Here is a 72,089-nt window from a genome sequence, read left to right on the forward strand (position 1 = left end):
CAAACAGCAGGAATTACAGGTTTGCCAAGATTCTGTGCGGTTCAGATTCGTGCATGGCAATACATTGACTAATTGTTTGCTTACCTGTAAATAAAGCAGTTTCTGGATTGTCCTGCCTAGAATGGTTGCTCTTTCCCGACACAGACACTCTGCCATTCTGCCAGTTCAATACCACATCTTTCCTTTATTCTCTGGCCTTTGAACCACTGTCAGTTAAGTCTCCCAAATGTAATCAAACAGTAGCCTCCCTGAATGGATGGTTTTGCTTGCTTTGCTCAATCTATAATTTGTTTGCCTGAACTTTAAAAATCAATTGCTTGCAATATTTGCAAAGAAACGCATCATGTGTTTTATGACAGTCTCATGAAACCATTTTAAGGAGGTCGGTTAAGACAACAGGATGAGGAACAAAGCACTTGTTCTCTCACATTACACAACAACAAATCATTTCTACATTTTAGAAATTCCTTTCAGAGCCAGCACTAACAAAATAACATTAGCTCGACATTCATCTCATGAGTTGTCTGTCGAATCTTACTGTCCATAAATCAGTTGCAGGATGAGCTATTATATATAATTAACAACATTCACTCCATACGAACATTAATAAATTGGCTGTGCTTTCGAAAGTCATAAGGCCATCACATGATTCTAAGTCAATGAAAGTCCTTTTCTCTCTTCACTGAGTTTCCATCTCTAACCAGCTTTTATACTATTTTAAGAATGCAGATATAGTGCATATTCTGTTTGTCTAATACTCCTATTTACACTGTGATTTCAGCCACTTTCTTTCATATCCTGTGCCTTCTTTGGCTTAAGTAGGTGCACAATATGTAGAAAATTGTAAACATGTTTAGAGTTGTAAGGATGTACGGCATGGAAACAGACCTTCTGGTCCAACTCATCCATGCCAATCAGACATCCTAAACAAATCTAGCCCCATCTGCCAGGATTTGGCCCATATCCCTCTAAAAAGCACAGCAGTTCAAGCAGCATCAGAGGAGCAGGAGAATCAATGTTTCAGGTCTAAACCTTTCCTCAGGACTGGAGAGGGGGAAGTCGGCTGAGAAATAAACAAAGAAGGGAGGGTGGGGCTAGTGGAAAGGTAGGCAGACTAGCAATAGGAGAATGCAGTAGGAAATGGCTGTGATTAGTCAGTGGGAAGGGTGGAGTGGATGGGAGGCAAGGAAGATAGATAGGTTAGGTCAGGTCAGGTCAAGGGAGCAAGATGGACAGGAAGGGCTGGACTTGAGGTGAAGTGGGAGGTGGGGATATTGAAAACTAGTGAATTTGAAATCATGGCCTTAACATATAATTCACCAGCCTTCAAATCCCCACTCCCCACTTCATCTCAGACCTAGCCCTCTCTTTCAAACCCAAATCCTTAACCTGACCCTATCTGTCCATCTTCATTTCCACCCGTTCACTTCATCTTTCCCACTGATCAACCTCAGCTATCTCCTACCTGCATCCACCTATCGCCATCCTGCCCACCTTTCACCACACCCCCACCCCCTCCCTCTATTTATTTCTCAGTCCTCTTCCCCCTCCCCAGTCCTGATTAAAGGTTTGGACCTGAAACATTGACTCCTCTGCACTTCTGATGCTGCTTGACCTACTGTGTTTTTCCACCTCCACACTTTATCGACTCTGACATTCCAGCAGTTGCAGTCCTCTCTTTCTCCATATCCCTCGGAACCCTTCCTATTCATATGCACATACAGAGGCCTTTTAAAAGTTGTAATTGCATCAGCCTCCACCATTTCCTCTGGCAGCTCATTCCATACATTCACCCTCAGCATGAACAAGTTGCCCCTTAGGTCCCTTTTAAATCTTTCTCATCTCATCTTAAACCTATCCTGTCTAATTTTGGACTCTGCCACACCAGGGAAATAAACCTTGTCTATTCACCCGATCCATGCCACACATGGTTTTATAAGCCTCTATAAGGTCACCTCTCAGCCTCCGACGTTCCAGGGAAAACAGCCCCAGCCTATTCACCCCCTTCCTATAGCTCAAACCCTCCACCCTGACAACATCCTTGTAAATCTTTTCTGAACCCTTTCAAGTTTCACAACATCTTCCTATAGCAGGGAGACCAGAAGTGCATACGGTAATCCAAAAGTAGCCGAACCAATATTCTGTCCAGCTGCAGCATGACCTCCCAACTCCTATATTCAATGCACTGACCAACAAAGGCAAGCATACCAAATGCCTTCTTCACTATCCTATCCACTTGTGACTCTACTTTCACAACACTATGAACCTGCACTCCAATGTCTCTTTGTTCAGCAACCCTCGCCAGGAACTTACCATTAAGTGTATAAACCCTGTCACAACTTGCCTTTCCAAAATGCAGCACCTCACATTTATCTAACTTAGATTCCATCTGCCACTCCACAGCCCTCTGGCCCATCTGATCAATATCCTGTTGTACTCTGAGGTAACTTTCTTTGCCATCCACTACACCTTCAATATTGATGTCATCTACAAACTTAATACCTATACCTCCTATGTTCACATCCAAATCATTTATATAAATGACAAAACACAGAGGACCCAGCACCAATCCTTGTGGCACACCGCTGGTCACAGACCTCCAGTCTGAAAAACAATCCTCCCCAACCATCCTCTGCCTTCTAAATTTGAGCCAATTCTATATCCAAATCACTAGTTCTCCCAGTATTCCATGTGTTCTAACCTTGCTAACCAGTCTACCATGAGGAGCCTTGTCGAACACCTTACAAAGCCCACATAGATCATGTCCGCTAATCTGCCCTCATTAATCCTCTTTATTACTTCTTCAAAAACCTCAATCAAGTTACTGAAACATGATTTCCCACACACAAAGCCATGCTGACTATCCCTAATCAGTTCTTGCCTTTCCAAATACATCTAATCCTGTCCCTTAGGATTCCCCCAACAACTTGCCCACCACCAACGTCAGGCTCACTGGTCTATAGTTCCCTGCCTTGTCCTTACCACCTTTCTTAAATAGTGGCACCACACTAGCCAACCTCCAGTCTTCTGGTACCTCACCAGTGACTATCAATGATACAAATATCTCAGCAAGAGGCTCAGCAATCACTTGCCTAGTTTCAAGACTTGTAGAATACACCTGATCAGCTCCTGGGGATTTATCTACCTTTACGCATTTTAAGCTGTAAAATGGACATTTTTCAAGATGTCGCTATTTATTTCCCCACCTTCTATATCTTCCATATGCTCCTCCAAAGTAAATACTAATGCAAAATGCTTCTTTACTATCTCTTTTATTTCCTACAATTCCACAAATATGCAGCCTTGCTGGTCTTTAAGGGGTCCTGCTCTCTCCCTAGTTACCCTTTTGTCCTTAATGTATTTGTAGAATCCCTTTGGAATCTCCTTAATCCTATTTGCCAAAACTATCTCATGTCCCCTTTTTCCCCTCCTGATTTCCCTCTTAAGTATATTCCTACTGCCTTTATACTCCTCTGGGGATTCACTCAATCTCTGCTATCTATACCTGAAATATGATTCCTGCTTTTTCTTTAGACAGATCAGGTTTTGAATATTCTACCTAGTTTGTTCACCCACATTGTCCATGTTCTTCTTCATATGTTCTTTATTCATATTTCCAAGTTTCTAATTCTTTTTCTATTTCCTTATTTTCGAGCTGCTCATCAGTTTCCAGATTTATTTTCCTCATTTTCCCATTTCAAAAATTATGCTAGCTATTGATGACTATAGTTTTTGAACATTCTGTTCTTTTGTACTTTGTGTTTTCATTTTGTCTCCAGTCTTTGCTCTCTGGAATCTCCCTGAGTGGTATTAATGTGTCAAAATTTGAAGCAGCTGAAATACTCTGATATTCCAATGTAATAAGAATATTTTCCAGATTGATGTGAGCAGGTCTACTGAGAGAGTGCCACATTGTTCAAGAGCTGTGCCTTTCATGAGACATGAAGCTTTTGGCCAGGCAAGTTTAACTCCCAGTTCTCACATCAAGGCTGCATTCCACCGAGTGTGGTATCAAGGAGCCCTGGCAAAACTGGAATCAATGGGTGTCGGGGGCAATCTCTCTGCTGATCGTTGATATACCTGACATATAGGAAGATAGTTGTGGTAGTTGGATATCAGTCATCTCAGCTCCAGGACATCCCTGCAAGAGTTCCCCAGGGTAGTGCCCTATTCCCAACCATCTCCAGCTGCTTCACCAATAACCTGCTCTCCATCATAAGGTCAGAAGTGGGGATCTTTGCCATTGATTGCTATGTTCAGCACCATTTGCAACTCCTCAGATACTGAAGCAGATCATGTCAAAATGCAACAAGGCCTGGACCATATCCAGGCTTAAGCTAACATGTGGCGAGTAACATTTATGCTACACAAGTGCCAGGCTATGACCATCTAACCATAAGGGACAATCTAACCACTGTCTCTTGAAATTTATTAGTATTGCTATCATTGAATCACCAACATTCAACATCCTAATGTTATAATTGATCAGACACTCAACTGGACTCACCACATAAACACAGTGGCTACAAGAACAGGTCAGAGGGCAAGAATACTGCAGCAAGTAACTTATCTCCTGACTTAGAAAAGCCTGTCTCTCATCTGCTCGGCACAAGTTAAGACTGTAATGGAAAATGCCCCACTTAATTGGGTGGGCGCAGCTCCAGAACCACTTAATGAGCCTGACACCATCCAGATAAAGCAGCCTGCTTGATTGGCACCACATCCACAAGCATTCACTCCCTCCACAACTGATGCTCAATAGCAGCAGTGTATACTATCTGCAAGACTCACTGTAAAACTTCACCAATGATCCTCAGACAGTATCTTCCAAACCCACAACCACTTCCATTTAGAAGGACAAGAGCAGCGGATACATGGGAACACCACCACCTTCAAGTTCCCCTCCAAGCTGCTCACCATTCTGCTTTGGAAATATATCACCATTCCTTCATTGTTGCTGGGTCAAAATCCTGGAATTCCCTCCCTATTCGCATTGTGGGTCAAACCACTGGAGGTGGACTGCAGTGGTTCAAGAAGGCAGCTCATCACCATCTTCTCAAGGACTACTAAGGATGGACAATAAATATTGGCCAGTCAGCCACACCCACATCCCACAATTCAATTAAAATTAACCTGAGATCCCAATCAATTGTCCACCTGAAACCAAAGGGGAATTGCAGTTGGTCAGCTGATGTGAAATGTAGAGCAGGAGGAGGTCACCAACTGGGATTAAAAGAATGGTCTCTAATACTCTGTAAGATGTGCGAAGGAGATTTTGGATCACCTTTTAACAGAGAAGTGAGAGGCAGCTGGAATCAGGTGTGCCTGTTTAGTGAATGTTAAATCTTCTGCGATATTATCTGTAAAGATCCAGAGAAAATGTCATCATGTGCTTCTTTAAAATAATACTACAGTTAAAAAATAACTGTTTTGGGATCTTACTATTCATAAATTGAAACTTACACCTTGTCCTAGACACTCATTTTTTGACTTATTCCTACGATTCTCTGACACAGAAATGTTAAACAGGTGAACATGCACTGAAGTTTACACGAATGAGAGATGATCTTATTGAAATGTGCCAGATCTTAAATGGACTGGATAGACGGAATACCAAGAGAATGTTTCCACATTGACACTAAAACTAAGGAATATGGTCTTAAGGAAAAGAGGTTTTCTTTTCCAGAGAGAGATGAGGAGTTTTCTTTTTCTCTCAGGTGATTGTTTTATGATAAAATCCTGTTCCTGAAGATGGTGGAAGCTGAAACTTATTCATGCCTGAGTTAGATAGATTAGCAATGGAGGTAAAATATAATGATGCAGGCAAAAAAGTGGAGATGACACTTCAGTCAAATCAGCCAAGTTCTTATTATAAAGTGGATAAAGCCTGATGGGCTAAATGGCCAACTCCTGCTCATCAGTCCTGTGTTCCTTTATTCTTCTCCTCCACCATCTTCCACCAAGTAACACATACACATTGAGATTCTGTATGGATCATTTGAGACTATCCTGTCTCTTTGTTGACTCTGTTGTTTTGATTCTACATAAAAGCCATCACATTTCTCTCAGTGAGAACTCACATGATGTGCAGGACAGACAAATGGCTTCTTTCTCTGCTGTAAATATTCTATGATATGAAGACAACAGAGGCCTGGCCTACTATTCTATTATATTCTATTCTATACACGTTATCAATTGCATACAGTGAGTGAGTAAAATTGAACTCTGGGCCATAACGAATGGTAGGCTTAAACACCTAATTTTCATAACCTCAAAGTAAATTTAAAATGCAGAAAAGAAAAATAATACTTGCTATTTTATACGTCATGTAATCAGTAGATCAGAAGAATGTGAACCTATAAGGCTGAAATTATGTTCATTGCCACTAATTTAATTTCTAGTCCTAGGCTTTATATCAGGTGCAATATTTAAACGTTACCCATTACTCATCAAGAAAAGTTGGAGGAAAGAGACTTTGCCTTTCCTCCCTGTATTACACCCCATAATTAATCCATATGCAGAGAAGAGTCTGGTAAGCCTTGTATTCATGGTCACTTACAACAGATATTTGAATTGTTTACTATTCTGGGTCTACTCATCTCAATATAGTAAATCAATTTCCCATTGAGGTTGTAGAAGCTGCAGATTCTTGCCCATGCATTGGGATTGTGTTATATTGTGAGCTCATCCAAATATGCCAACAAAGTTCAACCCAGGAATACACCTTCACAGTTGACACTTTGATGATCACAGCCAAGCTGAGGACATGGCACCTGTATCCGCCCTAGCAGCTGAGAACCCACATTCAGATTTCCAGTTTCATTCAAAATTTGGTAATGTAAACAGAAAGAACGTGAATCTGCCAAGTCCAAGTATGTATTATCAATTTCCTGTTATGCAACTTTCCAATGCTCAATAAATGACAACATGTGACTACTATTGAGTGCAGTATTTTATTAAAAATCCAATAAACTGAGTATGTTAGTACCTGGCTGTGTTTAATTTGAACCCAAATGGATAGCCGTAGAAAATAAATGTGTTCTGGGAGCCACTAAATCTCAACTATATTTACAGTTCTACAAGTGTTGCCTTTATGAGTTACTGTTTTTCATTATTATTGCAGAATGCAGCACATGTGTTGTATTTGGATCCATTCCAAAAAGCAATCACTCTAGAGTGTTCGTCCCTCTTATAGTGTCCTAATACATTCATAGTTAACCTTTATAAAGCAGGAAGTTACCAATTGGTAGATTTTGTGACCTGTTGCTTCCAAGAAATTGCATGTTGTGTGTAGTTATCCATTTATCAAACTTTCGCCACAAGTTGGCACAATTACACCAATGGAATAGAAAAAAAATCCTTATGAATTAGACTGGGGCCAGCAAATCTGAGTCCTCATCTCCAATGCAAACTTCCATAAAGGTGATATTTGAGGGCTGACCTGGTTCTCTATATCTGAGTACGCATCATCAGGGGACGGATGGCCCAGGATGGGGCTTTCTCAGACCAGCTCAAGGACCTCCCCGCCAGTTAGAATTCCAGGCAAAAGGAAGTCCAGCAGGTTCCTGACCAGCATAAGGAAAGTCCACTGACATTGGATCATAGCCAGATTCATAAATACTTTCTTTTTGCATGTTCTTTTAGTCCCTTTGATGAGTATGTTTTTCTAAATACAAACAAGCCTGCTTGGTTATTTTAATTGAGAGCTTATCAATATTTAGATGAATGTGCTACTCTTTACATGGGTTCCATGACTAAAGCTATGGTTAGCTTACCATGCCATAATCAGGAACAAATATTGTCATTACTCATGAAGGCAAACTGTGTTATTGTTTGAATCAGCAGTTGTGCCTTTTTGATGCTGGGAGTTCCCTCAGTGTTTCTACTGAGCTGTAAAATGGCAGATTTCTAGGTAAAGATATGGTCTATAAATTATTACTTTAAGGTTTGCTCAATCTGATCATGTTGAAACTGGGTTAAACGTAATTCTAGGGCATCACTGAACAACTCTAAAGCAGAGATCTGAAGGTTCATAAAACATACTCTCATTTGCATTGAGGCGGGGTGGGTCTTGATTGTAGATACGCTGCTGTTGTGCAAATTGAAGAAGACCAAAGTCCAAAGAAGCTTTCTTGTACAACAATGAAATGTTTTACTCTTGTCTACACTCTGATTGCACAGAAGACTGAAACAAACTCAACTCTCCCATGCAGAGTGACCTTCTTGAATAAGTGACTAAAAGGTTCAGATCTTTTGAGTATCACCATTGAAGAGAGAAACTCACAACATGCCTTCTCAAGTTCATGATCAACATCCTTGTTAGTCTAAAAATACACATGCTCTTCTAACTTTTGGTGAGAGTAACACCAAGTCTGATGATGTGTTACCTTGTCCTGGGTTCTAACTCAGTTCGCAAGCTGTTATTCAAGGGTAAATGTCAAAATGCTCATTTCGGATGACGCAATGCAATATACTGTAGAATTCTAAAATACAATGTGAGAGTGTTCTTTTTTTATTTGACTGCACCCTATCATAATAAATTATAATGGGTAAGTGGCATGACGAGGACAGGATAGTATTGGTCATAATATAAAGAAGGCCCTCAGTTTTGCATTTCTCCACCAGGCCCTCATAGTTAGACTAATCAAATGTGGTTTCTTCAAAGCAATTAAGGCTTTAAAATTTCTGGGCTCTGTTCCAGTTTAGAAATGTTTCCTTCTGTTATGCTACATTTTCTACTTCAAGAAGAGAACTTGAAAGCATGTACCATGACCACCATGTATGTTTCTTTTTAACTCTTGCGTGGGGTCTGAGCATCACTGGCAAGACCTGCATTTGTTATACATCCTTGTTGCCTTGAACTGTTTGATTCTGCCTGCTGTTTCACAAAGCAGTTAAGAATCAGCCATTGTTCTGTGGATCTGGCAAGGATGACAAATTTTGCTTCCCTAAAGTATCTGAGTAAACGAGAAATAGTTCTGTGACAATGAATACAAGGTCACTGTTAGACTAGCTTTTAATTCCAGACTGTCATTAAATTCATATGTCTCCAGCTACCCTGGTAGGATTTGATCCCACTGCCCATGGTCCATTAACCTGGATCTCAGATTACCAGTTCAGCGGCATTAACATCACACTATCCTCCTAAGTAAATGAGTTAACTACAAGGCAGATTATTGCAAAAGCCGCAAGTATCAATGTCCTAAAACATTCTGCCCCCATTGTGGTACTCAGTACTTGTGTAGACATGCAAAAAACTTGTTTCTTCATGCATTTTCTACACTTTTGCATCTTAATGGTTCATGTCATTTGCATCACATGTGGACGGGGTGGTTAAAAAGGCAGTTGGCATGCTTGCCTTCATTGCTCAGTCTTTTGAGTATAAGAGCTGGGAAGTCATGTTGAGGTTGTACAGGACATTGGTGAGACCGCTTCTAGAATACTGTGTCCAGTTCTGGTCAACCATTTATGGGAAGGATTATTACCAAGCTGGAGAGGGTTCAGATGAGATTTACAAGGATATTGCTAAGTATGGAAGGTTTGAGTTATGTAGAAAGGCTGGATAGGCTAGGACATTGTTCATAGAAGCATAGGAGGTTGAGAGGGGACCTGATAGAACTGTATAAAAAAAAGAGAAGTATAGATAGAGTTAATAGAACATGTCTTTTCCCTAGGATGGGGATTTTCAATACTTGGGGACGCATCGTTAAGGTGAGAAGAGAGATATTTGAAAAAGACATGAGGGGAAATTTTTTTACACAGAGGATGATTTGTGTGTTGAATGAACTTCCTGAGGAAGTTGTGGATGTGGGTACAATTGCAACATTTAAAAGACATTTGGATAAGTACATGAATAAGAAAGGTTTGGAGAGATATGGGCCAGGAGCAGGCAGTTTGGAGTAGTATAGTTTGGGATTATGTTTGGCATGGACTGTGTGACTCTATGAGAATGACTGTGACTATTTGGAGGAGTTAGCCATGGAATGATGGGGAATCTGGAAAATCTTTGGTGCCCAGTTCCCCAAGAATTCTTAATGTGGCTTTGGATAATCAACCCACATCCTGAGACAAGATTGTATTAGAATGATTTGCTAAATAAATACCTTGCAACAATTTCAATGAGCTTCTCTGAAGCATAACTTCAAGTGCTGAAACTATGAATGCAAGTTTTAGTCCCTTCAGTGAGTGGGGAGGTGAGAGAGGTGGGAAGGTGGTGCTGTGGGGGCTAGTGTTTAGGATTTAAGTATTGACTGTATCTATTCACTGACCTGAAATCACTCCTTTCCTATTTGGCGCAATTTCATCCTTGCTCTCTTTCATGAGGATCACACCATACTTTAGCCAACAAGTTAATGGGAGGCCCAAAACGTTTAAAATATGGAAACTAAAACACCAGCCAGAAGATGACATTGTGGATTTCGAAGAAATATTTATATTAGAATTTCTTACTGGGATGAGCAGCCTGCGCTCCCCCCACCCCCCCACAAACATATCCTTGGCTCTTTCCAACTCTGACCTTGCCTCTCTCTTTCCCTTCCCCCTCTCTCTCTCTCTCTCTGGATGATGACATCAGCAGTTGAAGCTCTTTGAAAAGTGCAGGTTACACAAAACAGCATTGCTTTAATTGTGTGTTCCAAGCAGATTTCCCATTCCTTCTCATCTGTTCTGGTATCAGCATTGCCCATCCTTCGATATTTACATGAAGTTCAAGTAGCCCAGGCCACACACCGAGCTTCCACAGTGGATTTCCCCTCACTTATCCCAAAACACATGCTGCTTATTAGGCAAGTGTTATTCATTCTCCAACAGCAGTGACATTTCAATCCTTTACTGCAGGTGAGCTGTTGAGAATGCAGACAGGTGTTTGCTGTAGCCCATTCATTTTCTCACACAGTGCTGCTCTAAAATTCCTTTGCGTGATCTACCACCACCCCTTTTTGGAAATCGCTCAATTGCAAATTTATGACATTATTGAATTTTAATTGGGAAGAACAATACATGAACAGCCAGCAGGATCTCCCATCATAGTGCTGTTGAAAAATGAATTGCCTACGAAATGTAGAGTGTCTACCATTGTATCACTTATTTAGAAAACAGCAGCTCCCTTTTTCTTTGCAGTTCACATTTTATACAACATAATGATGTCTGCAATATTGTTGAGCTATTTCTGATCAAGTCAGTTTTTAACCAAAGAATTAAATTGTTCAATCAATTTAATTAAGCAGGAATATTTAACACAACCATTCGGGGAAAATCGCACACATTTCAAATTATCATATAACGTGAATCCAGTAATTTTCAAGTCAGGGAAGCAGAGTGTTTTATTTTAATTTTGTTTTGAGGATTGAGTGCACAAGTGGTATTTATTTGCCCAAGTATTAACAGAGCTAACAAAGCAAAGTTCTGCTGTGCTATTTTTGGGTGACGCAGTGGCTCAGTGGTTAGCACTGCTGCCTCACAGCCCCAGGGACCTGGATTTGATTCCAGACTCAGGCAACTGTCTGCATGGAGTTTGCACAAGATCCCTGTGTCTGTGTGGGTTTTCTCTCACAATCCAAAAGCTGTGCAGGATAGGTGAATTAGCCATGCTAAATTGCCCATAGTATTCAGGGATGTGTAGGATAGGTGTGTTAGTCAGAGGTAAATGTAGGGGAATGGGTCTGGGTGGGTTACTTTTTGGAGGGTTGGTGTAGACTTGTTGGGCCAAATGGTCTGTTACCATACTGGAGGACCTCTATGAAACCTTTAATTGTTAAAATTGGGCCTCAGTTCTGAAACATTCTCAATTTTTCATATTACCCCTGCATACAACTGGAATAGGTTTCTCACAAACCATGCAGCTGGCCTGTGAATGCTCTGTTTCATGCTCTACTGACTGACCAGCCCAACCATCATTAAGCCATTTATTTGTGATATCATTCAAGTGTTTAAATCATAAATCCATTAGGAATAAATTTGAGTTTTGGAAGCAGTGTGAATCAAACTCATACCCAATTAACATCATACCCAATATCTTCCAGCATTGACTTGGGAAGAACAATTTCACATTCTTAGCTTAAAAGATTTATTCAATATTATTTAAACTGAGTGCTAAGCATGTTAAGTTGGACCAGTTTTCATGGGTTTGGATGGACTGATAATGAGCCTGCTATCACCATACTTACAGCAATATTTGTGAGATAAGGCTAAAACAGGCTAGAAGTCAATAGATTCACCACTGAATCTATTTGCCACTTTGCTTGTTTCAATACTTCTTGTTTATATATAATTTATAACATATTTATTCACAACTTATATTTATCATTGATAAAATTAACTTAACCCAGAACTATGTGTCTTCTAGAACATAATAGTGACAGCTTAAAAGTGATAGTAATTCATCGATTCAACTCTTCACTTTGTTATATTACACATAAACTCAGTTACATTCTAAGCTGTACTTTGAGGGAGAGATTTTACAGCATGTAATCATTTATAAATTTTGTTTGGTTTCTTTTCATCATTGGATGGTGGCCTTGATGCTCAAAATACACAGGGAGAAAGCAGTGGGGCTGCTGAAAGACATATTCACCTTCTGTAGTTCACCAGAACACCATCGAAAATTTACTCTTGGGGGTAGCCAAACAAAGAAAGGTAGTTCACAAAAGAGGGATGGCAATGGTGAGGAGTGGCTCCTCCAATCTCACACTGGTACTCTCCTTAAACTCCTCACTCACTATGAATCTAACACCAAGAAAGAACCAACCTGGGATGGTGGAGCAGCAAGTAATTAGGAAAGTGGAAATTTGAGGGAGTCACCAGGGGTAGCATGTGCTAGGATGCAGAGGGCAGGGACAGAGAGCCAAAATATCCAACGGCTGGGAGAGCAAAGTGGGCGGAGGCAACTGCAAGGGCTCTGGAGAAGGGTAAAAATGTTGTCTGAGGGGTATGTTGGGCAAGATGGAAGGTGGGAAGGAGGTTACAAGGTGGGGTACGGAGGTGGAGGTAGAAGAGGGGTTGAGTTAAAGAAACACTACAATAGAGATCTGACAGAGAAGGAGACTGCAAGAGGGGCTTTCAGTAAATGAAACCCTGTAAGAGAGGTGTTGGGGAGGAGGTTGCAAAAGCAGGTTAGAAGTCTGCAAGGGAGGCATTGGGGAAGAGGGAGGTTACAAGAGGCGCATGGGGAGGGGAAGCATTGTATCTTCTTTTTCATTAATGGGATGTGGGTCTTGCTGCCAAGGCCAGCATTTGTTGCCGAGCCATGGTTGCCCTTCAGAAGGTGGCATTGAGAGCTGTCTGCTGGAACTGTCGCAATGCACATGGTGTGGGTACACTCACAGTTATATTAAGGAGAAAATTCCAAGTCTTTGAAGCAGTAATACTGAAGGAATGATGATATATTTCCAAATCAGGATGCACAGTGGCATGGAGGGATCTTGCAGATGATGGTGTTGACAAGGTATCTGGTGTCTTGGTCATTCTAGATGATTGCGGTCATGGGTTTGGAAGGTTCTGCCTTAGTGAATTTCTGCAGTGCATTTTACACGGGTGTGAGATGGGTGCCTAAAAGAGAGAACAATTTTAAACCTGTCAACAAAGGAATACTCGGCTAACCAGGATCCACGAGTAATTGAAATGATTCCTTGCAAATAAATGTGGAATATCTAATTTAAGGTTAACCTCAGGAGCTGCTATGCTTGGGAAAATGTTAAAGATCCTAATTGAATGAACACTCTCAATTGTTAAATGTAAATCTCAGATTAAGATCTGAGATGTAGTAAATAAGGTTGTAACCATGGTCTAGGTGGATCAAATATCTCACAGAGAACATTTCACAGACAATGATCATTGTTTCATAAGGTTTAGTGTGGCTATGGAAATAAACAAGGAACAATCTACAGTAAGAATAGTTAATTGAGGGAAATCCAATATCAATGGCATAAGAATGGAAATGGGCCAAATACATTAGAATCAAAGGTTGGTAGGCAATAAAGTAACTATACAGTTGGCTGTTCAAGGTATTTTTCCTTGAAAGGAAAAGGTAGGGCAAATAATTCAGAGCTCCTGGGCTGGTTAAAGTAATAGATAACAAAATGGAAAAGAAAAGGTGTGTTGAAGGCAGATGTCAGGTGGATGATACAAACTAAGCGAAAAATGCAGATACTAGAAGCTAAAAAGAAATATAAAAGGATAAAGGTAGAAAACATGAAGGGGAATCTCAAAGGGTTCCAAAGGTCAAGAAATAGCAAAACAATATCAAAAGAAGTGACCTCAATTAAGGGGAACTTATACATAGAGCAAAAACATCGCTGATGTATTACATAACTATTTTGTATCCATCTTTACCAAGGGAGAGAGTGTTGCACAGATAATGGTGAAAGAGGAGACAGTGCAGACACTGGAAGAGTGTATTTCTTTTTGTGCAAATAATTCTATTCCTTATTTCCACCCACCAGGAAAAACACCCATATGGCCAGGGAACCAGTAACAAGCAAATCCCGATGGAGGCAATGCTTATGTGGAAAAAAGGTGAAGGGAGATGTTAGGGATTAAATAAAAATAGAAATGGAGGGGGAAATAAAGCACTCCACCCTCCACAGTGCACACCTCTTCTTAAAGGCATCAGGATCATTGGTTATCACCGCGTGCTCACTCTCCAAAGACACCCGGGTTCGAACATAGCTGCAGAAGAGGGGCAGGTAGTCCACTGAAATGATTCCCTCTGCCACTGCCGGACTAGAATACTTTATAATTGATGAGGAAGTAGTTTTGGAAAGGCTACCTGTACTGAAAGTTGACAAGAACACAAGACCAGGTGAGGTGTAACCATGTCTATTGAGGAAAGCAAGAGTGCAAATTATAAAGACACTGGCTGTAATACTCCAGTCTTAGTTTGATCCTTATTATTTGTGATATGTTTCAAAATTCCCAGATAATACAAAACTTGGAAACATTGTAAATTGTGGGAAGGTTGTACAGCATTTCAACTGGATTTAGCTAGTTCAACGAAATGGACAGACAAGTGCCCGGTGAAACTCAATATAGCGAAGTGTAAACTGATTCATTTTGGAGGAAGAGAAACAATTCTAAAGGAGGTACAGTAGTAAAGCAATGAGAATGTTATACATGCATACCACTGAAGTGGAAGGACAGGTTGAGTTGTTAATAAAGCTGACAGAATCCTACTCTTTATTCTTAGGAGGATAGAATATGAAAGAAAAGTTGTTATGTTAAACTTATACAAACACACTTCTGGCTTCAACTGGAGGACTGCATCCAGTGTTAGCACTGAAATTTAGGACGTGTATAAAGGCATCACAGACAGCATGGAAAGATGCACAAGAATGCTTCCAAGGAGGAGGAACTTCAGTTACTTGGATAGACTGGAGAAGTTGGTAGTCCTTTCCCTGGAGTACAGAAGATTGAGAGGAGATTAGGATTTGAGCTATAGGGAGAGATTGAATAGGCTAGGGCTGTTTTCCCTGAAGCGTTGGAGGCTAGGGCTGACCTTATACAAGTTTATAAAATCATAAGGGGCATGGATAGGATAAATAGACAAAGTCTTTTACTTGAGGTGGGGGAGTCCAGAACTAGAGGGCATAGGTTTAGGGTGAGAGGGGAACGATATAAAAGGGACCCACGGAATAACGTTTTCACGCAGAGGGTGGTACGTGTCTGGAATGAGCTGCCAGAGGAAGTGGTGGAGGCTGGTACAATTGCAACATTTAAAAGGCATCTGGATGGGTGTGTGAATAGGAAGGGTTTGGAGGGATATGGGCCAGGTGCTAGCAGGTGGGACTAGATTGGGTTGACATATCTGATCAGCATGGACAGGTTGGACCGAAGGGTCTGTTTCCGAGCTGCACACCGCTACGACTCTATGACTGGTCAGAATAGGTAGGGAAAAGCCTGTTCCTATTGGTGGAAGGATCAAGAGCATGAGGACCCAGCTTGAAGGTAATTGGCAAAAGAATCAATGGTGACCTGAGGAGAGATAGGACCATAAGACATAGAAGCAGCAATTAGGCCATTCAAACCATAGATTTCCTCAGGCAGTGAATGGTTACAATCTGGAGTGCTGCCTGAGCATGTGGTGGAAGTCGTATAAATTGCAGCATTCAGAAAGAAATTCAATTTTTATGTAAAAATGAATAAAGTGCAGCATTATGGGGAGAAAGGATATCAGGCACATTGCTTATACTGAGAGCCAACATAGACACATTGGGCCAAAATGGCCTCCTTCTGCACTGTAACAATCTTGTGACAGCTAGAGAACCATCACTGTTTGAGCACAAAGAATAGTTTTTGAATAATAGGGTTATCATATAATTGTCCCCAGCATTTTGCCAAACCTAAGGAATTCCCATCATCTCATTTACCCCTCCCATTGCCATCTCCTCCCTCTCATGGCATCCCCACTGCACTCCTATGCTATTACTTATGGACTGAATCTCTCTAACTGAGATAACTTTATTGATGGGCTTCCCTGGTCTTCCATCAACGTTCCCAATACCATCTTAGGTTGTGCTGGGTAAATCAAAGAAATAAACCTAGCAACCAATGAGCATCTTAAACCCATCAAACACAACAATCCAGACATAAAAGTCAAGTGGTAATATAATTAATTTGGAACATACAGCAGTTTCTATTTTAAACATTTTTTTTAATCCTAGTTGACAGTGCAAGCACAACATTGCATTCAGTTCTGCAAACTCCTTGTGTTGACTTATAAACATGAACTATATGTTCAATGATCTGAAACACCATGAAAGATGGTGGAATATGAAGTTATATTTCAATGAATAAGCATTGACCTGAAAACTCACAAGTAAACCCAAATAGAGTTAGAAGCTGAGTTATGATGAGATATAAATTTCATACTGTACTGACCTGTAAAGCTTGATGCTCTATCCCTGAGTTGCTTTGTGGCTCAAAAAAACTCTGCTGTAACAATGTGTTTTGTTATCGCAAGTCTTTCACAGTTTCTCCCTTTATAGGTTTTGCCTGGAACTGTATTTGCCCTCATTCCCTCTCTGAACTCTTCCTGTCTATGAGATCAACTTCCAGCTCCCACTAATCTGCTGGCCACCCAACTTCCATACTTGGCTCCATGTTCATCAATGTAGTTAACGGTTCTCTCTTTTCAAATGCTGTCTGTAACTCCCTCAAATCAGCTGTCATCAAACCTCCTCTCAAACAGGCAATGCTTCCAATGTTACAAACAACCATTCTATCTCCAACATTCTTTCCCTTCCCAAAATCATTGAATGTGCAGCTACTTTCTTACACATTAACAGCACAGAGGTGGAACGAGTGGAGAGTGTCAGGCTCCTGGGAGTGGTCATCAACAAAAGCTTTCTTGGACTCCTCATATGGACACACTGGTTCCAAAGCCCCAACAATGTCTCTTCTTCCCCAGGCAGCTAAGGAAATTTGGCATGACAGCGAATACCCTTGCTAACTTGCGCTACCGAGAGCATTCTGTCTGGATGTATCACTACCTGGTATGGCAACTGTACCATTCAAGATTGGAGACAGTTACAGAGAGTGGTGAACTCGGCCCGGACAATCTCAAAGGCCAAACTCCCATCTATAGAATCCATCTACCAGGCCCACTGTCAAGGAAAGGCCGCCAGCATTTTCAAAGATTCATCCCACCCTGGCAATATTTTTCTACAACCTCTATCATCGGGAGAAGGTACAGAAGCCTGGACAAACACACCAGCCGGTTTCCCAACAGCTTCTACCCTATGGTTGTTAGAATACTGAATGAACTCACAAACTCTTAGCATTCACATGTACCTGTGTTTTGGTTTTTGCTGCTGTTTACCTATTATTTACTGACTTTGGGGTGGCATGGTGGCTCAGTGGTTAGCATTGCTGCCTTACAGCACCAGGTCCCAGGTTCAATTCCAGCCTTGGGTGACTGTGTGTGTGGAGTTTGTACGTTCTCCCAGTGTCTGTGTGGGTTTGCTCCAGTTTCCTCCCATTGTCCAAAGATGTGCAGGGCAGGTGAATTGGCCGTGCTAAAATTGCCCATTGTTAGGTGCATTAATCAGAGGGAAATGGGTCTGGGAGGGTTACTTTTCAGAGGGTCAGTGTGGACTTGTTGGGCTGAAGGGCCTGTTTGCACTGTAGGGAATCTAATCTATGCTACTTACCTATGTGATCTGCTCATAAGACAAAGCTTTTTACTGTGCCTCGGTACATGTGACAATAAATTCAATTCAATTCCCAAATTCGTAACCATCTTTCCCAGAATTCCAAGTTTAGATCATTCCTGTCAGATTTCTACCCCTATCACAAGGCCATATTGCTTCTTTTAAATCAAAATCACAGATGATACAAATGAAGTAGGCCCTTTGACCCATTGTGTCTCTGTTGGTTTTCCATATGAGCATTTCACCTTGTGTCATTTTCCCTACATGACTGACACAAAGGAGACTATCCCGCTCACCTTTTCAACACCAATCCTCCAATGCCTCACCACCATTGTTCAGCTGACTTGAACTGCACTCACTTGATTCCACTTTCATCAATCCAACTGTAGCCAGAGAATTGTCTGCAATGCTGCTCTTCCCATTTCTGCATCGCTTTTCCCTAGTGTCCGGCAAGGATTTCTCCTTGGTCTCTTCCTTTTCTCATCTACATGCTGTCTTTCACAACATTATCCAAAAAAAGTGCCAGTTTCCATATGGTTGCTGGTGACACCCACCCTCTACCTCACTACCACACATCACGGTCACTAAATGATCAGACTGTTTGTACAATATGTTTCTCCGATATGTCCAATGACTATTAATTCTTTAATTAAATATTTTGAACACCAGAGACACTTGTGTTCAATCTCCCAACCCAAATTCTGTTCCTGAACACTGAAATTGTGTGTCTTCCCGACTGCTGTTTTAGGCTGAACCAGATGGTGCACAACATTGGTATAATTAGCGACCCTGAGATTAACTCCCAACCGAATATCCACAAAGTTAGTAACAACACCAATTTCCATCAATGTAACGTTGCCCAACTCCTCCTGACTCAGTTCATCTACCTTTGAACCATTCACTCATGCCTTTGTTACCATTAGGGTTGATTAATCTAACATACTCCTGACTAATTTGCTATGGTCTGCCTTCCTTAAACTTTACATCATCTGCTGCCCACGTCCTAAAGCACATGAAAACCCATTCAACCATCACTCCTTTGCTTGCTGGCCTATATTGGCTGCCACTTAAGTGATGCCTCAATTTTAAAATTCTTATCCTTATTTTCAAATTACTCCATATTCTGACCCCTCCCTATCTCTAGCCTCCTCCAGGCTGACAATTCTCTGATGTACCTGTGCTCTTTCAATTCTGGAAAAAGGAACACCCGAATTTTATTTACTCTGCCACTGGTTGCTCTGCCTACTGTTGCTAAAAATCACACTACACCAGGATGTAGTCCAACAGGTTTATTGTCCACCCCAGCTCAGCTGCTAAGGCCTTGGTTTCTGGAATTCTCTCCTTACATCTTTGTATTTCTCCTGTCCTCCTTCTTCCATTAAGATGCTGTTTGCAACCTTCCTCTTTGGCCGAACATTTTGGTCATTTGTCCTCACATCTCCTTACATGGCTCGGTGTAAAATATTTATTTCATACCACTCAGATAAAGCACCATAAGTTAATTTACCATATTAAAGGCACTATCAAAATGCAAGTTTTTGTTGCTCCCTAAGAGGTACTATTTTTGTGCTCCGAGGACTGACAGCAGAGCTATTCCTAGACCAGTGCTCCTGCTGGCTTACTTTTAGGTGAACAAGAATAAGCCTGCTGTTTTGCCTCTCAATTCCCCTTCCTAGCTGCTCAGTGCCTTGCGTCATGATGCAGCAGAAACTGAGAACTCCTCATGTGAAGAATCACAAACATGAACTTCTGTTTTCTGCTTCTCACTTTGTGGTGCTCTGCAGCACTCCACCATCTGTTCTATATCACAGGTGGAGGCGTTCTGTGGATTGCATGCTTGTAGTTGTTGTTACACAATGATTCTGGAAGGAAACCGATGACTGAATTTACAGGCAGAAATCTTCACTGTTATTTTTTCTCATAATAGGTAATTCATTGGTGGCCAAACATACAGCAGATTGTCCAATGACAAAAAGATGAATAGTCTACACTTTTGTTCACAGGAGTTTAAATGAGTAAGAGGTAACTTGACTGAAACATGTGAGATACCAAGGGATCATGAGAGGGTAAATGGAGAAAGAGTGGTTCCATATCAGGAGCAATCCAGAGCTAATTTGTTAGTGTTTAAACATACTATTTATGACAGAGATAAGGAGAATTTTTTTTATCATTGGCAGTTGTGAGTCTTTTGAATTCTCTGCCTCAAAAGGCAGTGGTAGCAGATTCCTAAGGCAAGGTTACACTGCGATGGGTATCTACGTGTCATCACATTCGGCTTATAACTAAAGGATTGATCCTAGTAACAGTCTCGTAGATATCATAGTGTTGGAGTAAGAAGAAAAGGGAGGACTCAATAAATGTCAGGACATGACGAAGCTCAGAGGAACACGGGGATCTTGTGGCACTTGTTCACAAATCCCTGAAGGTGGTGAGGCAGGTTAATTCGGTCGTTAAGAAGGCATACGGAATGCTTGTTTTTATCAGTCAAGGCATAAATTAAAAGAGCAAGAAGGTCATGTTCAAGTCATACAGAACTTTGATTAGATCACAGTTGGAGTACAGTGAGCAATCTGGTCATGCACTACAGGAAGGATGTGATTGACTGGACAGGATGCAAAAGAAATTAACCAGGATGATGCCTGGGATGGAGTGATTTAGCTATGGAGTGGACTAGGGAAGCTTGGGTTGTTTTCTTTGGAACAGAGAGGTTGAAGGGAGACATGACAAAGGTGGATACTATTAAGAGGGGCATGGACAGGGTGGATAGAGAGCAGCTGTTCCTCTTAGTGGAAGGATCAATAACAAAGGGACACACTTTTAAGGTGGAAGAAAGGAGATTTAGAAGGAATTTGAGGAAAACCTTTTTCACCGAGAGAATCCGCAATGCACTGCCTGGGAGGGTAATTGAGCTGGGAAATTTCAAGACCTTTAGAAAGTACTTGGATGAGCACTTGAAATGTCATAACATGCAAGGCTATGGGCTTGATGCTGAAAAATGGGATTAGTACAGATTTAGTTTTGCCAGTACAAACTCAATGGGCTGACAGGCCTCTTCTGTACAATTCTATGATTCTATAATAATATTATAATGCACAGTGCATAACTGAGAAATAACAGTTAGGGCGGAGCACCCAAGGACAAGAAATAGGAGTGAATACAAAATATGAATCTTGCCAATGGCACCTTAAAGCATAAAATCCATGCTAACAATTTATTGTCATCTTAACCACAAAGAAAATACACATTTGACACCCCACCAATCTAGACCAGATTCTATGTCATTACTTTTAGTAGAGCAATCTTTTGTTAACTGGCACCAAGAGGACCAGGAGTGTGTCATTGATCAAATATTCCTGATGATTAAGAGGTATGCATAACCACAATAAACCCTGACTGAGTGAAACTTCGGCACACACCAACACCCCTCCAAAAATCTATGTAAAAGCATCAACATGCTTCCTGAAGTCAATGCAAAAACACATAGTGAGTACAGAAACATAATGCAGTCGGTATACACACTTGAAAGTAGAGTTGCAGATAGATATGTTAGTGAAGAAGGCATTTAGTATGCTTTCCTTTATTGGTCAGAGTATTGAGCACAGGAGTTGGGAGGTCATGTTGCAGCTGTACAGGAGATTGGTTAGGCCACTGTTAGAATATTGCATGCAATTCTGGTCTCCTTCCTATCGAAAAGATGTTGTGAAACTTGAAAGGGTTCAGAAAAGATTTACAAGGATGTTGCCAGGGTTGGAGGATCAGAGCTACAGGGAGAGGCTGAACAGGCTGGGACTGTTTTCCCTGGAGCGTCGCAGGCTGAGGGGTGACCTTATAGAGGTTTACAATATTATGAGGGGCATGGATAGGATAAATAGACAAAGTCTTCTCAGAAGGGAGTCCAGAACTACAGGGCATGGGTTTAGGGTGAGAGGGGAAAGATATAAAAGAGACCTAAGGGGCAACTTTTTCACGCAGAGGGTGGTAGGTGTATGGAATGAGCTGCCAGAAGATGTGGTGGAGGCTAGTACAATTGTAACATTTAAGACGCATTTGGATGGGTATATGAATTGGAGGGATATGGGCTGCTGGCTGGCAGGTGTGACTAGATTGGGTTGGGATATCTGGTCGGCATGGACGGGTTGGACCGAAGGGTCTATTTCCATACTGTACATCTCTATGACTCTATGGTCACTGTTACACTTCGACATCTCAGTATTTGAAATCTGTTTGCCGGTTTATCAAGAGTGCTGGTTGATGAGGTGCCAGTTAAAACAACATTTTCTGTATTTCACTGCTTTATTTTTGGCTTGGATGCTTGTGAATCATTGAATGCCTCTTCCTCCAAGTGGATGCTGAATGTTCAAATATTTTTATGGCAGAGGTAGATAAGATTCTTGATATTAAGGAGATGAAAGAGTATCAGAGATGCAGAGGAATGTAGAGTTGAGGTTAAAATCAAATCAGTCATGATCTTATTGAAAGATGAAGCAGGCTTGAAGGATCAAGTGCATACACAATTCCTTGTTTGTACATTTGGATGATGTTTGTGCTCACGTTCAAGGATATTATTTTGATTTAGTACAGCCTTGATCTGCAGCAGTATTTTCCTTTCACTGTTAAAATTAACTGCGACCAGTTTCTGTTGAGGGGCAACTGCTCCATTCTTCACCCCAACAAATGTCAATTTTAATTGCCAATATTAGCTGCTGGGATGTTCCATTCAAAAGGTAACTGGTGGCACCTAAGTTAAATGATTGCATTTGGAATTTGAAAAATTCATTTTATTGTCATTCAGTCTAAATTGGTGCTAACCATTTGGTAACATTATGCTCCTCTAAGTCAGCCTTCAGTACTAGAAGACAGAGCACGCTTTGACTTTTGACCCTTAGTCTGTGCAACTTGAGGTCAACCGTTGCATATGTCTAAAATAGAGAGATTTTCATTGTGTAACATTCAACAAAACAGCAGAGTATTTTTGATATGCAGATTTGTGCTTTTGTTACACATAGACTACAGCATAAATTTTCCCTAAATCTGTCTCAAAACAAATCTCAAAGCAACAGCCTCCACTGCATCAGTGAGAATGTTTTCATTTTACATACCTGTCATTCTTATGACTTTGAACAAACACCATTGTTAATGTAATTAATTTGTAGCAAAGGATTGGCACTATTTCACTATGAAATGATATCCATTAGAAACCAAGTTAAAACTATCAGAAATTCATTCCACAAATGCATAACTTCAGTTACAATGTTCTACTTACAATAGGCAGAAGAGGTTTTCATCAGACTAGTGTGAGCTGCATTAAAACGCAACTCCAGCGATGAAGTGATATTATGTTAATTCATTAAACAAAGTGCTTGATGAAAGTACCCAAAGTGGACACTTTGATGATCATTTACAGGTGCATGTCCTGTAAGGATTTCAGGGCTGTCATTTCATTTCAGGAATATTTTTACACATCATATTGTATTTAATGCAACATTTGGCAAATCAGTGTTTGTCTCATTTTCTTAGTTGCCGTGAGTAATGGACTTAGATGTGATGGGGGAAGAAGGCAGTGTCCCACTCCAGAAAGAGGAAGATCAGTGAAAGTCTTTTTTTTCCAATTTGGCAGTATGGTCATTTTCCAGAACCAAGCTACAAATTGTCAGATACACAACTTACAATAGTGGGACTGGAATTCTTAACCACTGCTGTGCAAGTTCCATAGATTAAATGGTGAGCCATTTCATCCTGATGATATACGTGATGTAAACATCATGCTGTGTTTCTAGTTGCTTGTATGTTGCTTTAATACCCTGCTGATTTTGCTGGTTTATGCAGCGACCTCACAGAGCAGCAGTCCATTTTAAACTGTGACTTACTGGTGAGTATCTCGACAGTCTAACAAGTTTAATTTGATGTTTTTGCTGAATGCAGGGAGCCATTATGTGGGAGTTGGTGACCACAGCACAACCTGAAACGCAACATTAAAACAGCCCATCACACATCAACGTTCCACCATAACATTGCTACATAATGATTAATCCTCAAAGTTACTTTTAAGCTTTTTCCTCTTACATCTGCAGTTACACACATTACAGTATTATTGCTTCCCATTATAACGGAGAACAAGTCTCTGACCAGCAGCTCAGCTTACCTAAGGAAACAGATACTTCCCTAGAAGAAGCTCAACAATAGTTCACTTAACCTGCTTCCTGGATTGAAAGAGCTGTCCGCTCTTTGAGGTTATAAAATTCTTAAGGGACTTGATGAGAGGATGGAAGCTGGGAGGATGTTTGTCAAGGTCAGTACGTCTAGAACTGGGGTGACAGAATGAATGGCAGCTCCGCTATTTCGAACGGACGAGAAATTCTTTCACTGAAATGCTTATGAATATATGGAATTCAAAACGCCATGTATGTGTGAGCACTCAGTCGCTGAGTATATTCATGGCTGAGACTGAGATCATAGATAGTTCAGGGGTCGAGATCTAGGAGGGTAAAGCGGATGGGTGGAGTTAAAAGTAAACGATCAGCCATGATCTTATTGATTTAACAGAACAGCCCCATACAGGAGCCCCATGCTCATGCACTGCTCCTCTTCCTGTTCCAATGTGAGGTTTAAACCGGAATCAGAACAAACGCGGCACCTTGCTGCTGCAAAGGCAGGCTCCGTCCGTCAGGAAGAAGCCCCCCCGGCATAGTCATGTTCCCATGCAGACCACTTGTACCTAGTGTTTTAATGCGGGATTCAACGGGCAGGAGCGTCTGTTTCCACTCACTTTAAACAAAAAGACTGCCGCCACTCCAGAAAGTCCCCGTGGTTTAAACAGGTTGCTGTAGCGCCTTATCAACCTGCACTCCGATCTCCTCGGAGTTACCTTTTGGGTAGAGCCGGGTCTGACTGATGAGATAATTTGCGAGGTGGGGTGGAAGGGGCGTTCGCATTCCCTGGGATCTGGATAAATTTCTGACTCTGGGTGTTAGGCCACGGGGCTAGGGTTCCACTTTTGCCGAGATGGGGGATTGAAACCGCTTTCCCCCCTTGGTCCGAAGCATCACGTGTGGAGAAGCTGACAGGCTGATAAATGCGGGCCAGTTCGCTTTGTGGCTCGTTCGAGCAGGAAGCCTCTCGATCGCTGGCTTTGCCTTTCTGATGGCCCTCTGCATACCCCGCAACTCAGGAGGTAGAGAAACAGCCCGAAACCTGTTTCTGGCCCCGATCCCTGTGACCTCTAGCTGAGAGCATATTGCTCTGCTCTGGGACGCAGCCCCGTGGTCGGGATGGACAGTCAGTTGAGAGAAAAACGGATATCTGAATAGGTAGGGACCAGAAACCCCCCCCCCCCCCCCCGCGAAACTCTCCTCTCAGTCTCCTGAGGGAAAAGCCAGAACAATGCAATCACAATCCCTCCTGAACAAAACAAAAAAGGATAAAAAGTTACATCCTGAAAATGTCAATAGCGCTGCAACTGAGTGTAGCCGCTGTGCAGGTCTGTTCTCTGAGCTGTCGCCCGCCTTCAGTCACACCGATTCGGGGCTACAGGAAGTCTCCGGTGGATCAGCAGCCCCTTTGAAGATCCGCCACCCGATTCTGCCTTCCCAGGCATCGTGTCGTTCCGCTGGGAAACGGAACTCCCGTGCATTTCGAAGGAAGTCACTCGGCGTAAGCAGAAAGGAGCGGCCGAGTGTGAGTGAGAATGAGGTGGCTGGGCGGTGGGCGGGCAGGCGGCTTTAACCCAGGCTTCGCCAATGAGAGAGCCCAAACGCTGCTGTCAGTCTCACGGCTGAGAGCAGATCCCGGACTGTCTTCACAGCAAGCGGTTCCAGTCGATCTTCCAGCTGTGTGTATGTGTTGTGACTGTAGCTGATCGCGCAGCCCCAGCCTCCAAAGACACAGAGAGAGAAATAGCCGACAGTCGATTTGAATTTCACAGCAAAGCGAATTCAGCTGACGGGGTATAGCAGCCCTGAGAAGGGAAGGAGTTACCGCTCGCTGCTATGCGAGACTCGTTGTTGAACCGTGGCTTGTGAAGCAGACTTGTGTCACAGGTAATGTTGGAACCCAATTGTACACCTCTTAAGTGTGTGTTTATTTTTTCTCTCTATCATTGGTGGGTTTTGTTTCAGGGTGTTGAATATTTTGACCTCAATAGAAAAGGAAACAGCAGATGGTGCGGATTGTTTCGATTCTGTGATTATCTGGCGGTGGAGGTACTGCTCCTTTACAATATGTTTTGTTTTGATAAAGAGGAATGATCATTTCGGACTTTGGGCGCTGCTTTTAAACAGTCCAAAACAAAAAAAACTTTAAAACCGAACATTAAATGTCACTTGTTTGGTTGCAAGCTTGAGTCAATTCTTTTCAAATCTGAAGTAGTGTTGCTGGGTTAATGTTAAACCGTGAGCGAGATCTACAGGGTATGGAAGTGATGTGCACTGATCGAGACTGAAAGCCTCGGAAACCTTCCACAAATGGGTTCGGGAGGAAAGTAAAGTTAGCGTGTCGCCAGGGACCCTTTGGTAGTTTGCAAGGTGTCGGTGTCTGTGTCTGACGCCTGGCGGAAGTTTCGAATATAATTTCTACATTTTTCGAGTCGTATCTTTCGATTCTGCAGTGTGGCTCGCTCTGTTCCCTGACAGTATTGTTTTTGTGTTTTCCGGACTCACTCGGTACATTGGTACAGGTTCACTTTGCGGAAATACAGAAGTGTTTGAAAGAGGAATTTTCGCCGAATCTTAACTCTGAGGCGATTTATATGTTACACGATTATCTGCAAGCTTGAGTTTACTCGATAGTAGCAGCTGGACCTTCGCCGTTCCCTGTGGAAAGGCTTCCCTTTGAACTTTCTCTGTGACTTCTTAACGCCTCGGTACTGTCCCAGCAAGCAGAGCCAGGCTCCTCACCCTTTGAGTGACCGTTGCCCAGATACTGGGGTTTATGTTATTGTTAACTCGTGACTATTAGGGAGACTGGTAGGGGCTGGCCAATCGCATTTTCCTCCGCGTCCATCAGATTCTCCCGATTGAAACCGCTTGATGGGGGGGACCGAGCGTCAGTTTTCGCCCGTTCCCGACAATGCCAGAGAGATCAATGAAACGGCGATGGTCTCGACTTGGGCATAAGCAACACGCAATAACATCTCAATCTAAACTGTAATGCATTTCCAGGGCTGTTCCTAGAGATTACTGAACAGCAGGTCTGGGGAGAGACTCACTTGGACTGTATTGTTTTGAGATCGAATCCCCTTGCCATCCACCCAGTCAAGTGAACACAAAGCAAACGAGGGGGGCACCTACAACTTTATTGAGATTCTCCTGTCATTGGGAAAGGACACTGTGCAATGGAAGTGCTTTGCCCTCTTTCTGACAGTAGTTGTGGATGCTCTAAAATGCCCTGTGTGTTCCTGCCAGTCAGCCTTCCCCCCACCCCACTCGTCAGCCGCCGCTCATCCAATGGCAAGGCGCTCTCTGACTCTTGTGTACCAGAGGCACTTGGATTGCACCTGATGTAAACACGCCATCGCCCGACCCCCTCAGTCTGTCCCCCCACCTACCCCAGCAAAGCCGACATCTCACCGTCAGCACACGCCCTGTCTGCTCTGGAGTCCCTCATTGTCAGCACGACCGCTGCCTGACTGCAGAAAGCCTGGATTTCCTTCGGGATGCGGGCTCACAGTGGACCTCTCGCCCTGGCTCCAGCTCAGCTCAGGACAGACGCGCAGCAGCGAGACACTGGAGAGGTTGGTGGGACAGCTGCTCTGTGGGGCTTCGCCTCGCTTTAGGGTTGACCTCTATCTCTCCCCCCCCCCCCCTCCCCCCGCCAGCCCCCTCCCCGATCGAGTGGACCAGAAGCGGAGGAGACAGCGGCTAGCGCCGTGTTCCCCCTGGGCTGCAGAAATTCCGAATGCCTATTCATCGCTCAGTATCGCTCCACCGCGCTGTATTAAAAAAAAGATAAACTCGATGAAAGCGAATGCAATAATACCAAGTGCAGGAAAGGGACCACATCACTAGTGCGAAACAAACGCACATACAAAAGATCTGTTGGTGGGCACTTTGCTTTGGGAGTTTGGATGAGGGAGACACTGGAATATTATCACACTTAATCTTATCGGTTTTATTTTTTTTAAGCGTTATCTCTTTCAATAGGAACTAATTCGGTTCAAACCAGAAAAAAAAAGCCATTTCCTTAAGATGTCTTTTATGTGTGTTCCCTAACCTACCTTCAGAACGAAATCAAACTGGCTGTTGCTGAACCCCTCCCCGGCCTTATTGCAGAGTAGAATTCGTTCTTACGTTCACTACGAACACAATCGGGAAACGTGCTGATACTAAATTGAATCGGGGAGCAATTCTTGGATTATCAGTGCTGGCCAAAGCAAGTCCACGCTCCTGACAGGAGAGAGAGCCTGGAAGCACTTAGCGGATCTCTCAGAACCCAGAGGGACCAGGTCGGTCCCCAGTTCTGGGGAAGGGTATTCCTCCTGCACACAATGTTGAGGTTCCCCTTGACAGAAGCGAGTCGATGCCTGGTATATCTCCAGCATCTCTACTTTCATTCAGAAGCGTTGTATTTGCGAGTCGTAATATTGAGGAGTTTCCCTTGGCTTCATTGCTAAAAGACACAGTGTGGACTCAGTGGAAGTTAGACACCTGCTTCTGGAGAATGTAAATCAATACGTTTTAAAGGGCACGAATATATTTTGTAAAGTATATTAACTGCGTTTAGACTATATGGCTAGAAGCTGCAGGCGCCCTTGATTTATACTGACTAGTGTTGGTGAGACACATTTAAACACACCTTTTTTTTGTGTGTATTCTCTCCTCAGTGAGTGTCGGTGCCAGAGAAATCTCAGCATCCTCCGAAGAGTCCATGTGGAGTTTACTCCGTACCCCCTCCGCTGGTTTAATAAATCCAGACTGAAGTCTTCCATGATGGCCACTTTATTTCTGGGCCTGTTCCTATTCCTGCTGCACCCGGTGGCGGTGCCTTCCCGGCCGGCGTTTGACCTGAGCCGGGTGCTGCCGCCTCCCGCCCTGCGGTACCTGCTGCAGGACAGCGCGGGCGGCGGGGAGCTCTTCCGGGAGGCGGTCTTCCCGAACGGGACCATTCAGCGGCTGCCTCAGACCATCATCATCGGAGTGAGGAAGGGGGGGACGCGGGCCCTGCTGGAGATGCTGAACCTTCACCCGGAGGTCAGAGCTGCCGAGACTGAGATCCACTTCTTCGACTGGGAAGGGAACTACGAGAAGGGGCTGCGGTGGTACAGCCGCCAGATGCCCATCTCGTACCCCCACCAGACCACGGTGGAGAAGACACCCGCCTACTTCACCTCGCACAAAGTGCCTGAAAGGATCTACAAAATGAACCAAACTATTCGCCTGCTCCTCATACTGCGGGACCCAACCGAGAGAGTGATATCGGACTACACTCAGGTATTGTTCAACAGGATGCAAAAACACAAGCCCTTCCAGTCAGTGGAGGAGCTGCTGGTCCGAGGGGGGCGCATCAACGTCGACTACAAGGCGATCAACCGCAGCCTGTACTACATCCATATGCAAAACTGGCTGAGGTACTTCCCGCTCAGCCAGATCCACATTGTGGACGGCGACCAGTTGATCAGGGACCCCTTCCCGGAAATGGAGAAGGTGGAGAAATTCCTGAGGCTCTCGCCGCGGATTAACAGGTCCAATTTTTACTTCAACAAAACGAAGGGATTTTACTGCCTCCGGGACGGCGGCAGGGAGAGGTGCTTGCACGAGTCTAAAGGGAGAACGCACCCGCCAGTGGACTCCGCTGTGCTCAGCAAGTTGCACGGTTTCTTCAGTGAACCCAACCGCAAATTCTTCGACTTGGTTGGCAGAACATTCGACTGGCATTAAATTAATGTCTCTCTTTTCTAAAATCCCATTATATACAAATGTACAAAGTTATACTGAAATAGTAATTTAAGTGGATTTCCTTAGGACGAGTAACTGTACAATATGACAAGTAGACCAATCTTTATCTCAGAGCTAGTTATATTTTTCTACATTGTCGCAAGAATGCTGTAAAGCCCAGCTTCCCGATGTTAGTCCTGTTTGTTTCATTAGTTATGTCACGGAACTGCTACAGAGACATGGTTGTGTGTAATGAATGGGTGTGGGGGTGGGGGGGTGGGGGGGAGGGGTGAATGGAGACGGTGAAATCAGTCTGATTTGGTATGTGTTTCGCGGGAAAGAAAAAGTCCGGGACCATGTCGTTTGATGTTGGAATTCAATATATGTATAATTCCTTTTTATAGTTTGGAAGAAAGTATTCTCTCCCCTCCCCTCAACCCAAACAAGTGCAATATTTTGCTGGAATCATGTCATTCACAAGATATTGTACAAACGCTGCTATTGTTAGTAGCATTAAGCACTTCCCACAACTGAAACAACTACAGGCTCTGCACCGCTGGCAAGCGTTTGATGGGGATACCATCTGACCGAGAGCGCCATTTATATATTTCCTACTAACTCCCACAGTACTTCAGTTTTATGTTAGATTTATTTATTCACGCGGGAGGGCAGTAAAGATGAACTTTTTTATTTGTATTGAGTATCCATGCATTCTTGATCTGGATACTGTCATTTTTTTTTGTAAACTACGAATTTTCGGATAATATTGTACAAACTAGACCGTATGCTATGAAATAAAGAAACAGTGTTTGTAACATGGGTATCTCATCTTTTATTTCCCCTATGGTACTTTATATTCGTCGTTAACAAACCGATTTGAATTAGAATGGGACGAATCTCAAATAAACCTGAATTTGGAATCACCAACACTTTGCAAGGAAATTGAATTAGAGTCCCGACAGTGTGGAAACAGGCCCTTCAGCCCAACCAGTCCGCACCGACCCTTCAAAGAGCAACCCACCCAGACCCATTTCCCCAATCTCTATTTACCCCTGACTAATGACTTACATGGTGGGCAATTTGGCATGGCCAATCCCCCAACGTGCACATCTTTGGACTGTGAGCGGAAACCCACGCATGACAGGGAGAATGTGCAAACTCCACCCAGACAGTTACCCGAGGCTGTGGAATCGAACCCGGGTCCCTCTGAGGCAGCAGTGCTAAATACTGAGCCACCGTGCCGCCCGTGCAAAATAGTTTGCATCCATTCATAAATTCAAGGAAGCAGAGGCTAAATTTTAAGATACTGTTCAAATAGAAACATAGCCCCACTCCACTCATTTTTTGTTGAGTCCATTTCTAGTCCGTAACAATTTTCAATTTATAATATTGCCTTCACCTTTAGGTTATAGCCACTTTGAAATATATTCATGTTTTGTGGATAATTACATAGAAACCAAAAGGGGAGAATTAATGTCCACGAAATTCAGAGACAGATTCTCAGCGTTCACTTCCAGGCTGGTATCGGCCTTTCCCTAATAGCTTTAATTAACCTGTTCTCAAATGATGTGACGTATCTCTGAAGTAGATTGGACTCAAACCCGCGGCTCCATGTCTCAGAGCTGGGGTCACGACAATTACGCCACAAGACTTGCCTTTGCTGCCTCTTCCATATAGTCTTGAACTGAGTTACTTATTAAACCCTTTTGGAGACAATCACGCTGTGGGTGCGGACGTTCGACTCGGTAAAAGGACGTGAGTGAGCCTGACTTTTTAACGGGGTAGTTATGACCAGTCCTTTTAAATTCCAGATTTTAACTTAATTAAAATTCCACAGTTGTCAGGACATGATTTCAAATCCTGGGGCGAGATTTTAACTCACTAAACCCCCTCCATATTCAGGTTCAAAGAGAACCAGGTCTTAACTCTGGAAGGCAATGAGATTTGAGTGAACTAATATTTCACCCGATCATGTCCCTGGATCATTAGTCTAGGTTTAATGACAAATATTCAGTCATCCCCCCATCACACTTGCCCTTGGAATCTGGAGTTGGTCGCATTTCTCGCCAGTGACTGCAGTGTCTGGGCTGAAAGTGGGATATAAGTCAAAACATCAGAATAATTTCACCTGGTACCTGGAAGTAGGACAGTCATAAGCATTGTAAAGCCTGCTGCAGGTTCATTCGGCAGAAAATAATCCACTCTCTTCCTCTCCACGAGAGTAGCACTACAATCATAAACTCCACGTGAACAGGCAGCAGACCCAGGCCATATGCGTGTCAGCTTTAAATAAGATACAGTGAATCAATCTGCTGATCTGTCGGATACTAAACCACTGGGTGGATTATTGAATAGGGATTGAATAGGCGCATTTAAAACAAACCTTTATAAGTAATCTGCGCCGTAATTCGTCGACATGATTTACAGTCAGCAAAGTGAATGCCTTTCACCCTCAGACCGAATTTCACACCGAAATTTCAAATACATGCCGTACCAAATGACGGTTCCCTCTCCCGCCCTTTCTCATTCTTACAATGCATGGAAGTAGATTGGAATCAAGATTTGCGTGTTGGAAATGTCAACACAAAAACACCAGCAGTCGTTCTATTTCTCAAAATTCGCGTGCCTTCGCCGCTTGTTGGAATAGCTAATTCCATAGGTGGAAACAAGTTTTCCATCGGTGACCGTATTCCCAATACATGGAGCAGAACATTGCCTCAATATATAATCCATTTCTTCATTAAAATCCTCCGATGTGTTGTATCAAGACGGAGATTGAGATATTAAACTTATCTCTAACATTCGTACTTCAATGTATCAATTGACTGAAGGGAAAAAAAAATGAAGTTTGTCAGCAGGTTCCACTGTAACAAAATAGTGGACACAAATTACTTTCAAATGTTAATTTCCTATCGCTACTGTATAACTGAAAAGTCTACACTATTGCTTCTTTTTAAAAAAAAATCCATTTAGTTTTATCTTGTTGGTTGAGATTAGTTGGAAACTTAAGTCACTGTAAGTGTGCAGTTTTCTGCTTTTGGGAAACCCTTGCTTTATGCTTATTACGTGTAATGGGGTGTTGCGGCCGTAAGTCATTTTTAATGGGTTACGTTTTTGAAACTTGTAACTACGTAACATAGAATAGTGACGCTTTTGTTAAAAAAAGACAAATTGGAGGCAGCTGGTCACAATTCAGGTTGTAAAGTGGTAGAAACAGAATCAACATTTCAGGTCGGCACCTTTTCATCCGAACCCTGAGTTCACCGACCTCGAATGTTAACTTCGTTTCTCCTCAGACGCTGTCAGACCTGCCGAGAATTTCCCGCCTTCCTCTTTCAGATTTCCAACACTCGCAGAACTTTTGGCAAATTAGAACACGTTTCATTCAGTCAGCGGTGAAATTATTAAACAGCCGTTTAACAGTTGTGAACGGTTAAAGATTCATTCATATCCTGTTTAAGAGCATTGAGATTTCACTGCCTTAAAGAAGCTATATAAATGCAAGTTTCCTTGCACGACCTTTAGAAATGATCTGTCGTTTCCCTTGTTTTAATGCAAATAGCACAATCAAATTTTGTAAGCGACATTTTGACCGTTGGAGATTGAAAATAAACAACTTCAGAAAAGACATTTAGATACTGAAGGTAAAGTCAGTTGTAGACTACAGTAAAAGTTAAGTTAATTAATGTGTAACCGCCTGATTGTGATGTCTGGTGTTAACGGCCTGTACAAGTTATACAAATCAAACATCTTTTAAATTGTTAATAATTTTCCAACTGGCCATGTGAACTCTGGGAAAGGCAGTTCGCTCGATAGCTGTACAGTTGGCGGTCTAAATGAGTGGCGTAGTGTACTTAGCCAGCTCAGCGGAGATGTTCAGGTTATGGATTTTTTAAAAACACGATTCCTGTACCAATAAATCCCAATTTTATGGTTAGCTATACAGTTAGCAAGTAGGTAACGTCCATTTAAAATACATACTATGTGACGTTTGCACCTTTCTGCTTTTAAGGTATGGTGAAAAAGCTTTTTAACATTCTTCATGCGCAGAAGGTAATATTCACAATTTTAGCAACATAAGTAATCCATCAATAATGAAATAGTGTTCAGGTTTGACTAGTTTGGCTGTAACGTCGTTAAGTTTTGTTGTTTGCTTTTCTCATTCATTCTTGGCTAAACCAGTATTTATTACAAAGGGCAACTTACTGTCAATCTGGAGTCAGTTGTACTCAAAGCCAGGTAAGAATGATATAACTCCTTCCCTCAAGGTTGTTAGTGAACTAGATGGGTTTTTACAATTAACAATGGTTATACAGTCACCATGAGGCTAGCTGTTTGCTCCACATTTTTACTGCATTCAAGTTTTCACCATCTGCCATTATGGGTTTCTGCATAATTAGTTCAGTGACGTTATCATGAGAAAGTTTTTTTAAAGCAACTTTAGCATAGTCACTTCAGAAGAAGACAACTGGTGGCACATTTAACCTCAGGCAAGGTTGAGAAAGTGAGTCCTTCATGGTAACTGTATAAGAATTGAACCGACATTGTTAGCATTATTCTGCATTGTAAACTAGGCCTCCTGCCAACTGAGCTACCAAGCCCTAACCATTGCCACTGCTGCACCTGTGATGTACACTTAAAGGTTACAGATCAGAAGGTAAGGGGCACTTTGATTTGGAAATTATGGAATATAAGACAATTAATGCTGATATGCAGTAATCAAATAAACTGGAAAGTATGTTGCTGTTTTTGAATTATTGCACTGACATTTCTGTTTCTCCACAATTTGGTTACTTATAAGATGTACGATTCCAGAAGTAAAGCACCATTCCCTTCCATTGGGAAGTAACATGAAATCTTTTGGGTCAGTTGAACTCACAGCTGTGAACACAACTTCAGTAATGCACCAACACCATTTTATAAAGTATTTTGTGAATCCATTTGAGCTTGTAAACTAAACTACAATTTAACTAAAGACTTTGAAGGTCCTGACAATTTCCGTATATGCAAAAGTAGCACCAAAGCTGTGCACATGTTTGAAAGCAAGCACAGACAATCATTAGTCAAAGCTATATAAAACAGGCCCTGCCTGTGTGGAATTATTCCTGGAGATATATATCTGAGATAGGCTGATACACGATGACAACAGCCAGGGTCAAGTCTCATTTTTCAATGTCAAAATCGGTTGTGTCTCAGTTCCTAGCACATTTGTGGCTTTAAGTTCTTCTCCTGAGACTTGAGCTGACAAATAAAGCTGATATTCCAGCATAACACTAAGGAAGTGCTGCATTATTCAATGTGCAGTCTTTCAGATGAGACATTAAACTTTGGCCCAATTTGTCCTCTCAGGTAGTTATAAACATTCCTGGTACAAAGGAGTAATGGGACTATTCTTATCCCTCAACTACAATCAGTAAAACATGGTCATTATCTTTTCTGTGGGACTTTGTTCAGTTTATGTATGGCTGTCAATAATGATCACACCTTTAGAGTATTTTAATTTGCTGCATTTTGGTGTGCCCAGGCTCCAAACAAAATGTGAGTTCTTTCTTGTGCTATAATGCAAAATCTAAATTAGTTTTAGTGTCCCCCTAAAGATAAATATTGTTTAAGACATGACAGTGGAGACTGAAAGATGAACTTCGCTGTTGAATTTCAGAGTTACATTAAATTGTTTTTCTCTACTTCTGTGCCAACTCTTCTATCCCAAGCTGTCCCTTTTGTTTAGCCATTAACTGATTCATTTGTCCTTTAGTTGGAAAGAGACAGCCAGAACATTAAAACATTTTTTTTGCAGAGGGATTTTTTTGATGAATTATAAGATGTATTTTACTTTGAAACAACCTCAACAGATTAAATACTTATTCCTGTTAGTTTTGTCATAGCACCATTGAAGTGTTCCATACTGTGCTTTAGGGGGTGAGTTTGAACAGAAAATGTAATTTATTAGGAAAGCTGATCCACAATAGTGTTATGTATCTGAATTCACTGCTCCTGCTCATTGTAGCTCATTTTTTCAGATCCATATGTGTATCAAATGACCCTTCTCCACAACTTTTGCGGCTCCGAACATGCCCTGAAACAATTCATCTCATGATGAAACAAGTCAGGCACAGCTACTGGGAGAGAGGATTATTTTTGCTTTCTGTGCTCTGAGACTGAATTCTCACAATAGTGAACAGATTGATTTAATGCTGAATGGAAACTAGGCTAGATTTGCCTTATAGTACCATTCACTGACTCTCTGCCAATTTAAAGAAAAAGGAATGGCATGCAATGGCAGGCCAAGAGAGAAGTGACTGAGAGAGATATTTAATAGGAAGAGAGACTTAGAGCCACACTAGAAACCTACAGGGGCAAGTGCATTAGATATTTTTTTCTAATTTACATGTAAAAGTGAAAAGTAATTTCAAAATATACCCATGACTCCCACAATTCATAACAATAGACAGCAATAATACCAGCAAGGGAAATTTGAACTAACAGTGTAAGTTGAGAAGCTTGATCAAACAGTAATATCTGAAACTGACTGTTTTCGTCATATATTTGTTTCTATTGTGAGAGTTACTGAAAGACCTTAATGTTTTGAAAACTGATGATGAAGGAGTATGTAAGATTGGTTTCATTTAATAACATCTCTTTTGCAAGCACTGAATGTTATTTCCTGTTCATTGAAACATGGATAATTTGCAGCATCGGCGTTATAGTGTCACTGAGGTTTACAGTACTGAAATGGACCCTTCGGTCCAAATTGTCCATGCTGATGAAATATCCTAAATTGATGTTCATTTGGCCTTTTGAATGTTATAATTGTACCAGTCTCCACCACCTACTTTGGCAGCTCATTACACACACAACCTTCTGCATGAAAACATTGTCCCTTAGGTCCCTTTTAAATCTTTCCCCTCTCACCTTAAACCTATAACCTCTAGTTTTGGACTCAACTGCCTTTACTATTCACCCTACCCATGCCCTGCATGATTTTATAAACCTCGTTAAGACCACCCCTCAGCCTCCAACGCTCCAGGGAAAATAGCCCCAACCTATTCAGCCTGGCCCTGTAGATCAAACCCTCTAATCCTGGCAACATCCTTGATAATCTTTTCTGTACTCTTTCAAGTTTCACAACAAATTTCCTACAGCAGAGAGACGAGAATTGCATGCAGTATTCCAAAAGTGATCTCACCAATATTCTGTACAGATACAACAGCTGCAAAATTACCTCCCAATTCCTATACTCAGTGCACTGACTAATAAAGGCAAGTCCATCCACACCTTCATGCATGTGATAGCTGAAAAAGACCTATCCAATCTTTTCTACTGCCCAGCTCTAGCCCTTAACCCTTTGTTACAACCAAATTAGCAGAGGTGAACTGATTCCTTTCCTTGTCTTAGTCCTCCATGGGTTATAAAAATTAATTCAAAATTAACTTTGAAAATTGAAGTGATATTGCCAATTATATCAGATTATGTATTGCTCACTATCAAAAATATGTCAGTCAGATTCCTTAAGTACAACCAAAGAACAAGTATATAACGTACAAAATTTACTCAAGCAAAACTGTGAAATTAAAGTTTTAATCAATGCAAACATATACAGTTACTCTTGTTCACTCATGGATGCAAACAAGTCTATGTAGAGTTTGCACATTCTCCCTGTGTCTGTGTGGGTTTCCTCGGGGTGCTCTGGTTTCCTCTCACAGTCCAAAGATGTGCAGATCAGATGAATTTGGCCAAGCTAAATTACACATAGCATTAGGTGCATTAGTCAGTGGGAAATGGGTCTGGTTGGGTTACTCTTCGGAGGGTCGGTGTGGACTTGTTGGGCCAAAGGGCCTGTTTCCACACTGTAGGGAATCTAATCTAATCTAATCTAATCCAAACACACGTCTGCAAAAGCTTCCAGCCTGGAAACAAATATAATGGTCTGCAGAGTGTTATTGTAGAAGTATTTGGCCAAGTAGCAGTTAAATTAAAAAGAAGGATTATTCGCAGATTGTCCCAAATACAGCTGAAGTTGCCTTCCACACAAGCTGTTGGCACTTGGATTATTCCTGGATCAGTGATGGTTGGCTGGATTTTCTTTTAACTGGTGGTACATTCTGAATTCTCTGATAAAAATCTCCCACTTTCAGTGAATTTTCAGCCAATGCCCTTTGGTCAGAGAGGTGTCAGAGAAAAAAGAGAGAGGGAAAAGTTGGTTAAAGCAAGTTACCTCTCTCATAGCTAGATCATGAACATTGTGGACTCTGACTCAATTCAAAAAACTTCTGTCCTGTGCAAAGGCAACTATTTCCCCTTTTGAAGCCAATATCCTTTCTTTACAAACTGTCCTTTTGAAAAAGTCCAAAATGTAAATAAATGTTCAGTCAATGATATTCTAAATTATTATTTCAGATAACAGATCTGAAAGTTAGAACAATTTCAGTGCATATTCCAACACTTTTTACATGAGTTGAGAGGTTTGATCTCTACTGTTATTGCAGGTGTTTCAGGACTAAAAAACTACTTTTCTAAAATATTCTTGTCAAAACCCTTATAATTTTTCTAACAATTATTTCAAATCTATCCACTATAGTTACTGGTTTCTAATCAAGGAAATTGATTTAAAGTATAGGATTTATCTGGACCCCTTGTAATTTTATTCATTCCAAAATACATGTCTTTCCCAGCTTTCCATGTTCCAAAGAAAGCAAATAATCCCATGAAAGGGATGCTTTCTGCATGCATGACATTGTCCACTCTAGCATTCCCATGAATCACCTTAATACCCTTGCTGGTGTGATCACATCCTTCAGGTAATGTAATGACCAGAACTGAACATAGTATTCTGGCTTTACCTAACTTGTTTCAAGTGTAACCTCCCTGCCCTTATATTCGTTTCAACAAATAGAGGGAATTATCCCCTATACCTTCTTACCTACCTTATCTAAACACTCTACCAACTGCAGGGATCTGTAGATATACATTCTAATGTGTCACTGTTCCTCCGCACTACTGTCTTAACAGTACTATTATATGTCCCTGTATTGTCAATTGTCTTTCCTTGTTTTCCTTCCTCAAATTCTTCACCTGATACTTCTTTGTTTTTAATTCTATTTGATATTTATCAACTATTTTCATGAATTCATGATACATTCTTGCAGACTATACTTTCCTTTCACACAAACAATCACAGGATGGATTTTAATTTCATCAGCAAACTTAGTAACCAAATCCTTTACATTTACAGATAGGGTAAAGTATCTCAAAACTGTTCCCTGTAATTTATGCAAATACATAGCTGCATGGATGTCCCCACATAACTTAGTCTCTTCAAACTACTTTTCATATGCGACAGTCCCCCAAAAATGAGGTGCCATGCACTTAAAGAAACCACCCACATTTTGAAAGAAAATACAGGGAACGTAACAGTGAATTCACTGAAAACAGCCTCAAGCCACAAAATCACTCATCAACCATTACCCAATTCTCCCTGGTACTGAACCATTTTTGGATCCATTAAAAATGTCATAGGCTTGCATGAGCTTTTACATTTCTGACCAGTCTGCCATACAGGACCTCATTAAAAGCCTTTCTACAACCCATATAGACTACATCCTACACATTACACTCATTGTCCCTTCTTGTCACCTTCAATGACTTTCTCTTAATAAATCCATGCTGACTACCACAGCTTAAGGAATGTGTATTTTCATGACAATTTCTACTGACCCTCAGAAATATTTTTGAATATTTTTTCCTTTAGAAAGGTTAGGCTGACTGGCTTAGTCTAACTTTTTATCCCTTTTAATAATATTTCTACTTTACCAGGTCCAAAACATCTGATCTGCAGGATCACAACTGTACAGTCATTAGCAAGGTTTGAGTTCAAAGAAAATAATAATATTTGTAGAAATATGGTCTAAGTCAATGAGTCTGATCATTTCCTTAAGGCATTATTACTGACGATCATTTCAGAGAGCATATGATTTTAGAAATAATACACTACAACACAAAATGCAGATGCTCCATCCTGAAAGATTGTCCAGAGAGTATTTGATTACACTTGTCCTGCATTATGCTAGGCCAAGATTTATTAAATACTGCCCAGAGGACAATTAAGAGCCAATTACTATGCACTAGAGTCACATGTTGATGAGATTCCTTCCTGAAAGAACATTAGTGAACCAGATGGATTTTCATTTTTTTGGTATTTAACATATTTTTCAAATCAACAAATTCAAAGCTGTTATTACACACCTCTAGCGCTGGTGGGTCTTGAGTCTGGGCCTCCTAGTCCAAGGGTATTGACATTGCCACTGCACCACAAGAGGGCCTCAGACGTCCTTTCAACTACCACCATTAAGTCTCTTTTATTGAATTGAAACTCCACTGTTTGTGCTGGTGGGATTTGAACCCTTGCCCACGGGATTGCTGGATTAATAATGTGAACATATCACTAAGCCATCGTTTGTCTTCAGCAGGTAACTAAGGCAATGTATTTGCAAGGATAGGAGAAAATCTTTCCTTTGAAAATGTTTTCTCTTCCACTTCCCAATCTTCCCCCATCCTGTCTTATTTTTCATATGGGTGAATCCTCTATTGCCCTATTTAATCCTGATTTCTGCCCATCTTCATCGAGAAAAAGGGTCTTTTCTGCTCTTTCTGCAAATTATTTCTTTCATTGACTGGTTGCCATTGTACCTCCGATTAAAAGAAAACTCAGTTTTTTTTTGTGTTGTGTGATAACATACAAATGCATAAACTAATGATCACCCACAAATACATGTACCTAATTCATTTGTAAATGCTTATAATTCATGCACCATCCTACTTAAAGGATGATTCCTTTGCCAAAGGAATTTGCATAAAATTAGTGTAATGTTGATGTCAGAGGCTAAAGTGGGCATCAGAAGAATGTAAAGGTATGAGTAAGGCATACAGACCAGAAAGTGAAATAACTGCAAACTCCTGATATCACAGAAAATAAATATACTCAGAAATGGTGACCAAACTGTAATCCTGTCCTAATCACTGTTTATTCCAGAGGCACAGAGGATATTGCTCCACCATTAATAAATTATTCATTTTGACAATTAATTCTTTAGTACAGATCAATATAAAACATACCACCAGCCCTCCAATATGATGAATTTTGTTAGTATATAAGAAGTCCAAATAAAGTAAAACACTTGAAAAAAGAAAATGGATTTTTAAAATAAATTAGTTAATCATTTGAGTTATATTGTTATTAATTAAAATGATGCCTGAATCCTTCCATTAGATCACCATTATATTCATTGTACTTTAGTTGTTACATGTAACAGCTGCAAGACTGTAAACATTGTGTTTCTGTCTTTCAGTTAATGAACAAATGCCTCCAAGTTTCCAAGAAATTAAGTCCACTAATTTAATTGCAATATAAATGACCAGACTGTGTGTTATATGTCTGCAGTTTCTTGAATAATTGGTCATATTTGCTTGACATTCACTAGTGACACAATTATTGAAAAGGTGGAACAGATAAGATTGTAAATATCAACAGATGCCTTGAATGGAAAATGGTACTCAAGACCCTAGTCTGTGAAAATATAATAGGACATTCAGATGAAATATAATCTAACAAAACCAGGAATTCCATACAGACTATTAAATTTGTTGTTTCTCATTTTATGTTCATCTTTTTAATTCTTCTGAATAGAATTAAGCTCAGTTTTACTACTTTGTTTACAACTGCTTTCAGGAGAGTTGTTTGTTAATTCGAAGTGCTACCACATGACCAACAACCAAGTCGATATGTGTAATTTTAGCACAAAGATGTGTGGCAGATGCATGTTGGGACCAAATGAGATGCAAAGGTTTCACTTCATTTCCAAACTTAACCAAAGGAAGGATACAGGGCAGGTATGGCCTTTTACACATCATTATAACACTGATAGCCTTATATGTAACCATGTTTACAGACTTGACCCTCACTGGCTGAGTTTCCCAGGTCTTAAGACATCTGGCAGCTCAAACATTGAAACATTGAAAATAGAAACAAGAGTACGTATTCAGCCCTTTGAGCTTGCTCCACCATTCTATACGACCATGGCTGATCATCCAACTCAGTATCCTGTTCCGGCTTTCTCTCCATACCCTTTGACCCCTTTAAACCTATAAACTATATCTAATTCCTTTTTAAAATCATTCAACATTTTGGCATTGACCACTTCCTGCGCCAAAGTATTCCATAGTGTCACCACTCTCTGGGTGAAGAAATTTCTCCTCCTCTTAGTTCTTTTTGGCTTACTCTGTATCCATAAGTTGTGACCTCTGACTCTGGACTTCCCGGTCATTGAGAAAATCCCACCTGCTATTATTTTGTCTTGTCCTGTTAGTGTTTTATGAGTTTCTGTGAGAGATTCCTTCATTTTCAAAACAGCAGTGAACATGATCCTAACTATACCGGTCTCTCTTCATTCATCAGTCCTGCCATTCCAGGAATCAGTCTTGTCCTCAAGAGAAGCAAGGACAGCTTTGGGAAAAATGCAAGTGGACTTTTACAGCATTGGAGAGCTTCCCTAGATCTTCAAACCTATCAGGTTCCCAGATATTGCCAAACTATTAATCCAGAAATTTAGCTAATATTCTGGGGATGCAGGTTTGAATCTCATCAAAAAGTATCTGGAATTAAGAATCTAATGATAACCATGAAACAATGTGGTGGAAAAATCCATCTGTTTCACTAATGTACTTCAGGGAGAGAAATCTGCTACTCTCTCCTGGTCTGGCTGACTTGTGACTCTCGATCCACAACAATGAGGTTGATTCTCAGTTGCTCTCTGAAATGGCCCAGCAAGCAATTCAGTTGTATCAATCACGATGAGGTCCCCACAAAATGAAACCATATGGGCAACTTGGCATCAACGTAGGCATCAGAACTAACAACGGCAGAAATCCTTTCAACCTGGCAAGGTCCTCCTCACTAACTTCTGGAGGCTAGTGCCAAAATTGATAGTCAAGCAACAACCTGACATAATCATACACATGTAATCATACCTCACAGAGAAAGTCCAAGACACCACCATTAACTGTCCCACTGATACCACAGATTCAACAGAGGGAAATAGTGAGGAGTCCTCAACATTGACTCCGGACGTTATGAAGTCGCATGGCTTCAGGTCAAACATGGACAAGAATACCTCCTGCTGATGACCATGTAACCCCTCTTTCCTCGGCTGGTGAATCGGTACTCCTCCATGTTCAATTACACTTAGAGGAAGAACTGACACAGGACAAAGACACAGGACGTAGTCTGGGTGGGGGATTTTCAATATCCACCCTCAAGAATGGCTTGACAGGAGCAATACTGATTGAGCGGTTGGGTCCTAAAAGCTAGCTGCTAGATTGGGTCTGCAGGTGGTGAGGGAGCCAACAAGATGGAAAGATATACTTGACATTATCTTTACCAAACTGCTGGATGCAGATGTAACTGTCCAAGACAGACCTGTCTTAACTGAAAATGTGTTGCTGGTTAAAGCGCAGCAGGTCAGGCAGCATTCAAGGAACAGGAAATTCGACGTTTTGTGCATAAGCCCTTCATCAGGAATGAGGAAAGTGTGTCCAGCAGGCCTGTCTTAACATTGAGAATATCCTCCAGAAACTCAAAACTGGGCATCCATGAAGCACTATGAGCCATCAACAGCAGCAGAATTGTACTCCAGCACAATCTGCTAAATCATGGCCTGGCATATCCCCTACTCAACCCTTATCATCAAGCTAGGCGATCAACCCAGGTTCAAAGTGCAGCAGGGCATACCAGGAGCAGCACCAAGCATACCTAAACCCAGTGAAGCTACCAACAAGAATACTTGCATGCCAAATGACATGACCAGCAGGCGATAGTCAGAGCTAAGCAATCTCAGAATCATCAGATCAAATCTAAACACTGCAGTCCCACCCCATACAGTGGTGAATAGTGATGAAACAACTCACTGAAGGAGGAGGCTCCACAAATATCCCCATCCTCCATGATGGAAGAAGATCAGCCAAGAACTTATTGAAGGATGAAGCTGGCTTCAGGTCTCAAATGGCCTACATTATGTTTCTATGTGTCTTGTGCAGAAGTTAAGTTTGACACATTTGCAACCACCTTCAGCCAGAAGTATTGAGTGGATGATGATCCATCTTGGCCTCCTCCAATAGTACCCATCATCACAGATAGCAGTCTTCGGCCAGTTCGATTAATTTCATGTGATGTCAAGAAACAGTGGAGGTACTGGATGCAACAGAGGCTAATGGTCTGACAACAGTCAGCATTAGTACTGATGCCTGGTGCTCCCAAACTTACTGTTCCCTTAACCAAGCTGTTTGAGTACAGCTACAACACTGGCAATACAGAAAATTGCCGAGGTCTAGTCCGTACACAAAGAGCAGGACAAATACAATCAGGCCAGTTACCACTCATCCAGTAAGGCTACTCACTACATCAGAGTATGGACTGAAAAATGGCAAGTAACATTCACACCACACAATTGCTACGCAATGACTATTGCTAATAAGTGACAATCTAACTAACATCTCTTGGCATTCAGTAGTGTTGCCATCACTGAATTCCCCTCAATATCAACATTCTGGGAGCTACCATTGAACAGAAACTCAACCAACATACCATGTAAATGGAGTGGTTACAAGAACAGGTGAGAGGCCAGGAATACTTTTTTAAAATTTATCTATTTGTGGGATATATGTGTTGTTAGCTAGTCTGCATTTATAACACATGCCGAGTGGTGGTGAGCTGCCTTCTTGAACCACTGCAGTCCACAATGCCATAAGGGAGGAAATTCTAGGATTTTGACGCAGTGACAGTGAAGGAATGGTGATATATTTCCAACTCAGGATGTTGAGTGGCTTGGAGGGGAATTTGCAGGTGATGGTGTTCCCATGTATCTGCTGCTCTTGACCTTCTAGGTGTGTTTGGAAGGTGCTGTATTAGGATCTTTGGTGAATTGTTGTGCATCTTCAGGATAGTACATATTGATGCTACTGAGCATCGGTGGTGGAGGGATTAGATGCTTGTGGGTGTAATGCCAATCAAACTGTCTACTTTGTCTGGATGGTACCAAGCTTCTTGAATATTGTTGGAACTGCACTCATCCAGGCAAGTGGGAGTATTCCACCACACTCCTGTCTAGTGCCTTGTAAATGATGGACAAGCTTTGGGGAGTCAGGGAATGAGTTACTTACCAAGGTATCCCTAGCCTCTGACTGTTCTTGTAGCCACTGTATTTATGTGGTGAATCCAGCTGAGTTTCTGGTCAATGATAATGCTGTGGATGTTGATAGTGGGGGATTCAGTGATGCTAACACTACTGAATGTCAAGGGATGGTTAGATTGTCTTATTGGTGATGATCATAGCCTGACATTTGTGTGGCACTTGCCACTTGTCAACCCAAGCCTGGATATTGTCCAGAACTTGGTGCATTTGACCATAAGACCATAAGACATAGGAGCAGAAATTAGGCCATTCAGCCCATTGAATCTGCTCCGCCATTCATTCATGGTTGAGAAGTTCCTCAAACCAGTCTCCAGCTTTCTCCCCATGGCTCTTGATCCCCTTGATACTGAAGAATCTATCTATCTCAGTCTTAAATATGCTCAATGACCTGGCCTCCACAGCCTTGGCAATGAATTCCATAGATTCACCACCCTGGATGATGAAGCTTCTCCTTACCTCTGTTCTAAAAGGTCTTCCTTGTATTCTAAGGCTGTGCTCTCAGGTCCTTGTCTCTCTCTCTCTTCCTGACATCTACTCTGTCCAGGCCATTCAGTATGTTTCAATTAGATCCCCCTTTATCCTTCTAAATTCCACCAAGTATAAACCCAGAGTATTCAAACATTCCTCATATGCTAAGCTTTTAATTCCTGGGACCATTCTCATGAACCTCCTCTGAACATGCTCCAGGGTTAGTACATCCTTCCTAAGACATGGGACACAAAATTGCACACAATACTCCAAATGTGGTCTCACCAGAGCATTATAGAGCCTCAGAATTGCATCTCTGCTTTTGTATTCAAGTCCTCTCAAAATAAATACCATTGTTACACTTGGACATAGACTGCTTCAGTATCCGAGGAGCCATGGATGTTACTGAACATTATGCAATCATCAGTGAATATCCTCACTTCTGGAGAGAAGATCATTGATGAAGCAGCTGAAGATGGTTGAGCCCAGGGCACTACCCTGGGGAACTCCTACGGAGTCCTGGAGCTGACATGACTGACCTCCAACAGTCCTGTGTGTCACGTATGATTTGGACCAGCAGAGAGTTTGCCCCTAGATTCCTATTGATTCCAGTTTTGATAGGGCTCGTGGAAGTCACACTCGGTCAAATGCAGCCTTGATGTCAAGAGCTGTCACGCTGACCTCACCTCTGGAATTCAACTCTTTTGTCCATGTTTGAAGCAAGGCTGTAATGAGGTCAGGAGCTGAGTGAACCTGGCAGAACCCAAACTGGGGGGTCACTGAGCAGTTTATTGCTAAGTAGGCGCTGCTTGATAGCACTGTTGATGGCACCTTCCATCATTTTACTGATGATCAGAAGGACATGATGGGGTAGTAATTGGATGGGTTGGACTTGTCATTCTTTTTATGTACATGACTTGATAATTTTCCACATTGACGGTAGGTGCCACTCTTAACTGTACTGGAACAGTTTGGCTAGGTGGTTGGCAAGTTCTGGAGCACAAGTCTTCAATATTATTGCAGAATGTTGTCAGGGCCTATAGTCTTTGCAGTACACAGTGTCTCCAACTGTTTTTTGATATCATGTGGAGTGAATTGAATTGGCTGAAGACCAGTATCTGTGATGTTGGGGACCACTGCAGAGGCTGAGATGGATCATCCACTCAGCACTTCTGGCTGAAGGGTTGCTGCGAAAGCTTCAGCCTTGTCTTTTGCACTGATGTGCTGGGTTCTTCTATTATTGAGGATGGCCATGTTTGTGGCGCCTCCTCATCCAGTGAGTTATTTAATTGTCCACCACCATTCGCAACTGGATGTGGCAGAGCTCCAGAGCTTAGATCTGATCTGTTGTTTGTGGGATCGCTTAACTCTATCACTTACTGCTTCTGCTGTTTAGCATGTGAGTAGTCCTGTTCGATAGCTTCACCAGGTTAACACTTCATTTTGAGGTATGCCCGGTGCTGTTCCTGGCATGCCCTCCTGCACTCTCTATTGAACCATGATTGATCCCTTGGTTTGATGGTAATAATTGAATGGAGGATATGCCAGGCCATGAGATTACAGATTGTGCTGGAGTACAATTCTGCTGCTTGAGTTGTTACATCTGTTCAAAGTCTGTCCCATCTAACACTTTGATAGTGCCACATAACATGATGGAGATTATTCACTGAGTGAACAATGGATTTTGTCACCACAAGGACTGTGTGGTGGTCACTATACAGTCCTGGATAGTAGATTAATCATGATGAGGTAATGTTTTTCCCTCTTGTTGGCTCCCTCACCACCTTCCACAGACCTAGTCTAACAGGTATGTCCTTTAGGACCTGACCAACCCAATCAATAGTACTGCTGCCGAGCCACTCTTGCTAGTGGAAATTGAAATCCCCCACTCAGAGTACATTTTGTGCCCTGGCCAACTTCAGTGCTTCCTCCAAGTGTTGTTCAACATGGAACAGTAGTGATCAGCCAAGGGAGGATGGTCCGTGGTACTCTGTAAGACATTTCCTTGCCTAAATTTAACCTGAAGCCATGAGACTTCATAGGGTCTGGAGTCAATGTTGAGGACTCCCAGGTCAACTCTGTTTTGACTGTATGCCACTGTGCATCTACTGTGCACTGTGTTTAGGAAAGATGTGGAAGCTTTGGAGAGGGTGCAGAGGAGATTTGCCAGGATGTTGCCTGGAATGGAGAATAGGTCGAACGAGGATAGGTTGAGAGTGTTTGGCCTTTTCTCTTTGGAACGGCGAAGGATGAGGGGTGACTTGATAGAGGTTTATAAGATGATCAGGGGAATAGATAGAGTAGGCAGTCAGAGACTTTTTCCCCAGGTACAACAGAGTGTTACAAGGGGACATAAATTTAAGGTGAAGGGTGGAAGGTATAGGGGGGATGTCAGGGGTAGGTTCGTTACCCAGAGAGTGGTGGGGGCATGGAATGTGCTGCCTATGGGAATGGCAGAGGCAGAATCATTGGTGACCTTTAACTGGCAATTGGATAGGTGCTTAAGCTAGGACAAATGTTCGGCATAACATTGTGGGCCGAAGGGCCTGTTCTGTGCTGTATTGTTCTATGTTCTATGTTCTATGTTCTACCTCTGTTGGGTCTGGCATGGCAGTGGGACAGGATATTTCCAAGATGGTGATGGTGGTGTCTGGGACGTTTTCTGTAAGGTATGATTCCACGAGTATGGCTATATCAGGCTGTTGCTTAATTCGTTTGTGAGACTGCTCTTCCAATTTTGGCACTAGCCCCCAGATGTTAGTAAGGAGGACTTTGTAGGATTGTCAAGGATATTTCTGCCATTATCTTTTCTGGTGCCTAGGTTGATGCCAAGTGATCCATCCAGTTTCATTTCTTTGAGACTGTGGTGGGTAACTCTCCTCCTGACTCCCCAAAGCCTGTCCATCATCTGCAAGGCATAAGCCAGGAGTGTGACGGAATAAATCTCACTCTCCTGAATAAGTGCAGTTCCAACAACATTCAAGCAGCTTCACACCATCCAGGACAAAGCAACCGACTTGATTAACAACACATCCCCAAGCATCTACTCCTTCCACCATTGACGGTCAGTAGCAGCAGTGTGTATTATCTACAAGATACACTGCAGAAGTTCACCAAAGATCCTCAGACACCACCTTCCAAACCCACGACCACTTCCACCCAGAAGGACAAGGATATGGGAATGCCACCACCTGCAAGTTTCCTTCTGAGTTTCTTACAATCCTGACTTGCAAATATCTACTGTTCCAACACTGTTATTTGGTCAAAATCCTGGAATTCCCTCTCTAATGGCATTGTGTGTCAACCTACAGCAGGTGGACTGCAGCGGTTCAGAAAGGCAGCTCACCTCCACCTTTACAAGGGCATCTAGGTACAAGTGATGCCAATGTCCCGTGAGTAAATAGTAAAGAACTCATCTCTCACTGGAATCACAATGCCTCCACCATTCAAAGAGTCCCATCTAAGATTCTCTGTTTATTCTGTTCCCCTTCACCAAATTGAGGGAATCAGGCCCATGGGTTTTATTTTTCCTTTTCACTGGTGTCAGGGGTCAAAGCCTATTGCCATCACACACCACCATCTCACCTCGTACATCAAGTCACCAATCCATCCTTACAGCAGTGAGCTTTACCAACTTTGAATTAATGTAATCTTAGAGGTTTAATTATATGATTTTACCCAATGCTCCTGCCATTATTTGGCCAATACATCCATCCTGGTGACCCATTGCCTTCCAACACCAATTGGAAAGCAAAGAAAACCTCACAACCTTATTGGATGATGCTTTGACTGTCAGCCAAAAAGCCATGTTTCAGATTTATCTCTGTATCTAGCATGAAATATATCCAAAGAACATGAAAAAGATATTTTTTAATATCCTTGTGGATTATCTCCAGATCTGCACTTAGTAGGGCCCCTGAGATGGATCTTCAATTCTGGGAAATCCGAGGTCAATTCTAGAGGGTTGGACTCCTACCTCATGTAGTTGCTGTCCCCCTGCCTGTGGGTGTAAGCTGCCCTGAGTGCTTTCCGCCAAACTGCAAGCAAAGCTCATTAATCAGGTTGACTTCCGGATCGAGATCCTGTTCAAAACTGCACACTGTAGGGTAAAACTCCATAGCATACAGCTTAGCTTCCTGAACAAAACTCTCAGCCAGGCTCAGAAACATGACTGTCTTAATATCAGGGTCATAGTTTTGGTACTGAAAGCATTGTGTATCTCCGTTAAATGAATTGAAGGAATTGTTTTGTTACGAAAATGTCTTTTACTTTCTTGTGTGAGAATTAGCTGTACGTATAGCTATGCTTCTGGACTGCAGGATGCTTCACAAGCAAGCCTCATTATGTTTTTGCACAAACACTTGCAGCATTCACTGTCAGGTAGCAAATACAGCAAGAAAACCAGGCCATTTAGCTTCACTAACGAAAAGGAGTGGAGGCAAATTGGAGCAAGATTGCCATATGATCAACCAACAAAGCACGCACGATGGTCCAAAATTGGCATGTGCTGGTTCGTGTGAGTTAAAGTGATTCAGTCAGAGGAACATGTCTGATTCATTTTCTATTTATTTTGTGGATAATTTTTGTTTCATTTTCTGATTACTGCAAATTGTGAACTGATCATAATAAAAGCCAAAGACAGCTTTCTGGTTTTCTTACAAAGATGACGACCTTTCTTATTGTTTCAAATTATATTTTCAGTCAGTACAAAGAAATTAAAGGCAAGCAATCAATTTAGTAAGGTTAGGGAATAAACAGGAAAGGAAGTACGCAAGTTTTTGTAATTATAAAGGGGTCTCATTTGACTGAATGAACTGCAAACGGCTAATTAGAAAAATATTATTTATTTATGCTGTAGTGTATGTAGTTAGAAAATCATTAAATGTTATTTAAAAAGTGATCTCGATGAAACAATAAAAGACGCAAAGAGGACAAAAGGCTGAAACATTCAAAATATATCAACCCAAGGAGCAATGATTTGGTTCCAGAGCATGTGGCAATAGTCCTCTCCAAAGGAGATGAACATTTTAAAAGAAGGAAATAAATCCTGCAGATGCAGCAGATTGTTAATGAAAATAAAATTGTTGTAAATACCTAGTTGATCTAGAAAGGAGGAAATGTGAGCCAGCACAAGAAAGCCCGGGCTTTTCCAGTAAAGACAATTTCCTCTTTACTGGAATAGCCAATTTTGTTGGGTGAAATCTGGCCCTCAGCACTGGCATGAGCTCTGGGGAATTCTGAGATCAGGTTCATGTATTGTTCTTGACTCCGGTGTCTCTTGCCATCATGGGGAATCCCCTCTCTGGGTGTGGGAATTTGCTGCTGTTGCAGAACTCTGCATCTGCAATTGCTCAAAGGGTTGGCTGCCACTCAAACAAAGAACAATTTGGGTTCTGATCGTATGCTAGGGAGAAAAGAAAAACTATAAACCTGTCAGCTATTTCCCTTCAGATGTGAAAAACAAACCCACCCACATTGACAGCACCTCGTGATGGAATGAAAAAGGAAGTCCTTGTAAAGGACCTTATTCAATAAAGTGAGGACGGTGAGGAAATGGAAGGAAAGGGAAGGAGTCTGGAATGGGAAAGAAATGAGTGGTTGAAGGGGAATAGGCTGAGAGTGTGGTAGTTGGGGTAGACAGGTGCTACCACCAATCCACTATCATTTGATTGGCTCTAATTGTCTACTGTAATTGGTTTAAAGTGCAAGATGAACAACTACTATGCAGTCTTAACAAAAGAAAATATCTCACAAGGTATGGTTTAATGCATGGTAGTTAAAAGTTATATTAGTTGGTTCAATAGACTTAGAATAATTAGATGAGGAGACCTGTGGGCATGGGACTATGAGATCCCAAGGTTGCCTGCCTTATCTGCACTCAGGCTAATATGGGCTAATATCATTACATCAGTTGGAGTTGAATGCAATCTCCAACGTTAATCATTTCAGAACCACTGCCTCATAAAATATTTCACCCAAGCTTCTCTTTTTAGTAGATTGATGGACATAATTTGTTACAATAAGATGAGGAGGGGTCATGGCTGCCCCCCACCCCACTCTTTTTATAAAGGCTTCTCTGTCATTCCCAGCATTTTTGTTGATCCTTTTACAGTATCACACATCAATTAAATTCAGTTAACCAGACCATAAATGACACAGAATTAATTCCAAAGATTTCCTGAGTGAAAGACAGTGGGGTTTTATTACTTAATGCTCCAAAAAAAAAGTGGCATTAGGCATAGAGAAACATGGGTACTGAGGTTACAAGGGAAGTGGAAAGGATGTGTGGTACAGATAGGAAGGTAAAGGGAATACCATTGCAGATCTTAAGAGAACCTTGGATTATGAGAATGGGAAGACTTAAATTCTGCTTCTTAGCTGCTGTCATCATGGTGAAACTGCAACTGTCCTGGATTTGTTAGTGAATCATTGATTTTGTTCCACTGGCTTTATACTAGCTTTTCTGAGCTTGAGGAAGAGGCTCAAGCAAAGGAACAGCTTCCAGTTCTTGCCCACAGATCTATTTTCCTTGTCTCTTTACTGCTGCTGAAAAGGAGCTGATACTAAAAGTCAATTTCTACATCCTGAGTCTGCCCATTGCTTTCCCAAATGGAGCAATTCACAGACAGCCTTTCGTCTCAAGATGTGAATCGACTAGAGATACAGGTGAGAGTTTCAGTGCCCTTTTGCTATGATGCTAACTGATATGATCAATGATATATGTTTTTTACACACTCATTGGATGTGTGTGTCACTGGCTTGGCCAACACTTACTGTCCATCTGTAATTGCCCTTGACAAGATGGTGTTGAGCTGGCTTCTTAAACTGCTGGAGTCTATTTGGTGTAGGTGAATGGGGCAACATTGTAGCCACAGGACTCATATGACTTGTCCACTTGAGATTTTGGTCAGTGGCAACCCTCAGGATGTTGACAGTGGAGGATTCATTGGTGGAAATGCCATCGAATGCCAAAGGATGATGGATTCTCTCTCATTGAAGATGGTCATTGCCTGGCACTTATGTGTTCACTGTCACTTGCCAGCAAAATGTTCATATTGTAGAGGCCGTGTTGTGTTTGAACATTGATTGCTTCTATATCTGAGGAGTCAAGAAAGATGCTGAACACCATGAAGTCATCAGTAAAGATCCCTGTATCAGACCTTAAAACAGAGAGAAGGTCTTTGATGAAGTAACTGAAGATGATTGGGCCAAAAGCATTATGCTGGGGAACTCCAAAAAAGATGCCCTGGATCTGAGAAAACTGATTCACAACAATCACAACCATCTTCCTTTGTGACAGGCATGACACCAATTAGAGGAGAGTTTTTTTTCCTACTGAATCCCATTGACACCACTTTTTGTTTGGGCTCCTTAATGTCACACTGTCAAATATGGCTGCAGTGTCAAAGGTAGCCATGTTCCCCTCATCTCTGCAATTCAGTTCTTGAGTCCATGTTTGGATCATTGCTGCAATGAAGCCAGGAGTTAAGTGATCTCTATGACATTAACCATGTTTACTAAGAGTTCATGGGCTTGGGTCAAGTTAATCAGGTGATAATAGCCACTTTAGATCAGCATTGGTCCTGCTTAACCTCATTTTTAGTCCATGGAAATCTTTGGTATTAAAGTCAAATGACGAATGTTGAATAATATGGTCCATTTTCATTATGAATATAACAGTTTATATTTACTACTACCCCATCTCCACTCCATGTTTCTGACTTTACAAATTCAGGCCGTTTGGTTATTTCACAATAGTTCTTGAATATGGTCTCTGAAGACCTGAAGATTGCTAGGTTATAGCTTGAGGACTGTGACCTTGATTTTGTTCTTGATTGTGTGCGATTTGTAAACTACCTCCCTCCAGGAGGATCATTTGTCTCTTGGAAGTTCTTCATGGAGAATATCTTCCAGCTAATTCATGTGGTTGCCTCATTACTTTTATTGTACGAGCCTTGGTCACATAAATGTTGTGTTCAGAAGAACAAAGTCTACCTACCTGAGGTAAGATCTTCTGACTATTGAGAGAATGCAAAGACGTTTTACCAGGCTGATGCCTGCAATGATGGGATTGACGTAAGGGGAGAGATTGGATTGATGAAGATGATATTCACCAAAACTTAGAAGAATAGTGAGGGTGGGAGGGATGGATTTCTTTAAAAATCTATAAAGCTCTCGCAGGATTTATCAGGGTGGATGCACAAAGGATGTTCTCAATGACCAAAGAGTGCAGAACAAGGGTTTAAATTCCAACAATGAGGATTAGGCCTTTTAGGATAGAGATAAGGAGAAATTTAATTTCTCAGAGAGTGGTGAGCCTGTGGAATTCTCCACCACAGGAACTGTTGAGTCAAAAATATTGAAGACTTTCAAGAAAGGTATAGGTGTAGTTCTGAAGACTGAATGGGTTCAAAGAATATGGAGAGAAAACAGGAACAAGGTGCTGAGTTGGATGATCAGCCATGATCATATTGAATAACAAAGCAGGTTCGAAGGGCTGAATAGATGATTCCTGCTCCCTTATTCTATGTTTCTATGTATCTAACTCTTCCTAGGTGAATCAGGTCATTGCTCCACAATAAAATGTGGGGAACTTTAATCTCATGTATTCCCATTGTGATAATTAGCTGACATGTACTAATGCAATATCTCCTGACACCTCAAAATGTTCACGTTATACAATGCTCTGTCAGTCAAAAGAAAACATGGTAGTGCCTAAATAAGCACAATCAGCACGAGAAAATGGGATGTCATGAGATAATTGGCAAAGGTGCTACACCTGGGTACTGAGAGTGTTTCAGGGTTCACAGAGACATTTTCTTATAGAAATAAATTGAGAGCCTGCACTGAGTGAGAGGAGGATGCTGTTTGGTTGGCAAGTAGATTCTGATGTATAGAGGCTGACATGGAGATTGCACCCCTTAAGGCTAATTGATAGTTAACAGCCAGGCTTTGTTTAAATTTGAAAGCAGGAGCATTGACACTGATTTGTTAGGATATTACCTTAAAAAATTAACCAACAAATGGCTGTCACCTATTCTCTTGAACTAAAATAGGTGTCGTACATTTACATGGTTTTCCTGACCGCTTAAATTTGTATTCTGGTCAAATGACCTGATGATTTCAAGAAAAAAAGCTTCAACAAAATGTGTATTTTTTCAGTAACACCAAGCTCTGTCTCTTGATTAGTCTATAAAACTCCATCCCCTCCATCGTTCTGTAGCAGCAGTGTGTACTCTCTACAAGATGTGCTGCAGAAATTTACCATAGGTCCTCAGACAGCACCTTCCAAACTCACAGAAGGACCAGGGAAGAAGATACATGGGAACACTATCACCTTCAAGATTAGATTCCCTACAGTACGGAAACAGGCCATTCAGCCCAACAAGTCCACACTGACGCTCCAAAGAGTAATCCACCCACACCCATTCCCCTACTAATGCACCTATCACTATGGGTAATTTCGCATAGCCAATTCACCTAACCTGCACATCTTTGGACTGTGGGAGGAAACTGGAGCACCCAGAGGAAACCCACACAGACATGGGGAGAATGTGCAAATTCCACGCAGTTGCCTGAGGCTGGGATCAAACCCAGGTCCTTGGCGCTGCAAGGCAGCAGTGCCAACCACTGAGCCACCGTGCCACTCTGAAAGCTCCCCTCCAAGCCACTTACCACCCTGACTTGGAAATATGATGTGCTGGACCTCTTAAAACACATGAAGGTGGATAAATCCCCAGGACCTGATCAGATGTATCCTAGAACTCTCTGGAAAGCTAGGGGAAGAGTTGCAGAGCCCCTTGCTGAGATATTTGAGCATCGATAGTCACAGGTGAGATGCCGGAAGATGAGAGGTTGGATAACGTGGTGCCATGATTTAAGAAGGGTGGTAAGGAAAAGCCAGGAAACGATAGACGGGTGACCCTGACATTGTTGGTGGGCAAAGTGTTGAAGGAATCCTGAGGGACAGGATTTACATATATTTGGAAAAGTAAGGACTAATTAGGGATCGCCAACATGGCTCTGTGTGTGGAAAATCATGACATGATTGAGTTTTTTGAAGAACTAACAAAGAAGATTGAGGGCAAAGCGGTAGACAGGATATATGGATTTCAGTAAGGTGTTTGACAAGGTTCCTCATGATAGATCGCTTAGCAACGTCTACACGGAATACAGGGAAAACTAGCCATTTGGATACAGAACTGGCTCGAAGGTAGAAGACAGGAGTGGTGCTGGAGGGTTGCTTTTCAGACTGCAGCCCTGTGACCAGCGATGTGCCACAACGATTGGTGCTGGGTCCACTGTTTTTTGTCATTTATATAAATGATTTGGATGTGAATATAGGAAGTATGGTTAGTAAGTTTGGGGATAACACCAAAATTGGAGGTATAGTGGACAGCGAAGAAGGTTACCTGAGAGCACAGCAGGATCTTGATCAGCCAATAGGCTGAGGAGTAGCAAATACAGTTTAATTTAGATAAAGTGAGGGGCTGCATTTTGGAAAGGCAAATCCGGGCAGGAGTTATCCACTTAATGGTAAGGTCCTGGGATGTGTTGCTGAATAAAGAGATCTCGGAGTGCAGGTTCATAGCTCCTTAAAAGTGGATTTTCTGGTAGATAGGATAGTGAAGAAGGCGTTTGTTATGCTTTCCCTTATTGGTCAGTACGTCGAGTATAGGAGTTGGGAGGTCATGTTGCAGCTGTACAGGAATTTGGTTAGGCCACTTTTGGAATGCTGCAAGGAATTCTGGTCTCCCTGCTATAGGAAGAATGTTGTGAAATTTGAAAGTGTTCGGAAAAGATTTACAAGGATGTTGCTAGGTTTGGAGGGTTTGAACTATCGGGAGAGGCTGAATAGGTTGGGGCTGTTTTCCCTGGAGCGTCAGAGGCTGCGAGGTGACCTTAGAGGGGTTCATAAAATCATGAGGGGCATGAAAAGAATGAATACCTAAGGTCTTTTCCCCAGAACAGGGGAGTCCGAAACTCGAGAGCATAGATTTAAGATGAGAGGCGAAAGATTTAAAAAGGACCTGAACGGTAATTTTTTTTATGCAGAGGGTGGTGCGTGTATAGAATGAGCTGCCAGAGGAAGTGGCAAAGTACAATTAGAACTTTAAAAGACATCTGGATGGCTATATGAATAGGAAGGTTTAAAGGGATTTGTGCCAAATGTTGGCAAATAAGACTAGATTAATTTTGAATATCTGGTCAGCATGGACAAGTTAGACCAAAGGGTCTGTTTTCGTGCTGTACAGCTGTATGACTCTATGACTTTGCACTGTGAAATGATTACTTGTGCTTGAATCTCTAATCCAAGTAACTTCTTTTTTTACTATCTCCTGCATCTGGTCTGACCTCCAAGCAGGGGGATGTTTTTATTTTGTGCAAGCAAATTTTTAGTTATAATCTGCTGATGGGTCTGTATTTAAAATTTTGAGCTGTAGTTTTTGGGAGTTTGTGATCGAAGTTGGACAGTTGATGATCTGTAAGTGATTTTCTGATAGTTTATTGAGTTTGTTAAGAAGCAGAATATTAGATACATTAGCTAGTTGTATACAGCCATGACAATTGGAGATGGCTCGTTGATAGCAGAGAACAAATAAGCTGTTAGCTTGGAATCTTTTGATCTTGTTGAAGTGGTGGGAACAACATCCTCATCTCTAGTCGAGTTTAAGGAAATGATCTCTTTGGCCTCCTTTTCTTCTGGTCTATTTCCATCTATCTGGTGAGGACTCCTCAATAATGACTGCAGCCTTTAAGTTCTGCTTAATGAGAACGGTTCCCTGGGAAAACTCCCCTCTGCCCTGAGTCTACTCTATTCTTGGCCTTTGCCACAGATCCTCCAGACCTATCCCTGATGTGGGTATTCCAGTATGGAACTGATCTAGACCACATGTGCTTCACCCCTTGCACTTCCCTATTTCTGAGTACTCCTCTCTCTCTGACTCTGCCACTTAGTCATATATCATTTCAGGGGCGGGTTATGTTCTCTGTCAATCAATTGTCTGAACCTCTTTGGCCAATGACGATGGGACAGCCAGTCATGACATTAGTTGATCATTATCTCCTTGCTTACCGTCATCTGAGGGTGTGTTTACCATTCTTTCAAAAGTGATTGCCAAGAATAACACACTGATAATAGACTGTGTTTGGCACCAGATGAATTGTTGATGCTAGTTCAATTGACATCATGACCTCTGCGTTATTTTGTAATTCCTCTCTTTGATTTCATGAGAACTTTGGAAAGTTAAGAAATGCCGAAATATCTGTTAAATGATCTCTCCGGCTACACAATAGATCAGTACAGTGAAACTTCAGTTTTTAAGGAACCCCAATATTCACAGAACCCATGATTGCTTGTACTGAGATTTCTGTTTTGGAAGAAGAAGAATTGAAATGTTCTTCTTGAACTCTCATCATCAGGGTCAGTAGACTAGTTTCTAGAATGACTGGATTGCCTATGAAGAGAGATTGAGCAAACCAGGCCTCCAAAACTCTTGAGAATAGAAGTGGTCTGATTGAAACTGACAAAATACTTAGAGGAATAGGCAGGGTAGATAAAGATAAGATGTTTCCCCTGGTAGAGGAGTGCAGAACCAAGGCACCGTATACAAGTTACAAAGATGAGGGGGCTGTCACTTAGTTTGAAAAGGAGGAGCAATTTGTTTTCACCCAGAGGGTTGTGAACATTTGGAATTCACAATCACAGAGGGCTGTGTAAGCTTCAGCTTTGGCGACATTGAAGGTGGAAATTGATAGGTTTCTGATTACAAGTGCATTCAAGGTGACGGAAATGGGGTGGGTAAAAGACATTGAAAGGTTCGGTCAGCTATAATCGTATTGAAAAGTGGGGCAGGCCACTTGGTCCTATGTTGATATTTTCCGACCTGACATTAATTTCTGTCACAACTTATTCTGCATATGGTTCTGCTGTCTGAATGACTCCTGTCAAACGTTTATCAATGAGCTTGAGGGACGTATTGTGTTGTTCATTGTTGTTATTGGTATTTGCTTCTCCACACAATGTGCTGATTTCCTTCTGCAGTAAGTTCTACCGTTTGATAGGAAATGAAAGTATTTCCACCACTTCTGCAGAGTCTTGGGTTTCCTTCCTGTTGACAATAGGAAACAAACCTGGAACTGCACCAATATCTTGGTGAAGAGGCCTGCTAATGTGTTTCTTGGGGCTTTAAACTAATTTGAAAGATAGTTGTAGAGTGGAGGTACACACAATACACCAATAAATATAATAAAAACCAAGTCAGTCAAAAGGCAGTTCAAATTCAGTCATGTTAAGGTACAAGAGAACATGGCAAGACTGGATATTACTTTAACAAAAGGTGTCTTGCACGCAAGGCAAATAAGTTTAGAGTGTTGATTCCTGCTTGGGGATCCAATATTATTGTGTTATGAAGGCTTGCTTGAGGAGGGGTAATATCTTAGCTGGTTCCTCAAATGTGGCCAAATAGATTTAACTTAAGAAACAAAAACAGTGCAATCACTTTGCTCGAGGTGTGGTGTAGACCCTTAAATTGTCAGGGAAAGATAGAAAGACAAAATTGAGGCAAATCTCAAGAGATGTGTACAAAATAATAGATTACTTACAGTGTGGAAACAGGTCCTTCAGCCCTCTGAAGACCAACCCACCCCCCTACACCTAGCACTCTGGGTAATTTACCTAACCTGCACATTTTTGGACTGTGGGAGGAAAGCAGAGCACCCGGAGGAAACCCATGCAGACACAGGGAGAATGTGCAAACTCCACACAGACAGTTATCTGAGGTGGGAATTGGACTGGGGACGCCGGTGCTATGAGGCAGCAGTACTAACCACTGTACCACCTCCCCCACTTTCCCCAAAAGTAACTGGAACACAATGAAAGCCTTGGAGGAGGTGGAATTCTTAAAATGTGTTCAGGAGAGCTTTTTAAAGCCAGCATTTACAAAGTCCTATAAGACAGGGAATAGTGTTGAACTTAATTTTAGGGAACAAAGTTGGGCAAGTGGTAGATGTGGCGGGGTAGGGAGGGGTGGAATTTTGGTGGTTGTGATCATTATTCAATAAAATTTAAGGTAATTAGATGAACCTAAAATAAATGTTCTGAATTGGAAGAAGGTCAATTTTATTACAATAAGACAGGATTTGACCAAAGTGGACTGAGAACATGTACTTGCAGGAAATCCACATCAGACCAGTGGGAAACATTCAAAAGAATAATAGCGAAAGTGTAGGGCCAACATATTGTTGTGAAGTTAAGGGGTGGGACCAACAATCCCAGAGAATCCTGGATGTCAATGGACGTACAGGATTATATAAGGGGGAGAAAAGAAAGAGGGACTATGATAAGTATTGAAGGCTGAAAACAGCAGAGGCCTAGGAGGATTGAAGGAGGTTACATAAGAAAAGGAAATTAAGGGAGAGCAAAGAGAGATAGGATTGAGGCTGATAACATTAAGGAAAATTCAAAGTTATTTTATAAGTATACAGGGAAAAAAGAAAGAGTAGAGCCCATTGGGACTAAAGTGACAATCGGTATATGAAGCTGGAAAATATACTTGTGGTTTTAAATGATAACTTTGCATCTGTATTTACTGTAGAGATGGATGGTGTAGGTATTAGATTACTTACAGTGTGGAAACAGGCCCTTCGGCCCAACAAGTCCACACCGACGCGCAACCCACCCATACCCCTACATTTACCCCTTACCTAACACTACAGGCAATTTAGCATGGCCAATTCACCCGCACATCTTTGTGACTGTGGGAGGAAACCGGAGGAAATCCACGCAGACACGGGGAGAACGTGCAAACTCCACACAGTCAGTCGCCTGAGTCGGGAATTGAACCCGGGTCTCAGGTGCTGTGAGGCAGCAGTGCTAACCACTGTGCCACCCATAAGATCAGGGAGACTCTAACATAATTGAACAGATTAGTAGAAGAGAGAAGGTACTAACAGTTTAACAGGCTTAAGAATCAGTAAATTCCCAGGCCCAAGCTGTTGTATGAGGCAAAGGAGGAGATTGCAGAGGCTTTGAAGCTAATTTTCATATGTTCTCTGACCACAGGAGGGGTGCCAGAAGACTTGAGGACAGCTAATATGGTACCATTATTCAGGTCGGCTGGTAGGGATAAACCAGGAAACCACAGGCCAGTGATTGAACATCTGTGGTAGGGGAAATTATTGGAAAAGATTCTGAATGACAGAATTAAACTCCACATGGACTTCAGTAAGACTTTTAACAAGGTCTCACATGGCAGGCTGATTAAGAAGCCAAGAACCAATGGGATCCAGGGCAATTTGGAAAATAGGATCCAAAAGTTGCATAGAAGCAGGAAGCAGAGGTGGATGCTAGAAGGGTATTCCTGATGAAGGAGCAACACTCCGAAAGCTACTACTTCCAAATAAACCTGTTGGACTATAACCTGGTGTTGTGTGAGTTTTAACTTAATTCCATGTCCCATTGATATAAACCACTTCTGTCATACTTGAGTTGCTTGGATCACTAGTTTCCTCTTTTATAATGCTGATGGTTTTATTGCATTACCATATTTGCATGAGTAAGCAGTTGGCTTTTTGCTGTTTTGAAAATGTATTCGATTTCTGCACTGAAAGTAACCAATAATTTTACAGATGTATTATTCTTTAGTTATCACTGATTATGCTTGAGACTCTTTTGCTTTCCTACAGTTCTAACACTCTCTCTTCGTGTTTTACCTATATGTGTGTTGACTTGTAAGATGTCTTTTTACAGTAATTATAAAGTAGATAAGTTCTGTTATTCTCCTGTGATTTGATGACCTTTCAGCTGTCAGAATTTCTGGTTTCTGCTTCTATCTGAATAGCTTTCTCCAAAGTCAGATCCTCCTTGGATTATAACAAATCTGACCAAGATTCATTGGTAATTACAACAGTTTTGTCTCTCATGAATTCTAACTCTAAAGCACCAGAATCACAATTATTCACAAGTCTGGGGAGACCATTAATGAAATTAGCTATGACTCTTTCTGGGGACTGAAACTCTTTTAAATGTTACTTTTTCAAGAAATGTGTTTGTTCTCGGATTAAAGTAATTGTCAAAACCGTGCAGATCTTCTTAAAAACCTTCTTGTGCATTTTATGTTTTGAACATTATAACATCATCAGTGTAAGTCCCGTCTAAAATATTGTATTTATCAGCTTGAATTTTCTTCTTTAAATTGAAACAATTTTGAATCTTAATAATTGATTTTCAAAGGTGTCCAATGCTTTAGCCTATTTGCTGTATCTTGCATCACTTCTCCGAACATATCACCCATAGAGGGTTTTAAAAGCTATTTATGAGTATACTTAAGATAGAGATTGATATATTTCTGATTATCAATTTTTAATGTTTTTTGGACAAGTTGATTAAGTGAGCAAATGCTTGGCAGATGAAGCATAACTTGGATAAATGTTATGCTATTTGGTTATAAAAACAGGAAGAAAGATTATTGTAGGAATGATGATAGATGAGGAAAGGGAGAGGTGTCCTTGTACGTCAGTCATTGAAAGTAAGCATGCAGGTGACCAAGGCAGTAATGGTTTGTTGGTCTTCATAGCAAGAAGACTCAAGTACAAGAGAAGGTTTGTCTTGCTGTAATTGTACACGCCCGAGGTGAAATGATGTCTGGATTACTGTGGGCAATTTTGGTCTCCCTATCTGAAGAAGGAGTGCAGCGAAGGTTTAACAGACTGATTTCTGAGGTGGGAGAACAAATGTATGAAGAGTAACTAGATCAGTTAGCTCAATATTCACTGGAGTGGAGAAAAATGAAGGGAATCTCATAGACACCCACAAAATTCAAAAAGGTCTATGCAGGGTAAATCCAGTTTGGGTGTCTCAAATGACTGAGTGTCCAACACTTGAAGAATACCGGGTGAGCCATCTATTGACAGGGGGAGAAATGTCTTCACCCAGACAGTGGTGAGTCTGTGGAATTCTTTGCCACAGAAAGCAGTTGAGTCCAAAACATTGAATGTTTTCCAGGAGGAGTTAGATGTAATTCTTAGGGCTACAGGGATCAAAGGGAATGTGTAGAAGGCAAGAACAAAGTACTGAGTCAGGATCATATTGAATGCTGAAGCAGACTTAAAGGATTGAATCGTCTACTCCTCCAATTTTATACTTTTATGTTTAAAGGGATAATGTGGGTGAAAGGCATTGAGCTGTTCAATTAACTCAATCAGTTGAATGGCCTACTCCTAGTCCCATGTGCCTATAATCCTATATTCCTCATGTAAATATTTACTCTTCTCAATTTAAATCCTTTTAATTTTCGCAGTACCTGGATATAGATGTAATCTCTCTGCCCCGACCATCTTTATTTTTTCAAACAGCAATGCTCTCATTTGATTTGATTTAATTTAATGTGAACCTAAATACAGCGAAAAGCTTTGTTTTGTGAGCAGTCAATCATTGTAAGCAAGGACATACAGATCACAGGGTGCTTGGACAGAGCATGGAATACCAGGTTACACTGCACAGGTGGTACACAAAGCAAGATCAATATTAACAGGATCAATATTATTTGAAGTTAGAGAGTCCATACATCAGTCTAATAACAGCAGTGTGTGTGTGTGTGTGTGTGTGTGTGTGTGTGTGTTTAAGCTTCTGCAACTTCTGCCCGATGGAAGAGATTGTAGGATAGTATCACCGGGATAGGGGGGATCTTTGATGACCGGCCACTGCAACGGACAGCTAGAATTGACAACCGGATGCGGCAGATTCAAGCCACTACAAATGCCCGAGGAAAAATCACAGAAGCGCTTCACAGGAGGCTCCCAAGCACTGAGGATGTCACCTAGACAGGGGGAGAAACATCTGCAACACAAATTCCCAGTTTGGCGAACAGAACCACAACATCTTTGATGACGTTGGCAGCCTTTCTGCAGCAATGGGAGTTTTAAATGGACTCCATGGACAAGAGGTTGACTCCTGTGATCACATAACTTTCTGTAGTTTCTTACAGTCCTGGGCAGAGCAGTTGCCGTAACAGGCCGTTCTGCACCCAGAAAGTATGTTTTCTATGAGGCATCTGTAAAACTTGATGAGCGTCCTTATGGACATGTCAAATTTCCTGGGCTGCTTGAGGAAGAAGAGGCGTTGCTGTGCCTTTTTGACCATCGCACCTACATGGGAAGTCTAGTCTAGATTGTTGACTATCATTACTCTTAGGAACTTGACAAACCTATCCACCTCTGCTCTGTTTGTATAGATTGGAGTGTTTTCTCCCTTCCTACTGTCGTCAATGATCAGTTCTTTTGTTTCGCTGACATTGAGAGTAAGGTTGTTATCATTGCACCATGACACCAAACACTCTGTCTCCTTTTGGTATTCTGCCTCATCGTTGTTTGGTCTCTGTCCTAACACAGTGGTATTGTCAGCAAACTTGTAGATGGTGTTCATTTGGAATTTGGCCACTCAGTCAGGATGTACAGGGGTACAGTAGGGGGCTGGGGACACATCGTTGGCAGGTTCCAGTGTTAAGGGTTATTGTGAAGGAGATGCAGTTGTCTTTCATCACTGATTGTGGTCTGTGGGTCAAGAAGCTGAGGATCCAGTTGCAGAGGGCAGAGCCGAGCCCAAGGTCTCGGAGTTTTGAGATTAGTCTCGAGGAGATAATGGTGTTGAAGGCGGAGCTGTAGTTGATGAGCAGGAGTCTGATGTAAATGCTGTTGTTATCCAGGTATTCCGGGGATGGGTGTAAGGCTTGGGAAATGGAGTCCACTATGGATCTATTTTGTTGGTAGGCAAATTGCAGGGGAGCAAGGCAGCTAGGAGACAAGAGTTAATGCTCCAATACATTCTCTTCCAAGCTGAACATCTAACCGGGAATGCTCCGACAGATCCTTGCTTCCTGATGGATTCCATAATTTCCTGGATCTCTCCACTATCTGTGTGCTATCAAACTGCATGTCTGCCAGTGAGGTTTAAATGAGAAGCAGGAGGCTGGAAGAACACACTCCTGATGCTGCCTGCCTTGCTGTGTTCCTCCAGCCTGGCTACCTTGGATTCCAGTATCTGCAGGGGTTTTTTGTCTCTTGTGAAGTTTAAATGAGCAACAACATATTCCAATTCAATTGGAGAAATTTGAGCCCTTATCGAGACTGACACAGGTAGTTCTGAGGAAGATCTGCATTGTTTGGAGATGCCGCATTTTAAATAAGAATTTCAATCAAGTCCAGGGAGATTTTCAAATGTCCTCATTTTAAAGGACATTGAAACAGAAATCTGGTCATTTATCTAACTGCGCTTTGTGTAAAATTGCAATGCACAAATTGGCTGTTACAGTTCCAATCTGAGTATTGACAAGAGTGATTTCCCAGGCAGTGGTAGGCAGGTTTGGGTTATCTGGGGAATTACATCCCCTAAAAGGGACATTAGGTTGGGATTCTGACTTAATCAGCCTCTTCCAAGCTTGATTGTGGTGCATTTGATATTTGTCTTATCAACCCTGTTCAGAGATAATATTACACACCTCTGGGGTAGGTGAGTCTTCAACCCAGGCCTGCTGGTCCACAGATAGGGACACTATCACTGCACCACATGAGCCCGTCTGGTTGATTTGGAGGTGAGAGCGGAAGCTCCATGGAGTTGTCAGTAGATGTATAAAAGCAGTTAATTAAGTCTATCTTCAGTCCGAAGAAGAGTCAGATTGGACTCAAAATATAAACTTTTATTCTCTCTCCACAGATGCTGCCAGACCTGCTGAGTTTCTCTCTGTTTTATTTTTATATCTGTCTTTAATCCTGCTCTTCGGCCTGAACAGTCAGTGCATAGTTTAAAAGATCTCAGCACCGTTCCACAGTGCAAAAAGCGAGAGTCCAGCAGGAAGTGATGGTTTACTGAAACTGATCTGTTGGAAAAGTATGAACCGTGAAATCATTAAGCCTGTGTTTCTCACAATCTCATCTAAAACATTGTTTTTAGCCTTCAGACAATTGGCTTATGTATGAGGCAAGAGGCCACCTTAGCAATATTGTCTTTCTGTGCTTTTGATAAAGATATGTCCTTGGCAAAGATTAAAAAAAATCTTGTACATTCAGCGAGTAAGCTGCTATGGAATCTTTCTTCACAAGATTTTATAACATTCAATACATTTCTTAAAATTTTGTAATGTTACTATATAGCAGTCTCTTCGTGAAAGCCCATGCTGACAAATGTATTTCATTCAGCTTGAAATGAGTAGCTTCAGTGGAAATTACAGATTTGCTGCATGATCTTTCAAATGCCTTGGATTTTATTTCCCCACTCATGGGATGTGGATGTCACTGGCTCGGCTCAGAGGGTAATTGAGAATCAGTCACATTGCACAGGATCTGGACACACATGCACCCAGAGCTGGTAAGGCCATTGCCTTGATTTTCTGTACCCAAGGAAGGGGCACTGTGAAATCATTGCCTTCCTCTCAGCCCTGAATCCACTGCTGGTGAATTCACCCTTTAGATCACTTCAGCCTGCCAGCCTGACCTGATATGGCAAGGAACCTCCTTCCAGAGCTCTTCAGTATGGAAGGCACCCTCCTGTTCTCTTTGCCCTCTCTCTCTCGTTGGCACTGCCAATCTGCCAGCTGATTGAATTGAATTGAATTGAATTTATTGTCACATGTACCGAGGCACAGTGAAAAGCTTTATCTTGTGAGCAAAACAGGCAGATCCCATAGTTACGTAGCATCGATAAGTAAATAATAGGTAAACAGGGACAAAAACAAAAACACAGGTATAGGCGAATGTTAAGAGTTTGTGAGTCCATTCAGTATTCTAACAACAGCAGGGTAGAAACTGTTTTGAAACTGGTTGGTTCAGGTTTCTGTACCTTCTCCCCAATGGTAGAGGTTGTAGAAAAACATTGGGATGAATCTTTGAGAGTGCTGGCAGCCTTTCCTTGACAGCGGGCCTGGTAGATCAATTCTATAGATGGAAAGTTGGCTTTTATGATTGTTCAGGCCGAGTTCACCACTCTCTGTAACCATCTCTGATCTTGAATGGGACAGTTGCCATACCAGGTAGTGATACATCCAGACAGAGTGCTCTCAATTGCTCACCTATAAAAGTTGGCATGCCAAATTTCCTCAGCTGCCTTAGGAAGAAGAGACATTGTTGGGCCTTTGTAGCCAGTGCGTCCACATGAAGAGTGCAAGAAAGTTTGCTGTTGATGGCCACTCCCAAGAGCTTGACACTCCACTCGTTCCACCCCTGTGCTGTTAATGTGTAATGAGGGCATAAGTAATATCCAGCTGAAAGTCAATAATGGTTTTGTCAGCATTGGAGCTAGGTTGTTCTCAGTGCACCATTTTTCCAAGTCTTCCATCTCCCATCTGTAATCTGTTTCATCGCCATCTGAGATTCGACCGACTATGTTGGTGTCATCAACGCACTTGTAAATGGCATTAGTCTGGTATTCGGTGATGCAAGCATGGGTATACAGTGAGTACAGTAGGGGGCTGGGTACGCACCCCTGGGGGGATCCAGTCTTGAGTGTTGGCGATAGTGTTCACTGATTGTGGGTCAGGAAACTGAGGATCCAGTTGCAGAGAGTGGGGCTTCGTCCAAGATCATTAAGTTTAGTGATCAGTATCAAAGGGATAATAGTGTTGAAGGTTGAACTGTAACCAATGAGTAAGATGTTCTAGGGAGGAGTGACGAGCAAATGATATGGCATCTAATGTGAATCTGTTGGTCCGATAGGCCATTTGGAATGGGTCAAGAGTAGTTAGGAGGCTGGAGTTGACTAATGCCATGACCAGCCTTTCAAAGCACTTCATGACCACCGAAGTTAGGGCCACTGGGTGGTAGTCATTGAGACAATCTGCATGAGCCCTCTTAGGCACAGGGATGATGTTGGCTCTCTTGAAACAGGCAGAGACAGTGGCCTGCTGCAGGGAGAGATTGAAGATGCCCGAGAAGACCTCTGCCAGTTGATCTGCACATGCTCTGAGTGCACGGCCTGGTACTCCATCTGGTCCCATTGCCTCCCTTGGATTCACACAAAGGAAAACTGATCTGACTTCTGCTGAAGTGACTGTTGGGACAGGTTTGTCTGGACTTGTCGGAATAGGTGTTACCTGTCCGCCGAAACTCTGCTCAAAGTGAGCATAAAAGGCATTGAGACAATCTGGGAGGTATGTGTCATCATCTGCTATCTTGAACTGTCTTTTTTAGAACCTGTGATGTCATTCAGTCCTTGCCATAGTCGCTGGGTGTCTGTCTGGGTCTCTAGTTTGGATCGGTATTGGTCCTTGGCTGTCTTAATGGCTCTGCGAAGGTCATACTTGGATTCCTTATATTGGAGTGCATCTCCTGATCTGAAGGCCTCACATCTGGCTTTTTGCAGGTTCCGTATGTCCTGATTCTTCCAGGGTTTCCTGTTGGGAACACCTGGATTGACATCCTCGGTATGCAGTCCTCCACACACTTGCTGATAAAGTCTGGGATGATGGTGGTGTACTTGTCCAAGGTACCTGCGGACTGTTTGGATATGGCCCAATCAGCCGATTCCAGACAGCACTGGAGTTGATCCTCTGCTTCCTCCGACCAGGACTGGGCCTGTATCCTCAATGGGGGTCTCCTGCTTGAACTTTTGCCGATAAACCGGGAGAAGAAACACAGCATTGTGGTCGGAGTTCCCGAAAAGAGGGCAGGGGATGGAGCGGTAGGTATCTTACACAGTGCTGTAGCAGTGGTCAGAAATGTTTGGGCCCCTAGCGGGGCAGGTAATGTTCTGGTGATAGTTGGGCAACACTTTCCTTAGATTGACTTGATTGAAGTCACCAGTTACAATAAACAGGGCCTCGGGGCGTTCCATCTCCAGGGTGTTAGTGATGGAGTACAGCACATCCAGAGCCTCCTCAACCTTTGCCTGTGGTGGTATGTACACAGCAGTTAGTATAGCAGCAGTAAATCCTCATGGTAGATAGAAGGGGTGACACTTGATGGTGCGGAATTCAAGGTTTGGGGAGCAATGGCTGCCCAGGGTTGCAATGTTTGTGCACCACACGTTGTTGATTAAAATGCAAACCCCTCCACCCTTTGTCCTACACAAGGATACTGTACAGTCCATACGATGGATAGAAAAACCATCAGCCTGAAATGTGCAGTCGGGAAGGGATGGGTTTTGCCAGGTTTCTGTGAAGCAGAGGGCGCAGCAGTCCTGCAGTTCACGCTGGAAGCTGAACCGTGATCTGAGTTCATCCATCTTGTTCTCCAGAGATTGTACATTTGCTCGGAGTAAGCTAGGAAGGGGGATCTTGAAACCGCATAGTCTCAGTCTTACTAGCAGGTCAGCACACTTACCCCGCTTCCTCACATGTTTCTTACATTTGAGTGGTCCAGTGATCTGGTGGAGTGGATTATAACTGCTTCCAGTTTAGTGATCCTTCCAGGACCCTGTGGAGCAGGTAGGTTGCAGTTTAGTATATTTTGCAGAGGGTCTGCTTAGGATCGAGAGAAGCAGGTAATTTACGTGTGGTTTTTTTTCCCAGGTCCAGCCATATTTTTACAGAAGTGTTTGGGCTGGTCTGAATGTATGTTCTGATCGATTTCATGTCAGGTAGGTATATTATGGGTCCGGGAATGTTTCATGTTGGTTCTCCTTCCTGGGGCAGGTCTCTTGAGTCCCTTTTCTGGCAGGCCCCAAGCCTGGGGCTTGCTTAGGCTGCCCCCGGCTGGTCTGGCCTTCTTCTGGGGTGGTCAGATGTGTCATAGGCACCATGAGGTCTGCTGCCTTCATCCAGTAAGCTGGCTTTGAGGATCAGAGGAGCTTCAAACCTGTGAGTTTAGATAAAACATAATTATTAGTAATTTTTAAAAGTATGCTATTCAGTCTAAAGAGAGTAGAACAATTAAACCTCTGATTTGGCTGCCACTGCAAGGATTATCACTGCACTCCCACTGCTTGTCAAAATAGTCTCAGGCCTTCATTGTCAGGACTTTATGCCATGCAGGAAAATCCTGGCAATGGGAATTATCATTGCAGCAGCACTTGGATCCCTGAGGGGGAGCAGCAGCTTGATTCAGGCCCAGCAATGACAGCAACTCCCAGAGGGAATATGACAAGGGGCTGCCTCACCCACAGCCACGTGCAGCTCCATTGGTGGCGAGGTGATAGACAGAGAGCTCCATCTCGAAGGCGACGATACCAGCTCTAACATGGATTTAGAGCAACAGTGAACTTTCTGAACAGCTCTCAACAAAAGTGCCTCAGAAGACATTTACAGTCTGCTGAAAGCAAACATCAGTCCACAAGAACTTACAGCCATGCCCTGCTGGTGACTGTGAACATTACCAATGGCTTCTTCCAATGACCTGCTGTGACATATCCAGGATGTCACACTCAGCCACCCAGAAGTGCCCCAGCTATGTTGCTGGTGCTTTGCCTGCAAATTCTGCAAATCCTATCAACTTCGCCATGGATGAGGTGAATCAATTTCATGGAACTGTTGGCTGGATTCCCACAGGTCCAGGAGATGACTGAAACCTTAAAATGGAAGTGGGCAACTGGGTAATGGTCATCTGACTCACGAGTAACTGTCCCATGGCCATTGGCCAAGAGTGGTTAGAGAGTTGATTGACATAGCATTGATGTCCAGCTCCCAACATAAGTTCCATTAGGAGGAAAAAGAGGGGAGGAAGCAGCAAGGAGATTCAGGGAGACAAGTCCACCAGTGCCCTGGGGGAAGATTAGGTGATCCCCTTTAACGTCAGCCTGAGGGTGTGGAAGTGATGTGATGACCTTGTAGCACTGAGATGAGGAGGAATTTCTTCAGCTACAGAATAGCTAATCTGTGGAACTCAGCCTCCACATCCTTCTGTGGGAATATAGCATTAAGTGCTTTTAAGACAGAGGTGAATCAGTTCTTGATGAGTAAGAGGATCAAAATTTATGAGGAAAAGCAGGAGAATAGGGTTCAGAAACATATCAGCCATGATCAAATGGCCTAATTCTGCTCTTAGATCTCATCTGCTAATAGTCTTAAAGCAAAGATTATTAGTACTGAGGCCACCAAAGACTTTCAGAGGTCACCACATAAGGACATAAGACCATTGAAAAATGGGAATATATCGCCCCTACTTCACATTCTATGTATTGGCTTCAGGATCAAAAAGACATTCCTACCAGTCTCGGGTTGGATATTTCCTTATTTGCCTAATTAACTAATATATCATACGTAAACCACTGCTTCTCAATAAACTATCAGAAAATTGAAATAAATCGTCGACTGCCTTTATTAGGTAACAGCAATCATGGACCCCTGAAAACCAGCAATGACGATGTTTATAAATGATTGTGCAATGTTCAGCTCCTTTTGCAACTCCTCAGAGACAGAATCTATTCATGTCTGACTTCAGCAAGTCCAGGGCTACATGTAGGCTTGGACTGAAAAGGGGCACATAACATTCACACAAGCAATGACCATCTCCAATTAGAGAGAACCTTGTGATCATCACTTGACATTCAATGATGCTACAATCGCCTAATTCCCTCATCATCAACATTCTGATTATTGTTATTGACCAGAAATTGAACTGGACCAGCCACATAGATACTGTGGCGACACAACCAGGTCAGAGGCTGAGAATACTGTGGTGAGTAACTCATCTCCTGACTTCTCAAAATCTGTCTACCATCAGTAATTACTGTGGAGAAGGGCATGGAAGCTAGAGAACTTCAGGAAATAAATAGTGATATCTTGAAAAGTGTCAATATTATAGAAGAGGAGGTGTTAGACATCTTAAAAGGCATGAAGGTTGGTAAATCTCCAGGACCTGATCAGGTGAATCCCAGAACATTGATGGAAGCTAGGTAAGTGATTGGTGGGTTCCTTGCTGAGATATTTGTATCATCCATAGCTACAGGTGACTTGCCAGAAGACTGGAGGTTGGTTAATGTGGTGCCATTATTGAAGAAAGCTAATAAGGAAAAGCCAGGGAACTATAGACCAGTGAGCCTGATCTCAGTAGTGAATAAGCTGTTGGAGGGAATCCTGAGGGACAGGATTTATATGTATCTGGAAAGGCAAGGACTGATTAGGGATAGTCAACATGGCTTTCTGCATGAGAAATCATGTCTCACTAATTTTATTGAGTTCTCTAAAGAAGTGCCAAAGAAGATTGATGAAGGCAGAGCAGTGGAGGTGACATATATGGATATCAGCAAGGGGTTCGACAAGGTTGTAAATGGTAGACTGGTTAGCAAGGTTAGATCTCATGGAATCCAACAGGAGCTAGATAATTGGATACAAATTGGCTTGAAGGTAGGTAACAGGAAGTGGTAATGGAGGGTTGTTTTTTGGACTGGAGGCCTGTGTACCAGCAGTGTGCCGCAAGGATTGGCGCTGAATCCACTGCTTTTC

At 42.1% G+C, this 72,089-nt stretch overlaps 1 protein-coding gene and 1 long non-coding RNA gene across 3 annotated transcripts; one reads left to right on the top strand and one right to left on the bottom strand.

Annotated features, from left to right (window-relative positions):
• Positions 1-21,340: 21,340 nt before the first annotated feature.
• LOC132816029 (uncharacterized) lies at positions 21,341-26,023 on the bottom strand. Its single transcript, XR_009644735.1, has 2 exons — positions 25,573-26,023; positions 21,341-24,102 (listed from the first exon to the last, which is right to left on the bottom strand). It is a non-coding gene; the product is annotated as an uncharacterized LOC132816029 (long non-coding RNA).
• LOC132816016 (heparan sulfate glucosamine 3-O-sulfotransferase 1-like) lies at positions 25,529-30,272 on the top strand. 2 transcript variants are annotated; one of them, XM_060825425.1, is made up of 2 exons: positions 25,529-26,179; positions 28,960-30,272. In XM_060825425.1, the coding sequence occupies exon 2, from the start codon at positions 29,063-29,065 to the stop codon at positions 30,011-30,013; it is 951 nt and encodes a 316-aa protein (XP_060681408.1). In that variant the 5' UTR covers positions 25,529-26,179; positions 28,960-29,062; the 3' UTR covers positions 30,014-30,272. The 2 variants fall into 2 exon arrangements, with proteins under 2 accessions (XP_060681408.1, XP_060681418.1); XM_060825435.1 differs by lacking the exon at positions 25,529-26,179 and adding an exon at positions 27,667-27,870.
• Positions 30,273-72,089: the final 41,817 nt, after the last annotated feature.

Source organism: Hemiscyllium ocellatum, chromosome 1, assembly GCF_020745735.1.
Source record: "Hemiscyllium ocellatum isolate sHemOce1 chromosome 1, sHemOce1.pat.X.cur, whole genome shotgun sequence".
Taxonomy (NCBI): domain Eukaryota; kingdom Metazoa; phylum Chordata; class Chondrichthyes; order Orectolobiformes; family Hemiscylliidae; genus Hemiscyllium; species Hemiscyllium ocellatum.

Excerpts from the sequence above, each read along its gene's own strand:
- LOC132816016 (XM_060825425.1), top strand. The coding sequence starts at position 29,063 with ATGATGGCCACTTTATTTCTGGGCCTGTTCCTATTCCTGCTGCACCCG.